General features: G+C 37.1%; 2 protein-coding genes and 2 pseudogenes across 2 annotated transcripts; 1 reads left to right on the forward strand and 3 right to left on the reverse strand.

The window, feature by feature from the left end:
• Positions 1-32,322: 32,322 nt before the first annotated feature.
• LOC127228953 (olfactory receptor 52M1-like) lies at positions 32,323-37,009 on the reverse strand (annotated as a pseudogene).
• Positions 37,010-57,215: 20,206 nt separating this feature from the next.
• Positions 57,216-58,172, forward strand: LOC127228023 (olfactory receptor 51G2). Its single transcript, XM_051192461.1, has one exon. It carries the CDS (start codon positions 57,216-57,218, stop codon positions 58,170-58,172), a length of 957 nt encoding a protein of 318 aa, XP_051048418.1.
• A 7,977-nt stretch (positions 58,173-66,149) lies between these two features.
• Positions 66,150-66,728, reverse strand: LOC127228954 (olfactory receptor 51A4-like; annotated as a pseudogene).
• Positions 66,729-67,772: 1,044 nt separating this feature from the next.
• On the reverse strand, positions 67,773-68,714 carry LOC127228955 (olfactory receptor 52D1; the record flags this gene model as incomplete). The annotated part of the gene is made up of 1 exon (XM_051194047.1): positions 67,773-68,714. A coding segment is annotated over one exon (942 nt), but the record flags the coding sequence as incomplete, so codon positions are not given.
• Between the last annotated feature and the right edge of the window lie 3,375 nt (positions 68,715-72,089).

Here is a 72,089-nt window from a genome sequence, read left to right on the forward strand (position 1 = left end):
TTAATATCCTTGTGTAACTTTATACATTCTATCACTCACCAACATTCACTAAGACATCCTGAATTCCAATTCAGCTAAAAACTCTCATCTCTTCTCTAGCAGGGCTAAACTTACTGACTTAAGCATAAGATAATACCATTTAAATTTAATAAGCAAAGTATAATTACAAAGAAAGGAAAGGTTTAGCATTTAGTTCAAGTCTTACAGTGTAACAGATCAAATTGTGTATTTAAACCTCATAAATAACAAATGTATGGTAGTCTGGTAGTACATGCTATAATTCAAGCACTCAGGAGATAAAAGTAAGAAGTTTGTGAGTTTAAGACTAGTCTTAGCCACATAGTAAGGCCTTGTCTAAAAGAAATGATTGAAGCAAAAAAGTGAAAAGTTATTCTTTTATTGTAGAAAAAAATATCAAATGTGTTTACACATACGCATAGAGGGGGAAAGGGAGACAGAAGATGAAGGAAAAGAAGTGTAGGAAACTGTGTTAATACTTTTTTGTTTTATTAAGAATATAAGCATGTCTTATACAGTAGATACTGATTATGGCTGCCCCTCCTTCTACTCTTCCTAGTTCCTCCCTACTACAATGATTTAGGTATTGTGCTGACCCCACCCCCTGACAATGGTAGGATATCCACCCTGGAGTTCAGGCAGATACTTAGACAACTCAAAGGGCTCTGTGATGCTTGCCTGCATCATGTGTTACATGGCTATATAAAGACTCTGTATGCATGTGCAAGCTTTCCTTTTTTAAGTGAGTGCCTCCCCCCTGTTCACCCCTTCTCCCCCTTCCATCTCTGTTCCCCTTCCCATTTCCCCTCTTTCCCTCTTTCTCCCCCTTCTTCCCTCTTCTTCCCTTTCCCCCTCCCCTTCTATCTCTGTTCCTGGTTGGCCAACACCTACCCCTCCCTTTGTTCCCTTTTCCCAGTAAACTCCATGTGAGTTTATTAACTTTTGTGATTCATGTTTTATCACCTGCAGCTGCAAGAAAACAACAACACCCATCTTCCATCCAGATCCACTACCTGTCTCACAGTAGAAAATAATAGGCTTTTAATATATAACAAAAAACATAACAAAATAAAATATAATAAAATAACAAAAAACATTGAAGTGGGACAAGGCAACCCAACAGAAGGAAAAGAACCCCTAAGGAAAAGGCACATAAATCAGAGACCCACTTGTTTACCCAATCAGGAGTAACATAAAAAAAAATAAACTGAAACAAAAATATATATGAAGAGGCCCTGGTGCAGACCCATATAGACGCTGTGCTCCCTGTTTTAGTCTCTGCGAGTTGGTATGATTTTTTGTGCAGTTGATTAAGATGACCTTGTTATCCTTAGAAAGAGCATTTTTTCCCCAATTTTCCTTGAATAAGATCTTCAAAAGCAAAGACAATAGCATCATAAAATCTGTATTAGTTTGACCCTAGTTTCGAAATTAAATGTGTATTTGCTTATGTGCATTGTAAATACATTTTAGTTTTCTTACTTTGTTTACAACCTCAGGAGATATTAATAGCAGCATAACTTATAAGTGTAAAAACAAAACAAAGAAAATGAATAACACAAGCAATGATGCCAGGAACTGCCAAAACTAACTTGTATTTTTTTTATTTATTTTATATAACCAAATCCATTTAAATGAAAACAAACATTTATAGACAATATTTGGATAATTGGGCATCATTCTTTCCAAACTACTTCCTGCTGGTAAGGGGCACTGTCATGGGGGATTAAAAGAAGATTCAGAAAACCAGGCTGTAGTATGTAAGGCTACTTTGTCCAGCTGTTTTGAATGTAGGATCACCTGGTACCCTATTACAGGTGGTCTGGGTTGATCAAACCACATTAGTCTGGAAGGAATCCACATCTTTTCATTTTCTGTGGAAACAAAAATAGAAATCCTTTTCCCCAGTAACTTGTCCTTGAAATTAAATTTTGGAGTCAAAGAATTTTTTTAAATTTAATTTATTATTTTACATGTTGATCCCATTCCCTCTCCCTCCCTCCCTCCCTCCCTCCCTCCCTCCCTCCCTCCCTCCCTTCCTCCCTTTTACCCTCTCTGCCCTCTCACATGCACCCTAACCACCCTCCCCAATTCCATATGTAGGGGAAAGCTATCCAGTTGGGGTCATGTAGATCTGACAGGTCATGTGAAGTAGGGACTAGGGCTTCTCTCCTGTCTCTAGATTAAGGCAGTTATACCTCCATTGGGGATGTGTTCATAAAGTCATTTTGTGCACCAGAGATACATCCTGGCTCCACTGTCTGAGGGCCCTTAGACTGCTCAGTCCTTCTGGCTGAGACCCATATTCAGGGGGCCCTGAATCAGTCCCATGCTGGCTTCCCAGCTATCAGTCTGGTGGACCCTTAGCTCCTCCTTCTTCAGATAAGCTATCTCTATGTGTCTCTGCCACCTGGTCTTGTCTTCTCCATCTGCATCTGGGACTCAGTGTTTATGTACGAGTGTTTGCTCCTGTTTCCAATAGGCATTAGTTGAGGGCTCCATGGATAAGTTAGTTGTTGATCTCACTCTCCAGGAAGGGCATTTATGGTAGCCTTTCCACGGAAGCTCAAATTGTTAGTTGGTAGCAGTCTTGTAGTTCTCTAGACCTTTCTTTGTGTTCAATTTTATCTTCAAACCAATATTGGCTCCCTCTTTTATGTTCTCTCTCTCTCTCTCTTTCCTGTCTTCTATTTCTAACCATGCTCAATCTTCCACGTTGCACATATTTTCCTTTTGTCCCCCTCATTTTCTCCTACTTCTCTCTCCATTTGCTGTCCCCCAACTTCCCCTGAGCTCTGGGGGACTTGTCTTTTCCTGGTTCTGTGAGGGACTTTGTATGAATCTGCTAGAACACACCTTGTATTCTAGTTCCTCTGGTGGTATGAACTATAGGCTGGTGATCCTTTGATCTAGGTCTAAAATCCATATATGAGTGAGTACATACTGTGTTCCTCTTTTTGTGACTGGGTTACTTCATTCAGGATGGTTTCTTCAAGTGCCATCCGCTTGCCTGCGAATTTCAAAATACCATTACTTTTTTCTGCAGAGTAGTATTTCATTGTGTAGATGTGCCACATCTTCATTAACCATTCTTCAATTGAGGGACATCTAGGTTGCTTCCAGGTTCTTGCTATTACAAATAGTGCTGCTATGAACATAGTTGAACAGATGTCTTTGTTGCATGGATGTGAATCCTTTGGGTATATGCCTAAGAGGGGGATGGCTGGGTCCTGTGGTAAACTAATTCCCATTTTCCTGAGGAACCGCCATACTGAACTCCAAAATGGCTGTATGAGTTTGCACTCCCACCAGCAGTGGAGGAGTGTTCCCCTTTCTCCACATCCTCTCCAAACATCATTGGTGTTTCTAATTTTAGCCATTCTGGCAGGAGGAAGATGGTATCTCAAAGTTGTTTTGATTTGCATTTCCCTGATAGCTAAGGATGTGGAGGATTTTCTTAAGTGTCTTTCAGCCTTTTTGATTTCCTCTATTGAGAATTCTTTCTTCAGTTCTGTACCCCATTTTTTAATAGGGTTATTTGGTGTTTTGTTGACTAGTTTCTTGAGTTCTTTGTATATTTTGGAGATCAGCCCTTTGTCGGATATAGGATTGGTGAAAATCTTTTCCCAGTCTGTGGGCTGTCTTGTCCACTGTGTCCTTTGCCTTACAGAAGCTTCTAAGTTTGAAGAGGTCCCATTTATTAATTGTTTCTCTCAGTGTCTGTGCCCCTGGAGTTATGTTCAGGAAGCAGTTTCCTATACCAATTTGTTCAAGTGAACCTCCTATTTTCTCTTCTAAGAGGTTCAATGTGGCTTGATGGATTCATGTTGAGGTCTTTGATCCATTTGAACTTGAGTTTTGTGCATGGCAACAGACATGGGTCTATCTGCAGTCTTCTATATACCCTCATCCAATTGTGCCAGCACCATTTGTTGAATATGCTGTCTTCGCCCCATTGTATAATTTTAGCTGTTTTGTCAAAAATCAGGTGTTCATGGTTGTGTGGGTTAATATCAGGATTTTCAATTCGATTCCATTGGTCTACCTGTCTATTTTTATGACAATAACAGGCTGTTTTCAGAACTATAGCTCTGTAGTAGAACTTAAAGTCAGGAATGGTGATGCCTCCTGAAGTTCTTTCATTGTATAGGGTTGTTTTGGCTATCCTGGGCGTTTTGTTTTTCCATATAGAGTTGATTTTTATCCTTTCAAGGTCAGTGAAGAATTGTGGTGGAATTTTAATGGGGATTGCATTGAATCTGTGGATTGCTTTTGGCAAGATTGCCATTTTTACTATGTTTATCCTACCTATCCAAGAGCATGGGAGATCTTTCCATTTTCTGGTATCTTCTTTAATTTCTTTCTTTTGTGCCACAAAGTTCTTGTTATATAGGTCTTTTATTTGTTTGGTAAGCGTTACACCAAGATACTTTATGTTGCTTGTGGCTATTGTAAAGGGTGATATTTCTCTGATTTCTTTCTCTGTCTCTTGGTTGTCTGAAAAAAGTAGGGCTACTGATTTTTTTTTTTTTTTTTTGAGTTTATCTTGTATCCTGCTAGTTTGTTGAAGGTGTTTATCAGCTGTAGGAGTTCCCTGGTAGAGTTTATTGGGTCGCTTATGTAAACTATCACATCATCTGCAAATAGAGACAGTTTGACTTCTTCCTTTCCAATTTGGGTCCCCTTGATCTCCTTTTGTTGTCTTATAGCATTAGCTAGAACTTCTAGTACGATATTGAAGAGATATGGAGAGAGAGGGCAGCCTTGTCTTGTTCCTGATTTTAGAGGAATTGGCTTAAGTTTCTCTCCATTCAGTTTGATGTTGGCAGTTGATTTGCTGTATATTGCTCTTATTATGTTTAGGTATGTTCCTGTTATGCCTGACCTCTCCAAGACCTTTATCATGAAAGGGTGTTGAATTTTGTCAAAGGCTTTTTCCTCATCTAGGGAGATAATCATATGGTTTTTCTTTTTCTGTTTGTATATATGGTGGATCATGTTGATAGATTTTCATATGTTAAACCATCCCTTCATTCCAGGGATGAAGCCTACTTTGTCATGGTGGATGTATTTCTCTGATGTATTCTTGAATTCTGTTTGCCAGTATTTTATTGAGTATTTTTGCATCGATGTTCATCAGGGATATTGGTCTATAGTTTTTTTCTTAGTTGTATCTTTGTGAAGCGTAGGTACCATGGTTATTGTGGCCTCATAAAAAGAGTTTGGCAATGAACCTTCTGTTTCAATTTTGAGGAAGAGTTTGAGGAGTAGTGGTATTAGTTCTTCCTTGAATATCTGGTAGAATTCTGCACTGAATCCATCTGGCCCTGGACTTTTTTTTGGTTGGAAGGCTTTCGATGACTGCTTCTATTTCATTGCGGGTTATAGGTCTATTTAAGTTGTTTGTCTGTTCTTGATTTAATTTTGGTAAGTGATAGTTATCCAGAAATTTGTCCATTTCCTTTGAATTTTCAATTTTTGTGGAATACAGATTTTCAAAGTATGACCTGAAAATTGTCTGGATTTCCTCTGTGTCTGTTGTTATGTTCCCCTTTTCATTTCTGATTTTGTTAATTTGCATGTTCTCTCTGTGCTTTTTCGTTAATTTGGATAAAGGTTTGTCTATCTTGTTGATTTTCACAAAAAACCAACTCTTCATTGCATTGATTTTCTGTATTGTTTTCCCGGTTTCTATTTTGTTGATTTCAGCCCTTAAGTTGATTATATTGTGGTGTCTACTCCTACGGGGTGAATTTGCTTCTCTCTGTTCTAAGGCTTTCAGTTGCACTGTTAATTCTCTTATGTGACTATCCTCTGTTTTCTTCATATGGGCACTTAGTGCAATGAACTTCCCTTGTAGCACTGCTTTCAAGGTGTCCCATAAGTTCAGGTATGTTGTGTCCTCATTCTTGTTGAATATTAGAAAAGTCCTTAATTTCTTTCTTTATTTCTTCTTTGACCCAGGAGTGGTGCAATTACACATTGTTCAGTTTCCATGAGTTTGCAGGTTTTCTGCTATTTGTGTTGTTGTTGAATTCCAATTTTAAAGCATGGTGGTCTGATAAGATATGGGGGACTATTCCTATTCTCTTGTATCTGTTGAGGTTTGTTATGCCACCTAGTATGTGGTCGATTTTAGAGAAGGTTCCATGTGGAGCAGAGAAGAAGATATATTCTTTTGTCTTTGGATGGAATGTTCTATAGATGTCTGTTAACCCCAGTTGAAATATAACTTCTGTCAATTCTTTTGTTTCTTTGTTGAGTTTCTGATTTGTGGTCCTGTCTAGTGTTGAGAGTGGTTCTTTGAAGTTTCCCACTATAAGTATGTGAGGTTTTATATGAGCTTTGAGTTTTAGTAGTGTTTCTTTTACGAATGTGGGTGACTTTGTATTAGGGGCATATATGTTCAGAACTGAGACTTTGTGTTGATGCATTTCTCCTGCGATGAATATGAAATGACCGTCTTTATCTCTTTTGATTAATTTTGGTTTGAAGTCTAACTTGTTAGACATTAGGATAGGTATGCCTGCTTGTTTCTTATTTCCATTTGATTAGAAAATCATTTCCCAACCCTTTACCCTGAGGTAATGCCTATCTTTGAAGCTTAGATGTGTTTCTTGTATGCAGCAGAAGGATAGATTCTGTCTTCGTATCCATTCTGTTAGCCTGTGTCTTTTTATAGGTGAGTTAAGACCATTAATGTTGAGGGTGAGTAAGGACCATTGATTGTTGATGCTTGTTTGATTTAGGTTTGTTGTTGGCAGTGGTATTGTGAATATATTAGTTCTGCTTTACCCTTGGTTTTTGGTATAGTTGGGTTATCTGTTGCCTACATTTTTTTGGTGTAGTTACCTTCCTTGGGTTGGAGTTTTCCTTCCAATACTTTATGTAGGGCTGGATTTGTAGATACGTATTGGGAAAATCTGGTTTTGTCATTAAATATCTTGTTTTCTCCATCTATAGTGATTGGGAGTTTTGCTGGGTATAGTAGTATAGGCTGGCATCCGTGTTGTCTTAATACTTTTAGAACATCTATCCAGGACCTTCTGGCCTTAAAGGTTTCCATGGAGAAGTCAGGTGTAATTTTGATAGGTCTGCTTTATATGTTATCTGTCCTTTTTCCTTCGCTGCTCTTAATATTCTTTCTTTATTCTGTATGCTAGGTGTTTTGATTATTATATGTCGAGGGGTCTTTTTTCTTTGGTCCAGCCTATTTGGGGTTTGGTATTCTTCTTGTACCTTCATGGGCATGTCCTTCTTCAGATTTGGAAAGTTTTCCTCAATGATTTTGTTGAATATGTTTTTGGCACCTTTGAGCTGGGTTCCTCACCTTCCTCTATGCCTATTATTCTTAGGTTTGGCTTTTTCATGGTGTCTCACATTTCCTGGATGTTTTGTGTTAAGGATTTGTTGGATTTATGATTTTCTTTGGTCGATGAATCTATTTCTTCTAGCTTATCTTCCACACCTGAGATTCTCTCTTCCATCTCTTGATTTCTGTTGGTTATGCTTGTGTCTATAGTTCCCGATTTTTTGCCCAGTTTTTCTATTTCCAGCATTCCTTCAGTTTGTGTTGCCTTTATTTTCTCTATTTCAGTTTTCAAGTCTTGAACTGTTTCCTTCACCTGTTTGTTTTTTCTTGGCTTTCTGTACTTTCCTTAAGGAATTTGTTCATTTCTTCCACTTTTTTTTTGTTTGTTTTTTTCCTCCATTTCTTTAAGGGATTTTTCTCCCATCTTCTTTGAGGGCCTCTATCATTTTTATGATGGTATGTTTAAGTCGTTTCCTTCTGCTTCCTCTGCTTTGTTGTTGTGTTCTGTTCTAGTTGGTGTAGAGTCCCTAGATTCTGGTGGTGTCATGCTTGTCTTTCTGTTGTTAGGTGTTTTCTTGTATTGCTGTCTTCCCATAGCTTCTTTCAGTAGATGTTGGTGGGGTCTCCCCTTCTCTCTATGGTACTTTCCTGGTGGGCTCATGTCGGTCAGAGATTCAATATTTGTAGCTCTGGGTGGTCCAAGCTCTATAGGAGGTCTCTCCACAGACAGGGACCCAGGGATGGGGTCAGGGCTGAGGATCCAGTAGAAGATGCCACTAGCCAATGGCTCTAGCCAATGGCTCTGGCCAATAGTTGGCAGAAGAGGACAAAGGCTGAGCTGAATCTTGGGAAGGTTTTGCAGGATAGTTAGATCTCACTGGAAAATGGAACTGTCCAGCTGAGGCCTCTTTCTTTAGCAGAGGCCCGGATTTGGGGGTCACGGGTCTTGCCAGCCAAAACTAAGTTGTATTAAAGCAGGATGCTAACTATGGCAGAAGCATTGTGGCTTTAAATCCCTAGTGCTTGGGTTAGAGTGTTGGCTCATAGAATAAAACTATTTGTTGCCCTGCCCCCCTGTATTAAGTCTGAGCATGACATCCCATCATCTACTTAATGAGTCAGGCTTTGTCTATCCACAATGGGGAGCCCTCATGCTGTGAGAAGAGTGATGGGAGGTGAGTTGGGGAAGGAGGCAAAATTAAAACTTAAGAAAAAAAAATAGAGTAATAAAAAAGGCCACATAAAGATGAAAAATAGACAAAGAGTTTGGATACTATATGTTATTATGTTGTCTTTAAATTGTTTGATTGCTGAGAAATGAGCAACAGTTGCTAAAAGACATTTGAGTATAAATGCTGCTGGACTTCACTTCAAAACTTATGTCTAATGACTTGTTACTTTGAAAAAGAGTTCTGCTTTTGTTTCCACTGTAAGGATGGAAAAATTTATACTAACTCTCCATTGACCCCAGGAATAGGCGAAAGGTCACATTCTTGACTGTTTATGACAGGGCTGTCTGTTTAGGACAGCACCTAGGAGTGAGTGAACACAGGAAATGAGCCTTGTCACATCACTCAGAAGCCCTAGCGAAAAGTAGACTTCCTGGGCTAAGCGTAGGCTTGGATAGTTCAAATTTATTGGTCCCCACTGGATGCTATTAGATGATTGGTTTATGTATGCAGGCTTTGTTGTAACCCTATAAAAGCTGTCTCAATCCTATACCCAGGGTTCCCAGTCCTCTGCACCCATGTGGAGTATGGCTGCGGACCCCAGTGCACTGGAATATAAAAGACCTCATGCTTTTATATCAAGACTGCTTCTTGTGAGTGATTTGTGGGGGGGTGCCTTTCCTGGGTTGGGGCATGAGGGTCCATGTGCTCTGTGGGTTTTTCACCACCAAAGATGAAAAGTGGTGGATTCCTTCCAGACTAGTGTGGTTTGATCAAACAAGACCCTCTAAAACAATGAACCAGGTGATCCAACATCCAAAACAGCTGAGACAATAGAGCCTCAGACTACAACAGCCAAAATTTGGTCAGAGTTCTGGGTTTTCTTAGGATACCTGGGAATTAACAGCACTCCCAAACAGCAAGAATCAGTTTGGAGTGAACTATACCCACCCACATCCCCTAATATTTTTTTATAAATGTTTGTTTTCATTTAAACAGTGTTGGTTATAATTGGTAATGATCATAGTCAATCTCTTTTTAAAGAAACAGAAAGATACAGAAATGCATACTCGATCTTTAACTATTGACATCATATGAGTGATGTTGCGATAAAGAATAAAATAACTACAAATTTGTTTTTAGAAAAGCTAAGAACAAATGGATAAGTGGAAAATGCAATCAGCCTCTGAAGTCTATGAACAGTTCCTTTAATTATATTTAAATAATTTGTTTTGTCCATGAAAACGAAAATATACTTGTGCATGAGTTGACATTTACCATATGAATTGGATAATAATGCTAAACTCAAATTCATAAAAGAGAATAAAACTTTTCATCAAAATATTTATGTCTACAAGTATAAGTTGTCTCTCTGATACAAAGGAAAAAAAATGTATATGATTAGTAGCCATGTACATTTTTAGTTCCCAATGCTACCTATTGTTTTCTATTTTTATGTACCTTACTAAAGATACTATTAGAAAATGTTTTCAAAGCATTCAATCATTTGTTATGCAGATGATTGCACAGTAAAAAGTAACTCTTGTACATGTGTTTCCTTGTAAGATTCCAGAGGAACAAAACAATTCTAATCAAGGCCTGACTGTCAGAATAAGAACAAGGATTTTATCTAGAAGACACTGATGGGAGCAATACGCAAAATGGGTGGGTGGGGCAATGACTCCTTCATAAACAGGTAACAAAGGAGCAGTATGATATGGATGGGGAAAATGGGGGACTTCTTGCCTGAAAAGCAAACATTTCAACAGAAGGAAAGTCAGGGACACGTGATATTTGTTTTATGAACTTGCTGAAATGTTTTTGCCAAGTGTTTTTGTTTTTCCCATGAGGGTGTCCTTATAATGGGATAAAGAACACTTTATAAAAGGTGTTTCATAGAAGTTAAAGCAGTATTCTACATGTGAAGATGAAATTTACTTTTTTTGTTATATCTTTATAAAATAATGGTGTTTTTTAATATAAAAATAAAAACTTTCTGTACTCATATGTCACCCTTGTGAAAAAAAAAAAACAAGACAATTGACAGTCTTTGAAAGCTAAGGTTTTTCCTTTTGCCAGTGTACCCACTTTTAATAGAATCTCAATAAATGAAATAGCTTTTTCTAATCTGCATAGTGCTCATGACTTATTTAAAGTTAAATTTAATTGTAAAGGACACACAAAATCTTAAAGCATAGAAATCATCAGAGTACTGATAATTTAAAGAAAAATAAGAGAATAAAGAAAATTACATCTCAATGCGAAATTTTATATTTTCTGGTGTATTTGTGTCTGAGAAGTTAGTTAAATAGACAGTATACCAAATATACAGCATGATGAGATTGAGCAGCTGTCTCAAATCTCTAGTACCCTAACCAAGTCAGAAATCTGAATAACAATGTACTCCTTTGTCCTCATACATCATTTACAAAGTACAGTTGATATTATTTCCCATTGTGTTTAAGAACAATGCACTTATCTCTACACTAATGGGACTAGTTGAAGTCACTACTATTTCTTGCTTAACTATATCATAGGATCTATATGAGACTAAAATGTTGAAATCCTATTTATTGACAGGTCTAAAAAACATGAACTCTTAGTCATGAAATTTGCACAAGTACGCTATCATTTTTGTCTCCTTTTCCTGTACAAACCTGAAATGACAAGGAAGAATGGCTCTAGCTAGCCTGAGGCAATTGTTTTAAGACATCTGAAAATAAAAATCTGTTAATCATTCTTTAGAAGTTAAGAGCTTGATTTATCTAAAATAAAGGATTTATGCAGAAACACAAATGCCTTTTCAAGTACATGATACTACCCTGTTACTTTCATCTCCTGATCAGTTCTCTCTCTCTCTCTCTTTCTCTCTTCTTCTCTCCCTCCCTCTCTCCCCCGTGTGTGTGTGTGTGTGCGCACACACATGAGTGCACATCTGTAGGACCCATCTGTGAATGTGAGGTGGAAGACAGAGAAAACTCACCAGGCTTAGCAACAGGATGGAGCCCCATCTCCTATATTTCCTCACTGGATTCCATCTTTATTAAGATTCTGCTCTTTTCAGGACAAGCACTTATACTGGGCTCTTCCTAGGAGATTATTTTGTAATGGACAGAAAGTCTCCAAAGAGTCTATTTTTTAGACTAGCCCTCATACAGAGGTTGTTTAGATTGTTTATACTGAAGCACAGAACATGTACAGTTGGGAAATTCTGGCTTCCAGAGAAATCAAGACAGAAAAAAAAGGTTATATCAGCAAAATGGCAGAACAGAAGGTTCCTGCATCCATTCCCCCCCAAAAGTATTCAATTAATAACTACCATGAATAAAACCTCCTTTAAGAGAATGTTTAAAACTTACACAGAAAACACAATAACTTGTGAGTAGAGTAAGAACACACAATGAAGTTGCATTTACCATTTAACCATCATGAGTGAGATGTCTCAGCCCCTGAGTTCTCTCATAAGAAACAGAAGAGGTAAAGGAAATATAGTAAAGCTATTCAATGGAATCTTGTCATTTGTGACAATATGGTTAACCTCATATATTATTATTCTCAATTAATAGTCCAGACATAAAAGACAAATTCTTTCTAGACACATATATGAGGTTTAAAAAAAAAGAAAGAAAGAAAGAACTCACTGAAACATAAAGGCAGAAAGGGCAATGCTGCACATAAAAGGCAGGGAAATATGGAACTAGAAGAAACTACCCTGAGTGAGGTAACTTAGTCACAAAAACGCAAACACTGTATGTACTTGCTCATACATGGCTTTTATACATAGAACAAAGGATTACCAGCCTACAATCCACACCGCAAGAAATGATAGGAAATAAGGAGGATGCTAAGAAAGACATGCATGGTCCCCTGGAGAAGGGGAAAGGTACAAGGTCTCCCTAGCAAATTGGGAACATGAGCTGAGGGGAGATGAGAAAGGCAGAGGTGGGTATGATGGAACAGAAAGATTGAGCCAGGGAACAACTAGAGGAGAACAAGAAAAGAGTTACCATAATAGAGGGAGCCATTATAGGTCTTAAGAAAAATCTGACACAAGGGAAATTTCCAGAGATCTACAAAGATCACTCCAACTAACAATCTAAGCAATAGTGAAGAGGCTACCTTAAATGCCCTTCCCCGATAATGAGATTGATGACTACCTTATATGTCAACCCAGAGCCTTCATATAGTAGCTGACATCAACAGCTAAATACTGAGCTGAACTCTTGTAATCCAGTTGCAGACAGGGAAGAGTGATGAACAAACGGGTCAAGACCAGGCTGGAGAAACCCATAGAAACTGCTGATCTGAACAAGGGGGAGCTCATGGACTCAGTCTGATAGCTGGGAAATCAGCACAGGACTAACCTAGATTCCATGAATGTGGTGTTAGTTAGGAGGTCTGGGCAGCCTATTGGGCCTCTGGTATTTATCCCTAGTATACGAATGGACTTTGGGAGACTATTCCATATAGAGGAATACTTCCTCATCTTCGAAAAAGGGAAAGGGCCTGGGCCCTGCTCCTTATTTCTAATTTAAATTGAAAACACATATCTACACACACACATTTGTGTGTGTGTGTGTGTGTGTGTGTGTGTGTGTGTTTGTATATATATGATAAATGGGCTGAGAAAGAAATCAGAGAAACATCACCCTTTACAATTGCCACAAATAATATAAAATATTTTGGGATAACTCTAATCAAACAAGTGAAAGACTTGTATGAGAAGAACTTTGTGTCTTTAAAGAAAGAAATTAAAGAGGATACCAGAAAATGGAAAGATCTCTCATGCTCTTAGATAGGTAGGATCAACAGAGTAAAAATGGCAATCTTACCAGAAGCAATCTACCGATTCATTACAATCCCCATCAAAAAAATCTCAGCACAATCCTTCACTGACCTTGAAAGGATAATACTCAACTTTATATAGAAAAAGAGAAGACCCAGGATAGCCAAAACAACCCTGTACAATAAAGGAACTTCAGGAGGCATCACCATCTCCAACTTTAAGTTCTACTATAGAACTATAGTCCTGAAAACAGCTTGGTATTGGTACAAAAACAGACAGGTAGACCACTGGAATCAAATTGAAAATCCTGATATTAATCCACTCACCTATGGACACCTGATTTTTGACAAAGAAGCTAAATTTATACAATAGATAAAGAAAGCATCTTCAACAAATGGTGCTCTTGTAACCAGATGCTGACATGTAGAAGATTACAGATAGAACCTTTTTTTTTTTTTTTTTTTTTTTTTTTTTTTTTTTTTTTGCATATAGAGTATTTTTTATTTAATTTTATATAACAAAGTCCAATTAAATGAAAACAAACATTTATACACAATATTTGGGAATTTGGGCGTCGTTCTTTCCAAACTACTTCCTGCTGGTAAGGGGCGCTGTCTTGGGGGATTCGAAGAAGATTCAGATATCCTAGCTGTAGTCTGTAGGGCTGTTTTGTCCAGCTGTTTGGAATGTAGGATCAGCTTGTACTCTGTTTCAGGCGGTCTGGTGTGATCAAACCACATTAGTCTGGAAGGAATCCACATCTTTTCATTTTCTGTGGAAACAAAAATAGAAATACTTTTCCCCAGTAACTTGTTCTTCAACTTAAATTTTGGAGTCAAAGCGTTTTTTTTTTTTTTTTTTTTTTTTTTATTATTATTTTACATGTCGATCCCAGTTCCCTCTCCCTCCCTCCCTCCCTCCCCCCAAGCCCTCCCTCCCTCCTTCCCTCCCTTTTGCCCTCTCTACCCTCTCCCATGCACTCTAAACACCCTCCCCTCCCAACCCCCCACCACAATACAATATGTAGGGGAATGCCATCCAGTTGGGGTCATGTAGATCTGACAGGTCCTGTGAAGTAGGGACTAGGGCTTCTCTCCTATCTCTAGAATAAGGCAGTTATCCCTCCATGGGGGATATGTTTGCAAAGTCCTTTTGTGCACCAGGGATACATCCTGGCTCCACTGTCTGAGGTCTCTTAGACTGCTCAGACCTTCTGGCTGAGACCCATATTCAGGGGAGTCCGAGTCAGACCTCTGTTGGCTTCCCAGCTATCAGTCTAGTGGCCCTTAGCTCCTCCTTGTTCAGGTAAGCTGTCTCTATGTACTTCTACCGCATGGTCTTGTCCTCTCCATCTGCTTCTGGGTTCTAGTTTGACTCAGTGTTTATGTATGGGTGTTTGCTCCTGTTTTCAACAGGCATTAGTTGAGGACTCCATGGAGAAGTTAGTTGTTGATCTCACTCTCCGGGAAGGGCATTTATGATAGCCTTTCCACGGAAGCTGAGATTGTTATTTGGGAGCAGTCTTGTAGTTCCCTCGACCTTTCTTTGTGTTCAACTTTATCTTCAAACCAATATTGGCTCCCTCTTTTATGTTCTCTCTCTCTGTCTCTGTCTCTCTCTCTCTTTCCTATTTTCCATTCCTAACCAGGCTCAATCCTCCTAGTCACACATGCCTTCCTCTCCTCCCTCTCATTTTCTCCTACTTCTCTCTCCATTAGCTGTCCTCCCCCACTATACCTGAGGTCTGGGGGACTTGTCCCTTCCCAGTTCTGTGAGGGACTTTATATGAATCTCTTAGAATACAACTTGTATCCTAGTTCCTCTGGTGATGTGAATTATAGGCTGGTGATCATTTGATCTAGGTCTAAAATCCATATATGAGTGAGTACATACTGTGTTCCTCTTTTTGTGACTGGGTTACCTCATTCAGGATGGTTTCTTCAAGTGCCATCCACTTGCCTGCGAATTTCAAGATACCATTATTTTTTTCTGCAGAGTAGTATTCCATTGTGTAGATGTGCCACATCTTCATTAACCATTCTTCAATTGAAGGGCATCTAGGTTGCTTCCAGGTTCTTGCTATTACAAATAGTGCTGCTATGAACATAGTTGAACAGATGTCTTTGTTGCATTGATGTGAATCCTTTGGGTATATGCCTAAGAGGGGGATTGCCGGGTCCTGTGGTAAACTAATTCCCATTTTCCTGAGGAACCGCCATACTGATCTCCAAAGTGGCTGTATGAGTTTGCACTCCCACCAGCAGTGGAGGAGTGTTCCACTTTCTCCACATCCTCTCCAACATAAGTCATCACTGGTGTTTCTAATTTTAGCCATTCTGGCAGGGGTAAGATGGTATCTCAAAGTTGTTTTGATTTGCATTTCCCTGATAGCTAAGGATGTGGAGCATTTTCTTAAGTGTCTTTCAGCCTTTTTGATTTCCTCCATTGAGAATTCTTTCTTCAGTTCTGTACCCCATTTTTTAATAGGGTTATTTGGTGTTTTGTTGACTAGTTTCTTGAGTTCTTTGTATATTTTGGAGATCAGCCCTTTGTCGGATATAGGATTAGTGAAAATCTTTTCCCAGTCAGTGGGCTGCCGTTTGGTCTTGTCAACTGTGTCCTTTGCCTTACAGAAGCTTCTAAGTTTGAAGAGGTCCCATTTATTAATTGAGATAGAACCTTTTCTATTGTCATGCGCAAAACTTAAGTCCAAATGGATCAACGACCTCAACATAAATCCAACCACACTGAACTTCCTAGAAGATAAACTGGGAGGCACCCTTGAATGAATTGGTACAGAAGACAGCTTCCTAAACATACCACCAGTAGCACAGACATTGAGATTGATAATTAATAAATGGGACCTCCTGAAACTGAGAAGCTTCTGTAAGGCAAATGACATAGTTGACAAGACCAAATGGCAGCCCACAGACTGGAAAAAGATCTTCACCAACACCACATCTGACATAGGTCTGGTCTCCAAAATATAAAAATGAAGTCAAGAAGCTAGTCACCAAAACACAAAATAATCTAATTAAAATGTGGGATAGAGAATTAAATAGAGAATTCTCAATAGATGAATCTAAAATGGCTGAAAGATACTTAAGAAGGTGCTCAAAATTCTTAGCTATCAGGGAAATACAAATCAAAACAACTCTGAGATACCATCTTACTCCTGCCAGAGTGGCTAAAATCAAAAACATTGATTACAGTCTGTGCTGTAGAGGATATGGAGAAAGGCAGAGAGAGAGGGAGGGAAAGGGAACTGTGATCGATATGTAAAATAAGAAAAAAATTATATCGTGAATTTATTCGAAGAAAGCTTTGTTAATATTTGTATATAATAAAATACTGTGGATCTTTACTCTTTCTAATATTTGGAGTTTCTTTGAATTATAAATTATCTTTTCATAGTCATCAAATTAAAATGAAGAACATTTTCAACACTATTCCAGTTTTTTAGGTTTATTTTCACTTTTATTTCAGAAATACTTAAAAGTCAAACTTTTATTTTACTTAAAGCCAATTTTAAAATCTTCATGTTATTTTTTAATGTCTCCAAGAAGATAATTTTCTAACTATCTGAATACTCTGAGTAACAGCCTTTGATTTTAGACAGCTCCTTAGCTGTGTCTTCAGTTTTCCTGTTACTATCTCAGGACCTGTCCTTAGGAGATTTGCAATAGCAGTGGTCCCTTTCTGGGAATCTCTGCAGATTCCTTGGTTCTCCATACAGCATGCACTGTGGTGTCTCCAAGATTTGGTAAGAACAGTTAGTTTACTTTACTCACATGGAATTTCTTAAAATCTATATTCATTGTTTTATGCTTAACTTTGAGAAATTTTACCTTTCATCTCCAGTTTATCTCAAGTTGTATTCTTTCTGCATATATTAATCACAGCAGAGATTACTACACCAGCTATTTCTTTTTATATTTGCATGTGAAATTTGAAACTATTTCAGTTCATATTATTTTATATGAGGTATTAAAAGAGACTTACTTAATTGCTCATAACCTAGAAAAGCCCTTAGTTCTTTGCTACAAAAGCTAGGGAAGCTTTCCAGTTTTGACTGCAATCTTTCAGATAACACAGTAACATCATAGATGCAGCAGCAAGGACATGGGCATTCTAACACACCTCTCCCAGAGTACAAAGCTTTTGTCATTTTATTTGTGGCAAACTCACTCTGTTATGTTTTGAATATAAATATACAGTCAAATACACACCACCAATACTTTGGATTTCTTTAAAAATCTGATTCCACAAAATAGAAACAGAAGGCTCATTGCCAAATTCTTTTTATGAGGCCACAATAATCTTGGTACCCAAGTCTCACAAAGACAAACTAAGAAAGAAAACTACAGACCAATATTCCTGATGAACATCGATGCAAAAATACTCAATAAAATACTGGCAAAAAGAATTCAAGAATACATCAGAGAAATCATCCACCATGACCAAGTAGGCTTCATCCCTGGAATGCAGGGATGGTTTAACAAAGAAAACCTATCAACGTGATCCATCATATAAACAAACAGAAAAAGAAAAACCATATGATTATCTCCCTAGATGTGGAAAAAGCCTTTGACAAAATTCAACACCCTTTCATGATAAAGGTCTTGGAGAGGTCAGGCATAACAGGAACATACCTAAACATAATAAGAGCAATATACAGCAAATCAACTGCCAACATCAAACTGAATGGAGAGAAACTTAAGCCAATTCCTCTAAAATCAGGAACAAGACAAGGCTGCCCTCTCTCTCCATATTGTAACGAGTACGGTTTTTCTGCCTGCCACTTGTTCTTGTCCTGCTGCTGCGCCGCCAGCCCCAAATAATACACAGAGACTCTGTATTAGATATAATTCTGTTGGCCCTGTTACTTGTTTCTTATCGGCTAGCTCTGCCTTAATTATTAACCCATTTCTGCTGATCTATGTATTTCTCTTACCGGGGAGCCGGCGGCATACTGCTTTCTCCAGACTCTCCATCTTGACTCCTCCTTACTACTTCCTATTTCCTCCTTGTCTCCTAGTCCCTCCTATCTTCCTTTCCTATTGGCCAACAGTGCTTTATTATTAACCAGTATGAGAAACATATACAGAATGACATCTCCCATCATCTCCTCTTTTATGTCTAAATAAAAAGAAGGGTTTTAACCTTAACATAGCAAAATATATCACATAACAGTTATCCAATAAGAATCACAGTTAACAATATTTAGTCCATTAACATTTAGCAAGATTAAAAGAAACTATTCTATCATCTATCCTATATTTGTGAGTCCAAAGTCCTATATGTAACTTATCTGTAAGCCTAACTAAGGAAAACTATAACCATAACTATCTGTCTTCAACTCCTTCAAAGACCACAGAAGGATAATATATAAACTCTACAAATGACAGAGACATCATGCCTTTGTCAGTCACCTGAAGTTCTTCTGTAATCTTCCATCTTCAGCCCATAGGCCACAGTGTGTCTGGCAGACTCTTCAGCAAAGCAGGAAACTTTAAACTGTCTTCTTGTATTGGCAGTTTGTCAGTCACTTTCCTCTGTGTCCTGCATACTGTCTCGCAGACTCTTCCATGAAGCAGGAACTCTGTAGCAATGTCCATCGTGAATCAGGAGTCACTTTTCTGTGGGTCCTGCATGTACAGTTTATACAGCATAAAGTCAAACAGTCCAGACAAGAGCAGTATCTTGTCCACATGGCTAGTCTTGCCATATTGAAAGCAAACTTCATAATGCATTTCTTCGATGTCCATCTTCCATCTTCCTTTCTGGTGCAGGTGGTATTGCCAAGAGCAATTATGTCTCACTGTCAAGAAAAACCCTAAACCATTTTAAATGCCATATTCTGTAGGTCTTTGAAAGGTTTGAAGAATGCCTATCCATCTCAAATACATCTCTATATATCTAGAAAACCTAACTAAACTATAAGTTTTGACTATTATAGGTAACTATAAATAATCTGCACAAAATTATGCATTAAATTTCTAACTGAGCTATATAAACACAATACCTAAACAAGAGGAGAAATATACATATGACAAAATTGAACTTAAATTTGTATCAGTAAATGAAAATCCATTCCAAAACAAACTATGCATATCTATACCATAATTCCCTTTTTACCTTTAAAAAGAATTGGCTGTGATCATTACTCATTTATAACCAAGTCCATTTAAATGAAAACAAACATTTATAAACAATATTTGGGAATTTGGGCGTCATTCTTTCCAAACTACTTCCTGCTGACAGGGGGCGCTGTCATGGGGGATCCTGAGAAGATGGCAGTAGTCTGCATGGCTGCCTTGTTCAAGCTGTTTTGAATGTTGGATCATCAGGAACTCTGTTTCAGGGGGCCTGGCTTGATCAAACCACATTAGTCTGGAAGGAATCCACAGCTTTTTATTTTCTGTTGAAACAAAAATAGAAATCCTTTTCCCAAGTAACTTGCCCTTAGACTTAAATTTTTGAGTCAAAGCATTTTTAAAATATATAAATTGAATTAATCCAGCAGCATTTCCTTTAACAGTTGTTGTTTCCTCAGCAGTCAAACAATACAACGACAATATAATACCGTGCAGTATACAAATTTTCTCCATCTGTGGCTTTTTATTATTCTGTTTCTTTTCTATTTTTTTGAGACAGGGTTTCTCCTTGTAACTCTTATCTGTCCTGGAATTTACTCTGCATACCAGGTTTACTTTGCAAATCACAGAGATCTGCTTGCCTCTGTCTCTCAAGTGCTGGGATTAAAGGCGTGTGCTACAACACCCAGTTCCTCTTTGTCTCTTTAAAACCATTTTTTTTTCATGTCTACGTATATTCTAAAACACACTGTAAACCTTTAGAGGTTTTTCTTAATATGAATCTGTCTTTACTGTAAATCTTTATCTTCCTCTGGCCACAAGTCTTTTATCTGGTAAACAACAACATTGCTAAAATGAAAGTCATAGCTGTGTCAGCCACGGTTTACCAAAGATGGTGGCAGGTACTTTTACCCGCCAGCACAAAAAGCTGTGCTCACCGCCTTGGTCTGCGCTGCCACCCAGAAAGCATGCTGCCTGCTTGGAGATGTGGTCACTGCCATTTCCAACTCTCATGCACACCAATAAATTGTTAGCAGAGTTATTTAAAAGCTGTGCGTTTTTTTTTTTTTTTGCCGCTTAAGCTGAGTCAGGAATCTTCCCTTAAAGGAGCAGCGCGAATATCTGCTTGTCTCTAGCAAAGCAGAGTTCAACTGAGAAAAATGCTGCTACCAAGAAACCTTGCTTATTTCTGTTCTTTTGTTTCTACAACCCTTTTTTAAGCTTTTATAAATTTTAAGTGGAAGTTCTTACTAGCCACGTGGGCGCCATTTGTAACGAGTACGGTTTTTCTGCCTGCCACTTGTTCTTGTCCTGCTGCTGCGCCGCCAGCCCCAAATAATACACAGAGACTCTGTATTAGATATAATTCTGTTGGCCCTGTTACTTGTTTCTTATCGGCTAGCTCTGCCTTAATTATTAACCCATTTCTGCTGATCTATGTATTTCTCTTACCGGGGAGCCAGCGGCATACTGCTTTCTCCAGACTCTCCATCTTGACTCCTCCTTACTACTTCCTATTTCCTCCTTGTCTCCTAGTCCCTCCTATCTTCCTTTCCTATTGGCCAACAGTGCTTTATTATTAACCAGTATGAGAAACATATACAGAATGACATCTCCCATCACCATATCTCTTCAATATCGTACTAGAAGTTCTAGCTAATGCTATAAGACAACAAAAGGAGATCAAGGGGACCCAAATTGGAAAGGAAGAAGTCAAACTGTCTCTATTTGCAGATGATATGATAGTTTACATAAGCGACCCAATAAACTCTACCAGGGAACTCCTACAGCTGATAAACACCTTCAACAAACTAGCAGGATACAAGATAAACTCAAAAAAAAAAAAAAAATCAGTAGCCCTACTTTTTTTAGACAACCAAGAGACAGAGAAAGAAATCAGAGAAATATCACCCTTTACAATAGCCACAAGCAACATAAAGTATCTTGGTGTAACGCTTACCAAACAAGTAAAAGACCTATATAACAAGAACTTTGTGGCACTAAAGAAAGAAATTAAAGAAGATACCAGAAAATGGAAAGATCTCCCATGCTCTTGGATAGGTAGGATAAACATAGTAAAAATGGCAATCTTGCCAAAAGCAATCTACAGATTCAATGCAATCCCCATTAAAATTCCACCACAATTCTTCACTGACCTTGAAAGGATAAAAATCAACTCTATATGGAAAAACAAAACGCCCAGGATAGCCAAAACAACCCTATACAATGAAAGAACTTCAGGAGGCATCACCATTCCTGACTTTAAGTTCTACTACAGAGCTATAGTTCTGAAAACAGCCTGTTATTGTCATAAAAATAGACAGGTAGACCAATGGAATCGAATTGAAAATCCTGATATTAACCCACACACCTATGAACACCTGATTTTTGACAAAACAGCTAAAATTATACAATGGGGCAAGGACAGCATCTTCAACAAATGGTGCTGGCACAATTGGATGAGGGTGTGTAGAAGACTGCAGATAGACCCATGTCTGTTGCCATGTACAATACTCAAGTCCAAATGGATCAAAGACCTCAACATTAATTCAGCCACATTGAACCTCTTAGAAGAGAAAGTAGGAGGTACCCTTGAACAAATTGGTATAGGAAACTGCTTCCTGAACATAACTCCAGGGGCACAGACACTGAGAGAAACAATTAATAAATGGGACCTCTTCAAACTTAGAAGCTTCTGTAAGGCAAAGGACACAGTGGACAAGACAGCCCACAGACTGGGAAAAGATTTTCACCAATCCTATATCCGACAAAGGGCTGATCTCCAAAATATACAAAGAACTCAAGAAACTAGTCAACAAAACACCAAATAACCCTATTAAAAAATGGGGTACAGTACTGAAGAAAGAATTCTCAATAGAGGAAATTTAAAAGGCTGAAAGACACTTAAGAAAATCCTCCACATCCTTAGCTATCAGGGAAATGCAAATCAAAACAACTTTGAGATACCATCTTCCTCCTGCCAGAATGGCTAAAATTAGAAACACCAATGATGTTTGGAGAGGATGTGGAGAAAGGGGAACACTCCTCCACTGCTGGTGGGAGTGCAAACTCATACAGCCATTTTGGAGTTCAGTATGGCGGTTCCTCAGGAAAATGGGAATTAGTTTATCACAGGACCCAGCCATCCCCCTCTTAGGCATATACCCAAAGGATTCACATCCATGCAACAAAGACATCTGTTCAACTATGTTCATAGCAGCACTATTTGTAATAGCAAGAACCTGGAAGCAACCTAGATGTCCCTCAATTGAAGAATGGTTGATGAAGATGTGGCACATCTACACAATGAAATACTACTCTGCAGAAAAAAGTAATGGTATTTTGAAATTCGCAGGCAAGCGGATGGCACTTGAAGAAACCATCCTGAATGAAGTAACCCAGTCACAAAAAGAGGAACACAGTATGTACTCACTCATATATGGATTTTAGACCTAGATCAAAGGATCACCAGCCTATAGTTCACACCACCAGAGGAACTAGGATACATGGTGTATTCTAACAGATTCATACAAAGTCCCTCACAGAACTGGGAAGGGACAAGTTGCCCCAGAGCTCAGGGGAAGTTGGGTGGGGCAGCAAATGGAGAGAGAAGTAGGAGAAAACAAGGGGGACGAAAGGAAAACATATGCGACCAGGAAGATTGAGCTTGGTTAGGAATAGAAGACAAGAAAGAGAGAGAGAGAGAGAAAGAGAGAGAGAGAGAACGTAAAAGAGGGAGCCAATATTGGTTTGAAGATAAAATTGAACACAAAGAAAGGTCTAGAGAACTACAAGACTGCTACCAACTAACAATTTGAGCTTCTGTGGAAAGGCTACCATAAATGCCCTTCCTGGAGAGTGAGATCAACAACTAACTTATCCATGGAGCCCTCATCTAATGCCTGTTGGGAACAGGAGCAAACACCCATACATAAACACTGAGTTGAAGTAGAACTCAGATGCAGATGGAGAGGACAAGACCAGGCTGCAGAAACACATAGAGACAGTTTACCTGAACGAGGAGGAGCTAAGGGTCCACCAGACTGATAGCTGGGAAGCCAGCATGGAACTGATTCAGGGCCCCCTGAATATGGGTCTCAGCCAGAAGGACTAAGCAGTCTAAGGGCCCTCAGACAGTGGAGCCAGGATGTATCCCTGGTGCACAAAAGGACTTTGCGAACACATACCCTATGGAGGGATAACTGTCTTAATCTAGAGACAGGAGAGAAGCCCTAGTCCCTACTTCACATGACATGTCCGACCTACATGACCTCAACTGGATTGTATTCCCCTACATATGGAATTGGGGGGATGGGAGGGGATGGTGGTTAGAGTGCATGTGAGAAGGCAGAGAGTGTAAAAGGGAGGGAAGAAGGGAGGGAGGGAGGGAGAGGGAACTGGGATCGACATGTAAAATAATAAATTAAATTTAAAAAAATGCTTTGACTCCAAAATTTAAGTTCAAGGATAAGTTACTGGGGAAAAGGATTTCTATTTTTGTTTCCACAGAAAATGAAAAGATGTGGATTCCTTCCAGACTAATGTGATTTGATCAAGCCAGACTACCTGAAACAGTGTACCAGGCGATCCTACATTCAAAACAGCTGGACAAACAGCCTTACATACTACAGCCTGGTTTTATGAATCTTCTTCAAATCCCCCATGACAGTGCCCCTTACCAGAAGGAAGTAGTTTGGAAAGAACGATGCCCAAATTCCCAAATATTGTCTATAAATGTTTGTGTTCATTTAAATGGACTTGGTTATATAAAATAAATACAAAAAATCCAAAGAAAAATTAAAAAAATATATAAAAGTTTGATTCTTCCAGATAATTTATTTAAATTTTGGCTTTGCACTTCAATGTGAAAAATGATTAACCCTAAGTTTATAAAACATTGTCTACTAATTTTGTATGTTTCTGTTCCATATTAAAGGGTAATTTCAACAAGAATTTTGAAATCAGTTCTTGTCAAGTAAAGGGATTATAGGTGTACTTCAATAACATGTTTTACATCTTAGCAATAATAAATGTGTCAAATATAATATTAATGAAATTGCCAATATTGATCGCTGCATTTCTCAGTATAATTTGAGTCCGCTTAAATATCTCATAAAATGGTGCATTCACTCTATGATATACTTGTGTACTTGTAGAAGCCCATTGACTCACTTAAATCTTTTAATAGCTATACAGTTTTATTTAGAAATTTCTGAGTTTGACATTGGGTTCATAAAAATATTCACTTAATTATTCTAGTTATTATGATTTTGCCCATAAATATCAAGAAACCTTAAAAATCATGAGTGTTTGTTAGCAATGGTATTGCTTCTGGCTTTATCTTTAGTGATTTTGTTCTCACTATTGATTCTTCTCATACCCTTTTATCACATGCATTTATAGCTATAGCAAGTTTTCAGTGGCCCAATTGGTATGCTTTATGTCACATGTCTCTGTTTTCCATTTTGGGGAATATAGAAAACAAAGGCAATGGGAAGATTATGATCATTAATCTTTACCAGGCGTAGTGAGTGGCACAGGTGGACCTTACACAAAGCATTAAAGCATCAGTCAAGTAAGAAAAAATATACTATTATTCAAAAAAGCATCAGGTAGCTATTTTTTCTTATAGTTTTAGATAGTGATTTCTGCCTACTTGTTTTTCATCTTTCTTACAGTATTTAGAATTAACAGAATTTCATCTGTGCTCCTTTGATTCTCTAATGTATTTCCTCACATCAACATTATTTGTTTTCTGTGGTCTCATTGGAACTTTATAAGTTTTCTACTTTTAAAATGATTAAAATATATGGTAAACCAGTTAGAAGGCCTGGGCAGACTAAGGGACCTTTGACAGTGGAACCAGGATGTATCCCTGGTGCACAAAAGGACTTTGTGCACCATGGAGGGATACTTCCCTAACCTAGAGGCAGGAGGGAGGGCCTAGTCCCTACTCCAAATGACTTGACAGATTTTGTTGATCCCTCCTGGAAGGCATCACCCTCCCTGTGGAGTGTATAGAGGGGAATGGGATGGGAGGGGGGTCGGGGGACATGGAAGGAAGGGAGGGAGAGAAAGGGAACTGGGATTGATATGTAAACCAAGAAAAAATAATAAATAAAAACAATCATGGTAGATCTTGTTTATTGGAATGTAATCATTGGGTCAACTGACTTATTTCTAAGTTTAAATTTCTAAGTGTGGAAGTTGGTATTATAATAATCCAGCTCAAACACTGGCACCAGATTCTTATTTTATCAACAAATTATCAACTAATTAAGCCATTTTTATTGTAAAAATAGTCTCTTAAGGAAAATACCATTTTCAGGTCATGTACATGCTATGCAACTGAAATCTACAGTTACAAAATAGTACCGAAACACCAAGACTGGATCTTTTTTATTTTGTTTATTTTAATTAAGATATAATTACATCATATTACCTATTTTCTTCCCATATTTCAACTTCTCTTAGTTCCTTCCTTTGAGTTCCTCCCATGCCTACTTGTTCACTCCCTTTCAAAACCATGAGGTCTTATTCATCTTAAGTAAGATGCATTTCTGCTTTACTGCTAAATAGTTTTCCTCCCACAAGCTGTACTGTAATTTCTCAAACTCTAATGCTAAATAGAAAAAAGTAGAAATCCCTTCACATAGCTATAATATGTCCTGGGCATTTATGATGCTATTGCAATCGAATTTAGAATGTCAGTACTTTAGTTGGTGAAAGATACACTATATAGCATTTATGAAAAGATTACTTCTTTGCATATATCTATGACTATTATTATTCTTAGCTCTACTATGGATATTCTTAGAATGAAATATTACCTTTCTGAAGATCTCATAATTCTCCTAATCTATATATTAGAGTGCAGCCTTATTTCTTCTTTCCCATCTAGCATTTCTGTTTTTATTCTTCCAGTTTAAAAGATGCTTGTTCTCCAGAGAGCTGTCTTTGATGTGCAGATACATACATGTTCTGCTAACAGGAGATGGAATTAGAGTTCACTGTGGATCCATCCCAGATGGAGAAATGATTAGGGGTCCTCTGTGGTTAGGGTCCTTTTACCATACTACAAGCCCTAAATTACTTTTAAGGAGAGTAAATACCATGAACTCTTGTTAAAGATAATTAAGACAGACATTGTTTCTCTAATAAGCTCTGGAAACTTTGATATCTAATGTATATATTGACCATATCCAAGAATATTTTTAGCATTAGTTTTCTTGATGTCAGTTACTTGGATGATATTCTTCTTTTCCTTTCCATTTTTTCTTATTTTACATTTTGATCCCAGTTCCGTCTCCCTTCCATCCTCCCATGCCTGCTCCCATACTCTCCAGTCCATCCCATTCCCCATCCACTCCTCAGAGAGGGTGAGGCCTTCTAGGAGGGATTATCAAAGTCTACCAGTCAAGTCATTTAGGGTAGGGCCTTAGTCTAGAGACATGAAGGAGGTTATTCTTATTTTCTAATCTTTCTTTTAAAAATTGTACCTTGTACCTGGTTCCTAGTTGCTCCTCAAATATGAAAAGCTTACCTTTTCACAATCTTGCCTTCATTTCCTTTCTGCTACTCCATAGCAATCTAGTATGTTTCTTTTCATACTCACCTTCCTCAAAAATCCATTTCTATTCTGTATCTTACTAAAACAATTGTTGTCAGCTTTCACCTGCAGAAATCCAAAGTCAGACTCTTTCACTGACCTACATTTTTTATCCTCTTTGACTTTACACTAGTCTTAAGTGACATAAGAATCAGGTTTCTTGTGCCACATAAGCCCATTCACAAGGAATTCAAGAAAAATTACCTTGTCCTCTAGCAAAAGAAAGGAAATTATTTCATCCAGACTGATTATGGTTTGAATATGAAATATTCCTCCACAAGCTCAGGTGTTAGACTCCAGCTATTAGTTCTATTTTATGAGGCTCTAGAATCTTAATAACATCTAACAAAGCAGGAGGAAAATCAATGGAAAGTAGGTATGAGACTTTGGTAATGTCATGCTTCTCTTTCTTTTTCTCCTCCTCCTTTGTACATCTCCATTCTTCTTCTTCCTATTCTTCCTCCTTTTGCCTTTCAGTACTATAAACACAATTGTGACTTTCTGTGCTATGTGCCATCATTAGCCTTTTATTGTGGTTCAAATTTCTCTAGATGTCTAAGAACTAAATACAAAAATTCATGTGAATATGGTATGAGAACTTCTCTTAAATCAGCAAACTTTTCTTTGTAATTTTTAACTCATTTCCTTTATTGTTGTTCCATCTTGTTTTGTTTTCAAACTGTTTTAATTAACAATTTTTACATACACTAACTCAATTGAGACAATTTAAAGTTACAATAAATCCTTCTCTAAAGGTAAAATTTGTCATAGAGGAGTTATTAAGTTGGAGAATTTACCTTTTCTGAACTCTTGTGTTTTTTCAGCCATCAGTGCTTCAATTTCATGTTCCATAAAATTCCAGAGCCCAGTTTTTGTTTGTATTTTTAAAATTTTAATTTTTAAGTTTCTGATTCTATGAATTTTTATTTAGCTGAATTAGATTGTATTTCCAATACAAACTAGATCTTATTTTTTTCCTCAGAATATCCCACTTTCTTCAGATCACAATGCTTCACAATTTAAATTATTTGTAAATGTGCATTTTAATTGATTTTAGGCCACTTATAAGATAATTCCTGTCCAACAATTAGCATTGCATAAATATAACATCTATGTGCTTCATATACCTTTATCATGTAAGCACATATTGGGAACATGTTATATAATTACTGATTATCTGTTCATCCAAGGTATGCTGCAGTTGATACAATCTATAACGTTATATAAATATTGATATATATGTAATTAAAATGGGTTGTGGAAGTTTACTCAACTCAAACTATACATTTGCTTCAAGGATATCAGTCTTCCTAACATCTTGTTTTTTGTCTTCTACAGAACACTGTTTTATTTTCAGATCCTTTTGGCAATCAAAAGAGCCAAGTACTCATATTCTTTGGAGACTAGAATGCTGAGATATTTGTGTCATATATCATCCTATCTTAATCAACAGATGCTGATGTAGTTCTGACTTTGTTATAGCTGCTGCTGACATTAATTATGTAATCATTGAAGGAGTCCAGACATATAGAAGCTGAAAGAGCAACCCAGGTACTTCTGTACTCCCCAAAGTGCCCAAGCATATGTTAGAGAGAAAACTTTTGAAAGAAATATAACAAGTCCCATGAATATTCATTCTTTTAAAAACTAAAGATCTAGTATTTCTCAAATGTATACATTTTGGGGGTTGATCATTTGGTACTGAATAATTAATCAGGGGAGTTTAATGCTTGGGGAGATGGTTCAATAGCTTTGATTTATATATTTGTTCATAACACACACACACACACACACACACACACACACACATGAATGCACACACACCAATACTAATTAAAGAAAAAAGATCAATAATTTGAGAGAAACAGAAAAGGGACTGGGGAGGTGGAAGAATGAAGGAAAAAATGATGTAAACACAGTTTACATATATAAAATTTTTAAAATAAACAAAAAACTAAAGATTAAAGAATAAGAGGAGGGAAAGAATTTAAATACCATATGTCTTGCAGTATATTTTTATTGGGGACATACTAGGTGATAAAGATGGTAATTTTCCTTTGTCTACTCCATATGTTGTATTTCAAATTTGCTCTATCTTTTTTGACTGATTTCACCATCCATTGTTATTTTAATGGGTATACAGGATGAGCAGGCAGGTCTAGCCTGTATGAGTACTGGAACCTGGGTTTGTCCCCATTCATGTATTGTGACTGAACAAATACCAAAATCTCTTGCTTATGACAAAACCCAGAATAAAACAAAAATGCTATTAACTGGAACTGTTCATTGTTCTTGGTCTATAAATTAATTCCCCGAATACTGGAAGGGAAATTAAGCTATTTTCAACACTCAAATCTTATGGACACAGTCTGGTGCATGAGCAGAAATGATGCTGAAGTAATCAGAAAAAAGATTCAAGGATATCCTATAGGACTTGTTTTTAATAAATGACAGGAGGTTGGGGTGGAATTGGGAGGGGTGTAGAGAGGGAAGGTTGTGATCAGATTATATTATTATATAACAGAAGAATGAAAAAAATCAAAAGGAAAATATAATTTTAAATGACTTAAATATAAAAAGTTTATTAGTAATAGAAAGAAAAAAGAAAATACATTGATTTATTATTACTTAGAATTATTGAGAAAATGAAAAAATATACAGAAACTAAGTTAATATTTATCAAATGCCAAACTTACCCTTCCTTTGAAAGGGGTTAAATTTTATTTAGAGTGATGTCCCTCCTCTGTCGTATGCATACTGGATCCTACAAATGATTCTATAATGTACCAATGGGGAAAACTTGAAGAATATGTAATCAAAACTTGACATTGGAGAACAAATATGTAATTATTTTGTTTCCTTATTACATCACTTAGGGAAGGTTTTGTTTGTTTGTTTTTCATGTTTGAATTAAGGCTAATTCAAAACAACGCTTCACTCACTTGGTTAGAGCTAGTTCAAGATAGTTTATATTATTTGAGGCTTTTGTGATTGGTGTTATTCCTCCGTTTTCATTTTCAGTCTGTCATTTGAATATAGGAGAGCTGTTAGGTTTTATGAGTTAATTTTGTATTCAGCTACTTTACTGAAAGTGTTTACCAACTGTAGAAATTTCCTGTTGGATTTTTTTTCATATCATTTATGTATACTATTATATCATCTGCAAATAAAAATACTTTGATTTATTCCTTTCCAATATGTATCCTCTTGATCTCCTTTAGTTGTCTTATTACTCTAGGTCCTACTTTGAGTACTGTATTGAATAGATGTGGAAAGAGTGAAAATTTTTCCTGTTCTTGATTTTAGTAGAACTGCTTTGAGTTTCTCTTCATTTAAATTGATGTTGGCTATATATAGGATCACTGTAAACTGCATTTATTATGTTGAGGTCCGTTCTTTTATTTCCTAATCTCTCCAGAACTTTCATCATGAAGGGATTTGATTTTGCCAAGGGCCCTTTCTGTATACAATATGAAGATCATATAGTTTTTATCTTTCAGTTTGTTTACATGATGGATTACACTTACTGTTTTTAAATATTGAGAAGGCATTCTTCACAAAAGTGTCAAGGTGAATTTTTGTCCATATGAGTTGAAAAAATTAATCTTTCAGACAAAATATAGGAGTTTAAGTGAGAGGTGGATTTTAAGAATACTTAGTTCTTCTTAGGTAAGAAAGACATAGAAAGGAGGAAAATTCTGAGCAAAGACACAGGAGATAGAGAGACTACTGGGTTTTGAATGCAAATGTGAGTCTTCATGGGTAGAAAGCAGCAAGCACACAGGTATGTGGAGGAAACTAAGAGAAACTGGAGAATGGAGATTTACTAAGCCTTGTTTACACACACAAGTGTCTATATCTCCTCACCTGTTATCTATCATCTGCCTACCCAGCATCTATCTATGTATTCATGATTAATTTTTTTAGGATATAGAGAAGGCACTAGGTATGTAATTAAAATAAGAATTGTTAAAGCAGTCTTGGTGAACAACTGTATTTTAGTAAAAAGTACTAAATACTTACCTCCAAGAAGCAACTATATTTGAGATGAAACAAAAAATGACCAAAGAAAGATGTACATGATATTTAGAAATTAAGAACTTCTCTAAAGACAGTATCACTTTAGTTAAATTAATCTTGACTTTATTGACTAGTTCTGAAATACTTTATTCCCTGTACTGACTAAGAGAGGAAGGTAGGAGTTACTAATTTTGAGGATATATATATATACATATATATATATGTTTTACATATATTTTTCATAAAAAACACATTATAATTAGTAATTTGATTTTCAGTGTTTCTGATGCAATAGTTATCCAAAAATGTAAACTGTGCTTTCCACAGTTATGTATATTTTGTTTAACAAAAAGTAATTTCATCTAAAAATATCAAAAGAATCAAGTTCGTTGCTATTGACAGGTTTCTGGGTATAAATACAAGTAAGTATGCAATGTGAGGAAGGAAGGTATAGAAGCCTTGAGGACCATTATAATACGGACTGAGTATTAGTTAATATAAAAATCCAATAGCAAATATGTTACTATATTTTTTCACAACATCTGCTTTATGTAGTATTATGGAATGATCCCTATGCTTTGTACATGCTAAACAAATACTCTGCCACATCTTCAACCACAAGTTACTCTTATTGGGAAAAAATATTTCATAACAAAGTAGATTGTAGGTGGTGCATGCCTTTAATCCCAGCACTAGGGACTAGGGAGGGAGAGGCAGGTGGATCTCTAAGTTTAAGGTCAGCCTGGTCTACACAGTGAATGTCAGGACAGGCTCCTTAGCTACAGAGAGAAACTCTGTCTCAAAACACTAGAAATAGAAAAAAAAAAATAGAAAGAAATACAGAGATTAGGTAGACTTAATGGCTGTAGTGTTGGACTCTACCACACTTCCTGATTGAGAGTGAAAGTAGTCTTCCTTATATTCAGAGGCTATTATATCATTTACAATATGTCTTCATAAAATAGTGGTTATTAGTATTTTTAATTATATATTCTTCATGGGCTTGTTTTCAGATTTTAATGTGTTTATGTCATTCATGAGTCATTAATTTTTAAAGAAGCTTCTATCCTTCACATCACACTTTGATAAACCCTAGGCATTAAGAGGTGGAATTAAGAGTATAACCCCTGAACGGCAGATGTTCATAAAAATACTACAGCTGCTAGTTTCATTAGAATTTACACATTTAGTAGTATGTGAAGAATTTGTTCCTGATATAAGGCAAAAATTGGAGTTATAAAGAAGACTCTAATTACTTGTTTATTTTTCGTCCTATATTGTCCTTCTCTCTACAGATAACTTGTAAAACATCAGGAGGCTTTAATTCTTAGAAAACTAAGAACATACTCTCTAATTTTCTTTGTCCTAATGCCATAAACAATTGGGTTAAGAATGGGTGGTACAAGAAGATACATATTGGCAATGAAGATATGAACTTGAGGGGCCACGTTGTGGCCAAAGCAGTGGGTCAGGAATGTAAAGACAGCTGTGGAATAGAAAACGCGGATTACACAAACATGGGAACCACAGATCTCTAAGGTTTTAAGACTTGCTTCTCTAGATGGGAGGCAAAAGATTGCACGGAGGATCAAAACATAAGAGAGGGCAATGAAGAAGCAATCACAGGAGCCAATGACAGAGCCTACACTGAGGCTGTAACGTTTGGTAGCTCCTGTATCCACACACGCTAGCTTCACCACAGCCATGAACTCACAGTAGGTGTGTGCAATGATTCGAGTTCTGCAGTAGGGAAGCTGCTTGAGCAGGATGGGGTATGGGGTGAAGAAGCCTACTCCCCTAAGCACCACAGCTATTCCCATTTGGACAATGCAACTGTGGGTGAGAATTGTGGCATGATACAGTGGGTCACAGATGGCCAATGGCTACAAAAAAGCCAGATTCCATGGCAGTGAAGCTGTGGATAAAGAACATTTGAGCAAGGCAAGCATCAAAGGCAAAGTCATGAGCTTCCATCCAGAAAAGACAGAGCATGTGTGGCAGTGTAGATGTGAAGAGAACCAGGTCATTTACTGACTGCATGCACAGGGAAGAGGAACATGGGTTCGTGGAGGCTACGCTCTGCTCTCACCACAGCCAGAATTGTCATGTTCGCCATCACAGCCACTATGGAGCAAAAAGGGAATCCCAATCCAGACATGGAGGTGTTCCAGCCCTGGTATGCCCATCAGCCAGAAGGTTTTTGGAGAGAGTTGAGACTTACTAGCTGGCCCCGTGGTGGAACTGCCCACTGTTTGTGGATGAAGTTCTCCTGGTAGAGTGTTTATGTTTTCTAAGGTGGTTACAAACAACTATGAAAATGAATGAATAATAGAGCCAGGGTGTCTTAAAAGATCACAGTACAACACTACCCACACTTTCCCAAAAGCAGTGGGTTCTCAACCTGTGGGTCATGATCACAAGGGTTGCTTAAGGCCATCAGAAAATACAAATATTTACATTATGACTCATAACAGTAGTAAAATTGCAGTTTTGAACTAACAATGAAAATAATTCCATGGTCAATGGTCACCAGAAGAACATCAAGATCAGTATTAAAGTGTTTGTATATTAGAAAAGTTGTTAACTACTGAACTACAGTATAAAATATGTCCTTAGTGACATTGGGGAAAACCATGTACCAAGACACCAAAAGTTGATGAAGAATCAAGTGAAGTATCTCATATTTTTAAGAACATTAAATTATTTTTACAATATATGATAAAACAAAACTCAATTCTATTTTATACTTAGCATTTGTTGTAATTCTTTGAGACAGCTGATTTATACAATGGAATAACTTTGAAATTTTAGGATATTCACATTTCCTTCTTAACATCATACCTAAATCTTCCTCTTTCCTTCTTCTCTCTCTCTCTCTCTCTCTCTCTCTCTCTCTCTCTCTCATGTGTGTGTGTGTGTATGTGTGCTTTTTAAAATAAGGATTTATTTTCCACAAGCTATCCATTGGATCCTTTTTTGCCAATATTGCCATAGACTTTACCCCCAAGAGACATTTCTACTGGTGTAAAAATGTGAAGGGTTTTCTGAATGACTGATTTTCTAAAATTTGAAAATTAACATAATTGTTTTCTGTTTTTTAAGTAAAAGTTTTCATTCATATGATCTCATTATTATAAGCTTTAAATTCAGAAAACGTTGTCTCTGTTTCAACTTATTCCTCATATGCCCAGTCCTTCTTTTCTTCTATTATGTTTAACATATTTTTCATAAAACAGTAATTCTTATATGTCTCTTGATCTCTGTCAGCATTTTTTTTTTTTACAAATTCAGGGTGTAATGTCTAGATTTTCCTAAAATAGAAAACAAAACATCATCTTAGATTGTCTATATATGTTTAATGCTTAGCTAGAAATGCTATGCAAAATAAATACTGATTTTCAGCTTGAAGGTATAACACAGGAGCTCAGAATGTTATAGATATTGTCAGAGCATCACAGAAGGAGGTTCTGACAAGAATTCTATTATACCTTTGATTATAGAGTCTCTTTGTTTTCATTGTGTTAAATTTAATTGTTCTTGTCACATTATTATATGCAAAACTATGTAAAACAAAATGCTGTGATACCTATGAAAATATACTCTGAGTTTTCTCTTGCAGATTTAAAAGACGTTGGGTTGATATAGGTGAAGTGCTAAAAAGGAGATACAAATGAACACTTTTTTAAACTTCAGTTTATACTTCTTTATGATCCAACAATTTTAGTCTGGAATTTGTTGCTTGTTTTTACTCTTTCTTATCTCTACAGACTCAGTAATCTGAAAAATAACTGAAAGAAGAATTACTTTTAGGGACACAGTCTTATAAAACCTAAGATCCCCTCAAATTCTCTTCAGAAACTTAGGATGGTTTTGAACTCTTGATCCTCATGCTTCTACATCCCAAGTGCTAAGATTGCAGAAGGTTGCTACCAGGCCTAACACTAAAAACATATTTAAAACATATTTCTTAACTAAATTAACATTTCTAAGATGATATATAAGCATATAAATTTATGATGTATGTGAGTACACATGATATTTGATGTATTTATTAAGTAGAAACTTAAATCAAACCAAGCATATCAATGATCACAAGCTTACAAAATGTCCTTATGGTGAAAGCATTAAAAATTGCTTTATTGGGCTGGATGGCTCAGCAGTTAAGAGCACTGGTTGCTTTTCTGAAGGTCCTGAGTTCATTTCCCAGCAACCACATGGTGGCTCACAAGCATTTGTAATGAGATCTAATGCCCTCTTCTGGCCTGCAGGCATACATGTAGGCAGAACACTGTATACAGAATAAAAATACATCTTTTCAAAAAGTTTTTGATTTCCTTTTTAAAAAGGCAACTAAGGTAACTAGAAGAATGTAGCAGTCAAGGTTGTGTTGAAAGAATGTTTCCTGCTTGTTCTTGCTCAACTGATCATCTTAATAAGGACAGTTTTTAAATCACAGGCCTTGATATGACATCATTTTTTTAATGCCGAAGAGGCCAAAACTAGTTTTTTCTACATGCAACTGTCTCCGCTACCATGATCTGTCCAGGTCAAGCTGCTGAGGTGCTATTGTAATTCTTAATTTTATTGTTGATCACTCTATATAGCATAGTTATCTAGCAAGTAGCTATATTTACTGCCCTTACAAAACACTAATCTTTTTTTAGTATTCATCTATGGTATTTAACTTTAACACAGTTCTTTGAAGAATAAATATTACTGTTTTGAGGATAGCATCATTCTGCCCATGCAAATTCATATGTAGCTCTCTTCCCCATCTCTGTCCTTATGTAACCATGTAAAAAGCTGACCATTCTCCAGAGGGCCACCTTCTATAAAAAATAGATTCAAGTCTTATTCAGCTTACATCAGCTAAACTTACAATTCATTCCAGGTTTCATCTGATTAGGGGTGTTGCTTAAAGAGCAATTAGTGGTCCACTGGGGAAATGGTTATTTTGGGAAACAACCAGAACTAAATAAATTTTAGGAAAATTAATTATTATGAATATCTTTAAAGATAATTAATGAAGACATTTCCAAGATTTCTTCTTGGTATTTTAATGTTTAAAATATTTGTTGGATGTATCAAAATGAAACAAACAAACAAAAAACCCAACCAGTATCAAATACAATATTATATTTACCTTTTGAGGTCTTATCCTTTGTGAGACTGTAGGATAAATGCTTAAAAGTCTTTTCTCTTAATCTTTTTTCTCTCTCTTAATATTTTATGTAATACTTTGTAATAAAAAAATTACATTTTAACAAATAAAGAGACAGAATTATGGATAGACTTCAAAATGTGTTGAATTTTAAGCTCAATAAAAGGTAATGTCAGGACCTAAATCCAGATAGGTCTAGCTTCAAATATAATCCATGTAGTTATGGGATCACAAAATTAAAAAAGAAGAGTATACTTGTCTGAATTCAATTGTATGCTTTCTTTTATAAAGTACTTAGTTTCATGGATTATAACTGCTAATATCCCAAATGGTCAGCGGTTGCTTCTCAATCTGACTCCTATTTCCCATCGTCATCACTACCTTATCCCTAGATCACACTTGGTTTATTTCAAACTTTGAAAGTGTAAATCTTTGTATTGTTTTCTTTTTGAGCACTGCTTTGTGTTAGTGTTCCTCCTATTTTCTTTCCTACATGTGTGTCCTGTGTATTTTGAGGTTAAAGACAGAAAGTTACTGTTTAAGGAATTACTGATTTTAAGAACTAGAAGCAGAACTGGAGGGGAAACAAGTGTCTAATGGGAAGGGGAGGGGAAAAGATGTGGAGGATAGTCAGGTATGGAAATGTGGGGAACCCCACAGCAAAGTTAGCATCTTAACAGCCATCCTTCCTACTACTCTCTTAAATACTAACATACTGGTAATTTTCTACTCTCCTATGACTGTTCTCTTGTTAAACATGATGCAGCCTGACCCCAAAAGAGTCCCAGCTGCAGTCTTATCATATAGCAAGTTATCTTATGTCAGGATACCGGCATTCTGCTTAGAAGAACATTCTGCCTCCCTCACATCCTCCCTTTGGCCCATTCCCTCATTTCTCCACTGCATAAACCCTGTTATTATATTCATTAAAAGAGACTTGATCAGAATACTGTCTTGTCTCCATCTCTTGTATCTCCTGTCTCTTAATTCTCACTCCCTCAGGGTCCCCTACTCACCCTGCTGGAGGGGGCAATTGGCCCCCAGCAACTGGTGCCTGACATAGGGCTCCATACAAGGGCTTCAGTGAAGAATGCAGCAGGGAAGAGTGGGCCAAATCAAAGGAGACAAAGAGAAAGAGGACAGGAGTCCTGCCACCTCAACAAGGCCTCGGTAAGTGAGTGGGGCAATTGGGACTAGACATACAAGAAGGTCTTAAGAAGAAGGCATTCAAAGTGTGAGGGGTTAGGCTTAAAATGCAATAATTTTTTATTTTTATTAAAGAGGTTTGCCCATGGTTTCCCACTGAGGGAACAATAGATGAGAAAAGATGGAAAAAAGTAGGAGACACATTAAAAGATTATTATAGGATCTTTGGATCTGAAAAAGTCCCCATAACGGCATTTTCATATTGGAACTTAATTGAAGAAATAATTTCTCACAAACAAATTGATCCTCTTGTTGCCAATATTATAGAAGAGGGAGAAAAATGTCTTAAACCGTGTGGCTTTGACCTTGAAAAGAATTCTGAACCCCAGAAAAAAAGACTCAGAGGAACAGCCTAATGAAGAAAAGGGCCTCATGTCCTTTGTGATTGATACTGAAGATATTAAAAAGATTAATCCACAGACCCAAGATAAAAGTGTAAAAAAGACCCTCTCTAGAAAGGATTTGGAAGCTAAACTCAAGACTAGAGATTTAGGAGCTAAACCAAAACTAAAAATATATATCCACCAATAAAAAATTTCACTAGGAAGAAAGCATTCATGGATAAAGACCTTAGTGATTGGGAGGACTTGGAGGAGGAAGCAACAGTATATCATGGGTCAGATTGGCCTTCGTTGAAACAACAGCCTCTGCCCTACATATCTCCCCCCACAGTTCCTCCTCTAGGTTGCCCAGTCGTAAATCCCCAGAAAGAATTACAGGATAAAGTTCAATATCTTAAGGAACAAATTCGCTTAGAAAAAGAACACCAAGAATTAATTGCCCAATTTGAAAGTTTAAAGAGTTGCTAAGCGACATCCTGGGGGCAGCTCCTTTAAGGGGTGGCCTGGTGGTCCTCTTTGAGAATTCTTGGAGCATTTGCCAGTCTTAACCAGAGCAACTCTGGCAGGAGGAGACTACTTGTTATGGAAATCAGAATTTGCAGAGGCTTGTAAGGAAATTGCATAAAGGAATGCATAAGCTGGCAATGGCTGGAATGCTGATATGCTGATATGCTGATAGGAGAGGGAAATTTGAGGCAGAAGATGTTCAAATGCAATACGAACCTGGGCTATATGCCCAAATTCAAACAGCTGCCACCAAAGCATGGACCTTCTACAGGGGATATGAGCTCTTCCCTTACCAATATTAAGCAAGGGCCCAATGAACAACCTTTTTTAGACTTTGTTCACCGTTTACTAACAGTAGCAGAAGGATTTTTGGAGTGCAGATTCAGGAACTGAATTTGTTAAACAATTAGTGTTTGAGAATGCAAATGCTGCCTGTCAGGCTGCCATTAGGTCGTACGAAAAAACAAAAGAAAACAAAAAAACCAAACAGATTTTTCTGGCTACATTAGCCTCTGCACTTAGATAGGAGCAGCCTACCAACAGGGGCTTGCCATGGAAGCTGCTATGCAAGGTACTACTGTTAAACAATTCCTATCAGATCAGGGCAGAAATAAGTGTTTCAATTGTGGAGACTCAGGCCACTTTGCAAAAAATTGCCCATGAAAACAAAAAGGCATGCTTCAAAAGGCCTCTGCCCCTGAACTTTGTCCCAGATGCAAATGAGGAAAATATTGGGCTAATGAATACCGATATAAGGCCAATGCACAAGGCTAGCCTCCCAGTAGTAGCCTGGAAATTGGTACAGAGGCCAGCCCCAAGCCCCCAAACCCAAGCAAGTCTATGGGGCAATCAGCTTTGTCCCAGCAACCAACAAACCATTTTAACCCTCTGCAGAGAAACACCAGGCAGTGTAGGACTGAACCTCAGTTCTACCACCCACACAGTCTTAACTCCAGAAATGGGTGTACAGGCCACTCCTACAGGCCCCCTGTCACCTGATACATTTGGGTTGATTATTGGCTGCAGCAGTGTCACCAAGTGTGGCCTGCAAGTATTTCCAGAAATAAATGACAATGACTATGAAGGGGAAATTAAAGTTATGGCAGCTTCTCCCACTGGCATTAATACCATCCCATCAGGCAAACACTTTTCTCAGCTCTTGATTCTTCCTTTGCTTCCTACAAACAAAAACATGACCAATAAAAGGGGCAATAACAGTTTTGGATCTTCAGATGCATATTGGCTAGAAGCTATATCCAATAACAAACCCACTATAGTCTTGAAATTAGATGTCAAAGAGTTTTCTGATTTGGTAGACACAGGTGCAGATATTACTATCATTAAGGGAGAAGATTGGCCAAAAACCTGGCCATTAGAAGATACTCTAACACATAGGCCAAAGTAAAAACCCCCAACACAGTACACAATTATTAACATGGAAAGATTTTGAAGGTCACTCTGGACAGATACAGCCATATGTCATTGCTGTACTCCTGGCCAATCTGTGGGGTTGAGACTTGTCACAGATGGGCATGATTATGTGCAGACATGAAATTGTAACCATGCAGATGCTTAAGACTGGTTTTACACCTGGTAAAGGCCTTGGCAAATATGAGACAGGCATCCCACAGCCTATTTTAGCTATTCCCAAAAATGATTACACAGGATTGGGGTATTTTTCTTAGGGACTGTTGACCATTCTGTGGCCCACGCAGATAAAATTACTTGGCTGTCTGATGAGGCAGTATGGGTCGATCAATGGCCCCTTACCACTGAAAAGCTCACAGCTGCTCAATAGCTGGTGCAGGAACAGCTTGAAGCTGGCCCCATTCTACCTAACACTTCGCCTTGGAATACCCCCATCTTTGTTATTTAAAAGAAATCAGGAAAATGGCATCTGCTGCAGGACCTTAGGGCTGTAACTAAAACTATAGTTCTGATGGGGACCCTACAGCCAGGCCTCACCTCCCCTGTTGCAGTTCCCTTGGAGTATTTTAAAATCGTAGTTGATGTTAAGGACTGCTTCTTTACTATACTTTTGCATCCAGATGACCAAAAATGTTTTGCCTATAGTATCCCTTCTCCAAATTTTCAAGCACCCAATGACAGGTTCTTCCCCAAGATATGGCCAATAGTCCCATACTCTGTCAGTCCTTTGTTGCATCTGCCATTCAAATAGTTAGAGACTTATGCCACAGATATATATCTTACTTTATATGGATGATATCCTTTTAGCAGGACAATTAGGGGAAGAGGTATTATCTTTTTATAAAGAACTGTGTGATGCTCTAACAAAAAAAGGGGTTACACATTGTCCCAGTAAAAGTGCAACTCAGAGATCCCTATACTTATCTAGGTTTTCAGATGTTTGAAGACAAGATACTCTCAAAAAACCACCCTGAGATTAAAGAGGCTTCGTACACTAAATGACTTTCAAAAATTATTGGGAGATATTAATTGGCTATTACCTTATTTAAAAATTAGCAAGAATAAATTAAAACACCTTTATGTTATTCTTCCCAGCAATCAAGACCCTACTTCACCTCAATAGCTTTCGCCTGAAGGTTGCAATACTTTAACCCTTGTGGAACAAGTCATACATGCACAAGTCACCTTTATGGATTACAATTGCCCATTATGTTTCATCATTTGTAAAATAGCACAGGCTCCCATGGTAGTGTTTTGGCAGACTGTTCCCATAATGTGGGTCCATTTACCAATCAGTCCTAAGATGTTTAAATCCCTATTTTCAATTAATGTCAGACAATATTATCAAGGGCAGAAAACAAGCAAAGGCCTACTTTGGTCGTGAACCAAACCTGATTATTCAACCTTACACCAAAGAACAGGTTGATTGGCTCATGCAGCCTTGGTTAACTACATGGGGGAAATAGATAATCATTATTCCCCCCCAATAAATTAATTGACTTTGCCAACTGCCAAGAGTTTATTTTCCCTAAAATTACCCTCTCAAACCCTATCCCAAATGTATTAACAGTGTTTACTGATGGTTCCTCCATGGGAATAGCTGCTTATCCATGGAATAATGAAGTCACCAACTTTCAAACTGGGGCCTAATCGGCCCAATTGACAGAACTACATGCTGTCATAGCTGCCTCCACTGCTTTTTTTGGATCAACCAATCAATATTTATACTGACAGTGCCTGTGTTGCATGATCAATACCACCCTTAGAGACGATAGGTCAGATAAAAAACATTTCTGAAACTGGTAATCTGTTTAGGCAGCTAATTTCTCTCATAAGAACTAGAAAATTTCCTTTTTTTATGGCACACATTCATACTCATTCAGGTGATGCCCTCCAGGAGGGTTTATCTAAATCTGTCAAGTCTTTTGGAGTAGGGACTAGGACTTCTCTCTTACTCCCTACTCCATGGGGGATGTGCCTACAAAGTCCTTTTGTGCCCCCAAAATACATCCTGATTCCACTTTCTGAGGTCCCTTAGATTGCTCAGGCCTTCTAGCTGAGACACATGTTCAGGGGATCTGAGTCAGTCCCATGCTGGATTCCCAGCTATCAGTCTGGGGGCCCGTTAGCTCCTCCTTGTTCAGGTAAGCTGTCTCTATATGTTTCTGCAGCCTGGTCTTTTCTTCCCTCTTGGCATCTGGGTTCCAGTTTGGCTAAGTGTTTCGTTGTGGGTGTTTGCTTCTGTTTCCATCAACTACTAGATGAGGGTTCCATGATGGTGGATAAGTTAGTTGATCTCATTATCAGGGAAGGGCATTTATGGTAGCCTTTCCACTGTTGCTCAAATTGTTAGTTGGGGTCAGACTTGTAGGTCTCTGGACATTTCTTTAGGTTCAGTTTTCTCTTCAATCCTATAATGGCTCCTTCTTTTATGTTTTTTTTCTCTCTCTCTCTCTGACTCTCTCTCTCTCTTCTATTCCTCCTCTGAATCAAACTTCATAGTCCCACATGCTTTCCTCTCTTCCCCTTCTCTTTATCCTAGTTCCCTCTCTACTCCCCCTTCTGTGATGGAACTTATATGAATCACTTAGAATGCACCTTGTATCCTAGTTCCTCTGGCAGTGTGAATTATATGCTGGTGATCCTTTGCTCTAGGTCTAAAATCCATATATGAGTGAGTACATACCATGTATTCTTTTTTTATCCACTTCAGTTGAGGGGCATCTAGGTTGCTTCCAGGATCCTGCTATTATTAATAATGCTACTATAAACATAGTTGAGCACATGTCTTTGTTGAATGGATGTGGATCATTTGGGTATGTGCCTAAGAGGGGGAGTGCTGGGCCCTGTGGTAAACTGATTCCCATTTTCCTGAGGAACCTCCATACTGATCTCCAAAATGGCTGTACAAGTTTGCAATCCCACCAGCAGTGGAGGAGTGCTCCCCTTTCTCCACATCCTCTCCAGCATAAGTTGTCATTTGCATTTCTAATTTTAGCCATTCTGGCAGGAGTAAGATGGTATCTGAAAGTTATTTTTATTTGGATTTCCCTGGTAGCTAAGGATGTTGAGCACTTTTTTTAAGTGTCTTTCAGCCTTTTTGATTTCCTCTATTGCAAATTCTCTCCTAATTTCTGTACTCCATTTTTAATAGGGTTATTTGGTGTTTTGTTGACTAGTTTCTTGAGTTCTTTGTATATTTTGGAGATAAGCCCTCTGTCAGATGTGGGAGTGATGAAAATCCTTTCCCAGTCTGTGCGCTGCCATTTGGCCTTGTCTACTGTGTCCTTTGCTTACAGAAGCTTCTAAGTTTGAGGAGGTCCCACTTATTAATTGTTGATCTCAGTGTCTGTGCGACTGGAGTTATGTTCAGGAAGCGGTCCCCTATACCAATTTGTTCAAGGGTACCTACCACTCTCTCTTCTAAGAGGTTCAGTGTGGTGGTTGGATTTTTTTTTTTTTTTTTTTGATCCATTTGGACTTGAGTTTTATGCATGGCAATAGACATAGGTCTATCTGCAGTTTTCTACACACCATAATTCAATTGTGCCAGAACCATTTGTTGAAGATGCTTTCCTCCTTCCATTGTATACTTTTAGCTGTTTTGTCAAAAATAGGTGTTCATAGGTGTGTGGGTTAATATCAGGATTTTCAATTTGATTCCATTGGTCTGCTTGTCTATTTTTGTGCCAATACCAGGCTGTATTCAGGGCTATAGCTCTGTAGTCGAGCTTAAAGTTGGGGATGGTGATGACTCCTGAGTTCCTTTATTGTACAGGGTTGTTTTGGCTATCCTGGATCTTCTCGTTTTCCATATAAAGTTGAGCATTATCCTTTCAATGTCAGTGAAGAATTGTGGTGGGATTTTAATGGGGATTGCATTGAATCTGTAGATTGCTTTTGGCAAGATTGCCATTTTTACTATATTTATCCTACCTATTCAAGAACATTAGAAATCTTTCTATTTTCTGGTATCTTCTTTAATTTCTTTGTTTAAAGACACAAAGTTTTTATTATATAGGTCATTCACTTGTTTGTAAGCATTACCAAGATACTTTATGTTGTTTGTGGGTAAAGGGGTGTAAAGGGCGATATTTCTCTGATTTCTTTCTCAGCCTGTTTGTCATCTGAATAAAGTAGGGCTACTGATTTTTTTGAGTTCATCTTGTATCCTGCTAGTTTGCTGAAGGTGTTTATCAGCTTTAGGAGTTCCCTGGTAGAGTTTATTGGGTCGCTTATTTAAACTATCATATCATCTGGAAATAGTGAAAGTTTGACTTCTTCCTTTCCAACTTGTATGCCCTTGATCTCCTTTTGTTGTCTTATTGCTCTAGCTAGAACTTCAAGTATAATAATGAAGAGATATGAAGAGACAGGGCAGCCTTGTCTTATTCCTGGTTTTAGAGGAATCGCCTTAAGCTTCTCTCCATTCAGTTTGATGTTGGGTGTTGGTTTACTGTATTTTGCTCTTATTATGTTTAGGTATGTTCCTGTTATCCCTGATCTCTCCAAGACCTTTATCAATAAAAGGGTGTTGAATTTTGTGGAAGGCTTTTTCAGCATCAAGGGTTTTTCCCTTGATCTTGTGGTTTTTCTTTTTCAGTTTGTTTATATGGTGGATCACATTGATAGATTTTTGTATGTTAAACTATCCCTGCAACCCAAGGATGAAGCCTACTTGGTAATGGTGGATGATTTCTCTGATGTATTGTTGGATTCATTTAGCCAGTGTTTTATTGAGTATTTTTGCATCGATATTCATGAGCGATATTGGTCTGTAGTTTTCTTTCTCAGTTGTGTCTTTGTGTGGCTTGGGTACCAAGGTTCTTGTAGCCACAAAAAAGTGTTAGAGTGTTTGGTAATGAGCCTTCTGTTTCTATTGTGTGGAACAATTTGAGGAGTATTGATATTAGCTCTTCCTTGAATTTCTGGTAGAATTCTGCACTGGGCTTCTTTTGGTTGGAAGGCTTTCAATGACTGCTTCTATTTTATTGGGGGTTATAGGTCTATTTAAGTTGTTTGTCTGTTTTGACTTAATATTGGTAAGTGATAGCTATCCAGAAATTTGTCCATTTCCTTTGAATTTTTAAATTTTGTGGAGTACAGGTTTTCAAAGTATGACTTGAAAATTGTCTGGATATCTTCTGTGTCGATTGTTATGTCCCCCTTTTCATTTCTTATTTTGTTAATTTGCATGTTATCTCTCTGATTTTTCATTAGTTTGGATAAGGGTTTGTCTATCTTGTTGATTTTCTTGAAAAACCAACTCTTTGTTGCATTATTTTTTTTGTATTGTTTTCCTAGTTTCTCTTTAATTGAGTTCATCCCTCAAATTGATTGTTTCCTGGTATCTACTCCTCCGGTGTGAGTTTGTTCCTCTTTGTTCTAAGCCTTTCCATTCTCTAATATAATTATGCTCCATTTTCTTCATATGGGCACTTAGTGCAATGAACTTTCCTTGTAACACTGTTTTCTAGGTGTCCCATAAGTTCGGGTATGTTGTGTCCTCTTTCTCGTTGAATTTTAGGAAGTCCTTAGTTTCTTCCTTTATTTCTTCTTTGACCCAGGTGTGGTGCAATTGAACATTGTTCAGTTTCCATGAGTTTGTAGCATGTGTAGTGTGTTCCATGAGTTTGTTCTGTGATTGTGTTGTTGTTGAATTCCAACTGTAAAGCGTGGTGGTCTGATAAGATACAGAGGACTATTCCATTTTTTTTTTTTTTTTTTTTTTTTTTTTTGTATCTGGTGAGGTTTGTTATGTCAATTTTAGAGAAGGTTCCACATGGAGTAGAGAAGAAGGTATAGTCTTTTGTGTTTGGATGGAATGTTCTATAGATGTGTTAAGCCCAATAAGACATAAGTTCTGTTTGTTCTTTTGTTTCTTTGTTAAGTTTCTGACTGGTGGTCCTGTCTAGTGGTGAGAGTGGGGTATTGAACTTTCCCACTATAAGTGTGTGAGGTTTTATGTGAGCTTTGAGTTTTATTAGTGTTTCTTTTGTGAATGTGTGTGCCTTTGTATTTGGGGCATAGAAGTTAAGAATTGAGACTTTGTGCTGATGGATTTCTCCTGTGATGAATACAAAATGACCATCTTCATCTCTTTTGATTAATTTTGGTTTGAAATCTAACTAGTTAGATATTAGGATAGCCACATCTGTGTGCTTCTTGGGTTCATTTGATTGGAAGATCTTTTCCCATCCCTTTACTTTGAGGTAATGTCTATCTTTGAAACTTAGATTGTTTCTTGTATGCAGCAGAAGGATAGATTCTGTCTTCATATCCATTCTCTTAGCCTGTGTCTTTTTAGAGGCTAGTTAAGACCATTAATGTTGAGAGAAAGTAAGGACCATTGATTTTTAATGCTTGCTTGTTTTAGATTTTCTGTTATTGGTGGTATAGTGAATATATTTGTCCTGATTTGAACTTGGGTTCTGGTGAAGTTGTATTATCTATTGTCCATGTCTTTGTGAGTGTAGTTAACTTCTTTAGATTGGAGTTTTCCTTCCAGAACTTTCTGTAGGTCTGGATTTGTAGATACGTATTGTGAAAATCTGGTTTTGTCATTAAATATCTTGTTTTCTCCATCTAGAGTGATTGAGACTTTTGCTAGGTAGAGTAGCCTGGGCTGGTATCCATTGACCCTTAGTACTTTACAACATCTATCCAGGACCTTCTGTCCTTGAGAATTTCCATAGAGAAGTCAGGTGTAATTTTGATAGTTCTGCCTTTATATGTTACCTGCTCTTTTTACTTTGCTGCTCTTAATATTCTTTCTTTCTTCTGTATATTAGATGTTTTGATTATTATGTGTCGAGGGGCCTTTTTTCTTTGGTCCAGTCTATTTAGTGTTCCGTGTGCTTCTTGTATTTCATGAGCATGTCCTTCTTCAGACTGGGCAAGTTTTCTTCAAAGATTTTGTTGAATATGTTTTCTGTACCTTTGAGTTGGGCTTCTTCGCCTTCTTCTATGCCTATTATTCTTAGGGTTGGCCTTTTCACTGTGGTGTGCCACATTTCCTGGATGTTTTGTGTTAAGGATTTGTTGGATTTATAATTTTCTTTTGGTGAATGAATATATTTTATTTATCTTCCATGCCTGAGATTCTCTTTTCAATATCTTGAATTCTGTTGGTTATGCTTGTGTCTGTAGTTCCTGATATTTTACCCCATTTTCTATTTCCAGCATTCCTTTAGTTTGTGCTTTCTTTATTTTCTCTATTTCAGTTTTCAAGTCATTTCCTTCACCTATTTAATTTTTTTTTCTTGGCTTTCTGCATTTTATTTAAGAAATTTGTTCATTTCTTCCATTTTTTTTCTTCCATTTCTTTAAGGGATTTTCTCACATTGTCTTTGAGGGCCATTATCATTTTTATGATGATTTTTTTTAAGTCATTCTCTTCTGCTTCATCTGCTTTGTGTTGTTCTGTTCTAGTTGTTGTAGAGTTCCTAGATTCTGGTGGTGTTATACTTGGCTTTTTATTGTTAGGTCTTTTCTTGTATTGCCACCTTCCTGGGTTTTCTCTATCTCTCTGTGGTATACCTCTGGTGGGTTTAGGTGGGTCAGAAGTTAGATGTCTGTAGCTCTGGGTGGGGCAAGCTCTAGGAGGTCTCTCCTCAGGCAGGGGTCTGGTGATGGGGGGATGGGGGGGTAAATATCAGGCTCCAGCAGAGGAATGGCATTGTGTGTCATAGATCCCAAAGCCTGGGGCTCAGGTTGTTCAAGCACCAATAGGCAGATCTAGCCAGGGCCTGGCACTCTCCAGCTGAGGCCTCTTTAGCAGAGGCCTGGCGATGGGGGTCAAGGATCCAGCCCACAGGAACTCAGAGTGGATCTCTGGGAGGGGTCTGCAACTCCAGTAGAGGACTGGTGGTGAGGGTTAGAGACCAAGTAGGTGGGGATTCCGGGTGGTCCCTCATGGATAGGCAGGCCTAGTGTGCTTAGAAGAGCTCCAGGAAGTTCCCTGAAGGTGGAAGGATCATTGGCTCCACCCTCTGTCCCAGTGCTCAACCAGAGGGGTGGGACAGTGGGCAGGGTAGGGCACAGGGTAGGGGAGGACAAGCTCTTGGTGGGGTTGGGTGGGTGTGTATCAGAGCACCAGGAGTGCTCTTGCTTGGAAAAGGACACAGGGGGAGTGAGATCCAGGGCCAATCCCGGGAGTTCCCAGGGAGGGATGTGAGGGGATTCAATCCGAATTGGTCCCACACTCACCTCTAGCAGAGGCCTGGTGATGTGGTTCAAAGATCTCTCAGACTTGGACTTGGGATGTTATAGCACTGGTAGGCTGATCTAGCCAGGGCCTGGCACTCTCCAGCTGAGGCCCCTTTAGCAGAGGCCCTGGCGATGGGGATCGAGGATCCAGGCCACAAGGGATAGGCGGATCACTCCATTATAAATTTTAAAATCTGGATGATGATGGAAAAAATGTTGCCATGTGATTCTGGCACTCTGATACACAGAAAACCTTCTCCACAGTCATATAGTGAAACCCCCTAGATAATACATGGCATGGCTCTGAACCGGTCCTAATATGGGGATGAGGATCAGTATGCATTTATTCCAAAGAAATTAAGTCAACCAAATGGCCTCCAGAGATTTTAGTTAAATAAATGATAAATTTATTTATGGAAGGATTTATGAAATGATAACATAAATCCTTCCAAGTGGAAGTGTCCCTCCTGAGAATTTTTATTCTTTTCTGTTTTCCAGAGATGAAGACATGCATTATATTTTGGGCCTCCCTCCTATTGGCCCCTCTCTCAGAAGAAGGATTTGATCAGTGCACTGATGCCAATGAATTGATAAAAGAGTTATATGGAGACCCATGTGATTGCAGGGGAGTAAATTAGCTTGCTACAGGTTCCTTTGCTTGGTATGTTGATTGCTGAGATAAAACGGCTTATCTATCTGTGCAGTCTGCCCTTAACGGTGGAGTCACTTAAGCCTGGATATGTGTTAACAAACCTAAGCCCATTCCCACCATTAATGGACAACCAGGCCCTTGTCCAAAGAGTACAACTTTGTGGATCAAATGAATGCCAGGTGTTGCAGCACCTTCCAAAAGTACATTCATAATAATCGTCCCAACTTTATGGCAATCCCTTTTTCAATCTATGAAGGGTCTTTTTGAAGAGACTGGGGAACTATTCCTCAGGTTCTCAGCTCCAGCAAATATGCCCAGGTTTCATGCTTTGCTCTACCTGTAAAGCCAGCATTCTGAAATAAGATAGTCCCCATTCATGTTTCTGATGGTGGGCCATAATCCAAGAAAAAAACCAAAACCATGATTGATTCTCTGATTCCTCATATAGATTATCATCCATTATTACTTCCCAAACCTGAGGTGTAGACATCAACTCCCAAATCTCAGATACTGTCTGCTACCCATTATGCTTTAAACATTACCAACCTCAGCCTAGCAAAAGACTGCTGGCTATGTTTGAACTTGGGAACCTCCTGGCCGCTAGCAGTCCCTGTGCTCAGTGATTCTTTTTTGCCTAATTATGATCACATGCTGAAGGAAACTACACACTTAGTGTTCCTTTTAAGGTTCAGCCCACAGGATTTAATAATTGTAAAATTCTTTTACAAACATTTTAAGAATGACAGTTTTGGTGTGGATGCAGGACAAGCCTCCTTTACCTCTTGTTTTTCAGTGATTAATGTGTCCACAGCTCTATGTGCTGGGTCTGCACAAGTCCTAGTTTGCGGCAATGGCTTGGCTTATTCCTTGCTGCCTGCCTCCTTCCAGATATAGAAATAATACCCGTGGATGAGCCCATCCCAATACCCAGCATAGACTATTTCACTCCAAGGCACAAGAGAGCAGTCCAATTCATTCCAATATTGGTTAGACTTGGTATTTCAGGAGCTCTAGCCACTGGTTCCATAGACATGGTAATATCAATAAAATCATACTCCAAGTTGCCTCAACAGCTTGCTAATGATGTACAGACCATCTACATGTCAGTCCAGGACCTTCAAGACCAAGTTGACTCTCTAGCAGAAATGGTCCTACAAAATAGAAGAGGGCTAGACTTACTCACTGCCGACAGGGGAGGCATTTGTTTAACTTTACAGGAAAAAATACTGCTTTTATGCTAACAAATCCATAATAGTTCAAGACAGAATCAAAAAACATCAAGAAGAGCTCAAGAAGCATTGCAGAGTGTCTGGAATGAACTCCTGCCTTACCTCCTTCCCCTGCTAGGCCCCCTTCTTGGCTTACTAATTCTTTTATCATTAGTACCTTTATGTTTAACAAATTGATGGCCTTCATTAAAAATCAAATTGATGCTATAAAAATTCAACCCATACAGGTGCATTATCATAACCTTGATATGGCTGATATGGGAGACAGCTATGATGAATTCTAGCCAATACATAGCTAAACCTGTGTATTGATAAATTCATCAGACTCATCCTCTCTTTGGTGAGGAAGGACTGAGAGTGTCCTACCCAATAGCCCCCTAAGACAGGAATGATCATCACAAGATAACATCTCCAATGACAAGTAAGGCTATGCCACACTCATGATCCAAGAATTCCTATGACTTAAGACATGCACAGTCCCTTCAAGGATATCCTACCTCATGACCTTTTGTATACTATATTTAAAAGGGGGACCTGTGAGGAACCCCAGAGCAAAGTTAGCATCTTAATAGCCATCCTTCCTACTATTCTCTTAGATACTAGCATACTGGTAATTTTCCACTCTCCTAGGACTGTTCTCTTGTTAAACATGATGCAGCCTGCCCCTTAAAGAGTCCCAGCTATAGTCTTTTCATATAGCAAGTTATCTTACAGCAGGACACCTGCATTCTGCTTAGAAGGACATTCTGCCTCCCTCACATCCTCCCTTTGGCCCATTCCCCCATTTCTCCACTACTTAAACCCTGTCATTATATTCATTGTCTCCATCTCTCGTGTCTTTTGTTTCTTAATTCTCACTCCCTCCCTCAGGGTCCCCATTGATTGACTTTGCTGGCTGGGGCATGGAAACAGTATTTTCAAGGTTAATTATATTTGTGCATGAAATGATCTAATGCAACTACCTATAATAGTACTAAAGGAAAAGAGACCAATTCCCCCTCTTTCAGCTTTTAGTTCTTTGTCTAGATATTGGGACCTGTAAGACTCTCTCCCACACTCAGAATAGTCACGGTATTGTTGTACCAGGGGGTATACGTTGTCTGACAGGTTCTTACTTGTGTGGGTTCCACAAAAATGGCTTTGTTTTATCTTGGCTTAAAGTCAGAGATTTCAAAACTCTGTTTAGATTTCCAATGTTAAAGTCATAAGATCTAAAGTTCTAAGGCATGACTACTATAAGATGTCTGGTCTTAGAAAAGGATGTCTTATCTAAATAAGAAGAGACTTGGTCTGAGGTGTGGTTGCTCTTAACCCTCAAGGTCAGATAATGAGAGCTTTAGCCTAAGGTTTGGTTACTAAATGTATGGAGAATTAAGGATGAAAGTCTGTTTCTTCCTTGTATCAGGATAAAGAAGTCTATTGTCATTTTCCCCCTTTTGGTTGAGTTATATATGAATATAGAAGAATAAACTTGGGGCATTCAGTATTCACTGGATTGCCCTCTGTGTCTCTGTCTTTTCCTTAGTATCTTTCCAAGCCATTTCTCAATCCATACCCCCTCTTCCACCCAATCAAGTATGAACCAGGAAAGTTGGCTGGATCTGATTGAAGGCCCACAAAATTGGATTACTATAGTTACTGTAGTGTAAGTTCCACAGCAAGATAAAACCATTTATGACCTTGTCTTCTAGCTGCCTTATTAGCAGCCTCCTCCACTATGAAAGCTAGATGTTTTGAAGTTTAATCTTGCCTCATCCATTATGATCACCACACACAATAGATTTTAGACACTGTAGAACTATCTATTGTTGTTAAGCAGCCTGACCACTCTCAGATAAAAATTTTAATTCTCTCATGCTTCCCTACCACCAAGCAGGGTCTGGGAGGTATTTCTTACTTTACTCTCCATAACTTTTCTGTTTTCACCAAGCCTTTCAGTTTTGCTATCACATGATCTTCTTATCTTCTCTCTTCTGCTTTTCACTGAATATTCTCACACAGTCATTCAGAGGATGATTCTAATATAGCATCTTACACCTGAAGTAAAAACAACACTTGATGTGCTAGAAACTGACATGTTTTAGGACCAGATACAGAAAGATGACCAGGAAAACTCCTGAGATGAGAAAATGTTTCAGTTTAGAATTTAATGTATGCTGAATTAGCTGTTAACACACTGAGACAGACTATTATAGGGAATATGATTCCAAATTAAATGAACAGTACCTTTAGGGAAATCCTTATTAACTATTGAGAAAGAGAAGGACACAGTAAGAAAAGAGAAAATAATGACACAGAATTTGAAGAACAATCCATATCATTTATGATCATCTTACCCATTTAAAAAGCCCTAAATTTAATCAAAGTACAGTAGGAACCCTGCCCCCCCCAAATTTGTAGCAAAATATGCATAATATGTCAAAAGTTGGATCAAAGCTGATTATAGAGTAATATTTCAAACCCAGGTTCAGATTGTTTCTGGCTTTCTAGGACAGCCAAAATATTCTTATAGTGAAAAGCAGAACTGCAAAAGCTGAAATTATAATAAACATGTTTTCTGAATTTAGGTCAAGTGTGGTAGTGTCAAGCTGTGATAAATAACTGGAATAATTGTTGTGCTCGTCATGATGGTCAGCCCTTATGGTCACTGTGGTGGTCAGTTGTAATGTCCATTGTGTTGCTTAGTGGTAGCCACCACTATTGTGGTCACATGTAATGATCACTGTAATGGTCAGTCACATGAATGCCTCTGTTTCTTGTGCCTTCTCTTGAGCTCTTTTCCTTATGCTTGTCTTGTCAAACTCTGATGTTTTTGTTTTACATTACTATATTGTTTTATCCTTTAGAAGCCTGCTTATTTTCTAATGAGAGACAGAATTATGATGGATTCAGATGGGAGATGATGTGGACAGGAACTGAAAGAGTAGAGGAGGAGAATCTGTAATCAGGTATATGGAGTAAGGAAAAAAGCTATTTTCTGTAAAAGAAGAGAAGTTGGGGGAAAGAAGGAAAGAGAACACCAAATCTGATGAGAGTTTTTGCCAGTTAGTAGTGTACCTGTCAAGATTGTCAATCAGTAGTGTACACATCAAGGCTGACCTGTCAAGACTGGTGCATATCAGCCAGCAGGCATTAAGAAATCTATATCACTGACAGTATACATGGAACTTGCTCTAAATACTGTCTACTTTTGTGTCAATTTGGCACAAGCTAAAGTCATCTGAGAGGATGGAACCACAATTTTAAAAAATGCCTCTAAAAGATCTGGCTGAAGGCAAGCCTATAGGGCATCTTTAAAATTAGTGATTGACATGGGAGAGCTGAGACTTTTGGGGTTTGTGCCATTCCAAGGCTGGGGTTCTGGGTTCTATAAGAAAGCAGACTGAGCAAGCTAGGAAGGGAAAGCCAGTAAGCAGCACCCCTCCATAGCCTCTGCATTAATTCCTGTCTCCAGGATCCTGCCCTGTTTGAGTTCCTGTTCAAATTTCATTCAGTGATGAACAGAGATGAGGAAACATTAAAAAAAAAAAAAAAAAAAAAAAAAAAAACTTTTCCTCCTCAAGTTACTTTGGTCATGCTGTTTTACTAGAGCAATAGTTACTCTAAGATACTCTATACTAAAAATCTTTTAGAATTTTTACATATTCTGGATGCAAGCCAATATTTTATTTCATGTAGTATTATATAATATCTTTCAGATACTGAGGCACCCAATACTTGAGAAATTCCAAAGCTCAATTCTAAGAAACAGCACAGTGCTTCCGTCTGGAAGTAATGGACAAAGGCCGTTGGGAAGTGGCACAAAATGAAACTTTATCATTGAGGTATCTGCAGCTACTCCCTTGCATTATCTTGGGTCCTCAAGTCTCTTAGGACTGTAGGAAGAGTTATAAATTAATCCCACCTGTTTGTTTAGTTGAATGGCTACTCACAATAAGGGGAATTATTCTACCCAGTGTGAGAGATCAGGGAAATATTTAGATGAGTGAAAATGGATATACACAATTGAGAACATGAGAAACAAAGTGGAAGGTGAAAGTCTAAGAAGCTGTTTTAGGGTAAGTTTATTATTACTATTACTATTATTACTATTATTATTATTATTATTATTATTATTCATTAAGGACATATTATGAACAAAATACCTTAGATATCTATGCTCATGCTAAAAGCCTCTGATAAGCCTAAGCTTTTCAAACAGGCTTTTATAAGACAAGGCTTATATAAGATGCCCAAGACTAATATGGCTCATGGTTTTGTTGATGGATTTTCTGTTTACAGGAGGCAAAGAGATGCTTTCAAACTTAACAGATAAAGAATTTCAGTTTATAAAGTAATCATAGTGACAGATAGAAAGTCTTAGAGGACTGATTTTGAAATCATAAATTATAAGCAGTTCTAAGTGGACAGTCAAAAGCAGTTTGCTACAGCCTGACAGGACGACTAGCTGCTAGAGGGTGGACAAGCTACATTGCATATGTATATATTTGGATAACCACAGACTCTTAACATGGATTTTCAGATTCCTAGCTTAGTAAGTCTCAAGGATTTTCATCTTTGCCTGGATGAAACTTTGTATTCCCCTGTGGGCACTGTTTTCTATGTGTACTGGGTATAATAAAAGGTGTCAAAATTATCAGTGAAAAATGACAAAAGTACACACATTTAATGCTATGGACCACAGAATTGTGTAGTGAGTTCAGCATTTACTTCAGAGGTTAACCCATCAGAGATTGCTTATCTATGAAAGGCATACCTCATTTAGCAAGGAAATGAGGGATATTATCACCAGACATGCATATCTCAACCTTATCTCAACCTTATCTTCTGAAGGTGTCAGCTGCCCCCATTGCAGATTCTTGCATGAAGAGCTCTTTCCCTCACATTACAGCTTAGAAATTCTTCTCACAGCACTGCAGTGTATTAATCATTTACTAGGCACATTTTCTTCTATGCACTGGTGCATTAGATGAACCCCCCACCCCCCAGCTATGTGTGATTTTGGCAAGGAAGTAATCAGTCAATGTACTTACTCTCTCAATCAAGTCTTTGTATAAACTAAGAAGTCTGTCCCTCTGTATTTATCTTCCTTGGCAGACAGTTGGTCAGTGCTAATGTACAGGCAAAGAGACTTCAATTGAGACATGCACAGATGATCAAGGACAAGAATTACAGCATATGTAAAGTTGTTGAGCCAAACTCTCAGAAAGTAAAGAACAAGAGTGTCCCAGATTCTCTCTGTCAGCAGATAGGAAAGTGTCCCAAGCTAACCTCACACTAACCTTAAAGCATTTCTATTCTTCACGTGTCAGTCTATTAACAATAGATCTGTGTCTTAAAGTTGTCACTGGGCACTGGGCCCTCCCCTGCCTGGTCATGGTTTTGCTCCTATGGCTTTGAATACTCCTGTTGCTCTCAGCTCTCAGCTCCTTATCACTTCCCCTAGAAATGTGCTTTTGACCAATAAGAGAAATTTCATTATCATTTCAAGGCCCCTTAAGGAGAAGAGTTTTTAAAATAGAAAAGAAGCTAGAAGATGAAGAAGCATAGAAAAATTATAAGTAAGATAGGATTATTGGAGTAGAAACAGAACAATAAAGAATGCATGAAATAAAGAGCATGACCCTCCAATTGTGTGTGAAGTTACTATAGAAATTTTTTACCCACTCTTTCACTCCTGAGAAGTTTTTCACCTTTGAAATCCTGGGTAGGGACTGAAGCAAGATTCAGCTCTTACAATTTAAGATGTGATTAAAATATCAATGTTTGCCAGACACTGAATATTGTTGACATGGAATTGATAATTCTCACAATACAACTGCCCATATTACTTTGAGAAATGCCCATTCATGAGTATTTTACATTACGATGCTGTATGTCTTCTCTAGTTTTAATTTCTACAGTAATGAGAAACCACAGATTTTTGTAACTGTCTCTGTTGTCCTCAGCTGCAGCAGAAGCATCATTTTGTGATTACTATCTATAGCATTTAATTAAAACATTTAACTTACAATGTTTCCTGTTTTATTTACTTTTAGTTACAGCGGTAAATGTTTCTTCAATGAGAAACAACTGTGTGGTCTGATACTAAACTAATTCGACTGATTTGCATAGTTTCTCCTTGGTTTCCAGCACAATACTACTGAAGCTTCAGCTAATGAATGCAATTTTGGTATATTCAGAAAAGTAATCCCTATGCATAATTAAAAATGGAATCTACAATAAAAATTTCAACTACAATATAATTTAAGCTGATGTGGTGTAGAACCACAGAAACATTGTTAACCAAGAAGAGGAATTCCAATGAAGAAAACAGTCAATTCTGTTTTCTTTAACTTTTTTGTTTTTCTGTTTATTGTAAAGTTTTCTTTGAAAATTATACACCATTTCAATTAAGTACATTTTACTATGTAATTATCTGAATCATAGAGATTGTGACACTCTTACAAGACTTGCATAGGTTCACATCAGATAAAGTAGCAACAGAGAAAAAGGGGAATGTACACAAAGTGTCATCCCTAACACAAAAGCTATTTGCAACTGTTAACTGCTGGAAAGGGAAAACCATTGTGTTGTCATTGGTTATATCACCTATACTCTAAGGCAGACTCCATGCCAAGTTGTTGATGACAAAACCACAAACAAAACAAAACAAAACAAAACTAGACTCAATGTTTATTTATTTTATTTTAGTTTTTTTGTGTATTTTGTTTTGTTTGTCTTGTTTCTTATTTGATTTATTTTTTTAAAGAAAAAGAAAGGGAAGTGGGGAGGTTCATGGTAGAGTGGGAGGAGAAAAAGAATAAGCAAATTAGACTGTATGAATTTTTTAAATAAAAAAACAAAGAGTTACAGTTCAAAATCAAGTCATCTTTGGAGTCTACTGTCTGAAGAGAGCGAGATCATGACATCAATTACACAATTAGAATAGTTACCGAAGAGTGATATCTGTGTTGGTCTGAACTTGATAGATTTCTGTAAAGAGACCTTACATGGTACTCTAACACTGTGAATGAAAACATGAAATTCAACTGGCTAGCAAATAAATGTAAATTTCTGCCAGTGTCACTTAATGAAATGATAGTATAAGACCTCTACCCATTGATAACGTGTCTTTGGAAATTATTAAGTTAAAACTGTGGTCTTTCATTTGTGTGTATGTGCAAATACATCAGTCTGATGTCATTGGAAACTCATTCATGACTAAAGGGATGTTGAATGATTCTGGAGAAATAAAGGACTTGATTGATAGAGAATAGATTATTTTTAATTAACTGACCATGATCATCGGTGACTTTGAGTAAAGGGAAATAGGATTGGGATGTTTTAGGAGTTATTAGAAGTAAATACTGAAGACTTATTTACTTTGTCTTTTTCCCTTTTCTTCTAAAAATACAGATCCTGGCTTTGTCGATGCTTTCACAATTAGAGAGTAGCTGTAGAATTTGATTGTGCTCTAACAGTCAGCCCAATGGCAATCTTAAACTCCAGCAGCATTGTATCCTCCACATTCTACCTCACAGGCATCCCTGGTTATGAGGAATTTCACCACTGGATTTCCATTCCTTTCTGCCTCCTCTACATTGTTGGAATAACAGGCAACTGTTCCATCTTGCACATTGTGAGGACAGATCCAAGGCTCCATGAGCCTATGTATTACTTCCTGGCCATGCTTTCTCTTACTGACATGGCCATGTCCCTACCTGCCATGGTATCACTTTTCAGGGTGTTGTGGTCCATTTCCCGTGAAATTCAGTTCAATATTTGTGTGGTCCAAATGTTTCTGATTCATACCTTTTCATTCACTGAATCATCTGTGCTCCTGGCCATGGCCATTGACCGGTATGTGGCCATCTGCCACCCCCTGAGATATGCTACTATTCTCACCCCAAAACTTATTACCAAGATTGGAATTGCAGCCCTGCTTAGGAGTTCTATTCCACTCATTCCTCTCCTGGTTCGTCTAGCATACTTTCCCTTCTGTCACTCCCATGTCCTTTCTCATTCTTATTGTCTGCACCAGGACATAATCCGCCTTGCCTGTGCTGATGTCAGGTTTAATGTTATATATGGAATGGTTGTGATTACCATGCTGTGGGGCATGGATTCTTTGGGTATTTTAATAACTTATGTTTTTATCCTTCACTCAGTGTTAAGAATTGCATCCCGTGACGGTAGGCTTAAGGCACTCAATACATGTGCATCCCACATCTGTGCTGTGCTCATTCTATATGTGCCTATGATAGGGGTGTCTATTGTCCATCGTTTTGCCAAACATTCCTCTCCCTTTGTCCACATCTTCATGGCTCATATTTACTTAATGGTGCCACCAGTACTCAATCCAATCATCTATAGTGTGAAGACTAAGCAGATCCGACAAGGAATCATCCATTTGATCTGTCCCCACAAAATTAATTCTACAATGTAATCATGTCATTAAGACAACAAGGTGTTAGACTAATGATGTGATGTCACCATGAATTATCTATTCTAAGTATGTTGTACTCAGAGGTGACAAAAATATGCAAAGCACAATTAGAGGTTCTGAAACTGCTCACAGTTGCTCAAAGAACTTAACAGTCCTTTGCTTACACATACTTTTAAAATTATCTTCAGTTACTAATGTATTAGAGAGATGATGATGCAAATCACTGTCTTCTGCCCTTGCCTGTTACTAACCTTAAACTTCATATAAGGAACTTACCTTCAAATTTTCCCTTGAATTGGTAAAACCAAGTTTCTTTTTGCTTTTTGACATTTGATAATGTTTGGCACACAACCTTAAATGACCTTTTAAAATTCATTAATATGGTTCTTGAAATCTGCTTTTTTGATCATGTTTATAAATGGTAATAACTTTACTTGATACTAAATTTATACTGTAGGTCAAAGCAGAAATTGCCAGCTGGCATATTGCCTAGAAAGCACCTTCTTTAAAAAAAAAAAATACCTGTTCTTTCTTGTGTGGGTGAAAACATTTAAATATTTTCAAGTTCAGATGAATATGGTATAACTATTCAGAATTTTTGGAAGAAAAAACAAATGAACTACAAATAACATCTGTAGGTAATATTGTTAGTGGATTTATTTTGTTCAGACAACATAGTTTGATCATGTGTTCCTATCCCCAATTCCTCCCAGATTCTCTCATGAGCCTGATCACTGATTAAAATTAAATCATCTATTTTGCACTAATCCAGTTCATAAGTACTCATAAAGTGTGGAATAATATTAGAAATTTAGTTCAATCTGAATTAAAAGAAGCAGAAAGAGGTATAAAGTGCTTTGTATTTTCTGATCTTATCTGCCTTGCTAACAATGCGCTTTTCATGTATTTTATTCTAGCTGCTGTCCCAGAATTTGACTTCTCTAGGTGTAAGAGCAGCCATAAACAATTACTGAATGTATAAACCCAAAGAAATAAACAAGTCATTGAGCAAAAGAATGAGTCATTTTGGTGTTTTCTTTTTAATAGAAGTGCTGTAATGAGGTAACACTTAATACAATAGAATGGATCCTAGAATTTGAAATTAGGATTTAAGATTCCAGGCAGTTCTTCCACATTTGAAAAACCCATGATTTCCTCTTTGGTCCTTAATAGTTTTTTTTTTAATTATTATTGTTTTTGTTTTTAATTTATCTAAGTCTCTTTCCCCCAGTTTCCTGGAGAGTACTTCTTGTTCCTCTTCTATTTTAGCACATTCATTTTGACCAAAGAAGCATTAATTAAAAACAAGCCAAGAACTGTTAACTTCAAAAGGAGAATATTTGATTTTTAAATAATTACGATATAAGTTGCTTTAAAACACTATTTTGAAATAAATAACATTACTAACAATGGGGCATTGCATAAGTTGAATTACATTAAATTTGAACACTTTAAATTCACATTTTCAAATACAGACTGTATTTTATTTCATGAAAGCAATTTCTTTATTTTTGATAACTTTATCCATGTACATGATGAAATATCTGTCCCATTTCCCCTTCTAACTCCTCCAATATTCTCCTAAACACATAATCCCAAATATTCTTCTAATAACTCAGTAGTCCAATGTGCCCGTAGCCATGGGACTACCCACTCTAGCGTGGGAAAACTACCAGCAGCCATACCATCAAGGGAATTTTTCTAATCTTCCTAGCATGTGCCAATTGACAGCAACTCAATAAAAGGTGGGCCGTAGACATTATCTTCCCTATTAATGCTGTGATTTTTACTGTCTTGCTATTGTTCAGATCTTCTAGGTAATAATTGTTTTTTTCTTAGCATTCATGAATATGAACAATATTATAAACATAGAAATGGTGAACATACTGTTTATGACTGATTCAGAAACATCTTTATTAACTTTGTAGTTAAAAACTATGCACTTGAGCAATTCAACATTGGTATCTTTATTCTTTTATTAAAATTTTTATACAATTTCTTTTTATAACATCCCTTTAAAATACTTGTGTGAGAGAAACTATTTTAACTACAGTCCACACACTCAAATGTGCACATACACATACAAAATGCAAGCTTTTATTCACTATGTTACCTACTGTAGCCTATTGCTATAAAATTATATTTGCAAGTCTCAAGACAAAAAATATAAAGCAAATATTCTCAAACTGAAGGCAGACAGTCCTACAAATGTATATTTAATCAGGATGAGTGATTATGCACAACAGCTCATAAATGAGTAGATGACTTCCTGGAATTTCCCTCATTATAAGGGAATATCATCTGATAGTATCATTAGGAGGTCTTGTTTAAGCAATACATAGTTGAGAGCTCATAGGTAAGTTATCCCTGACATGTATATGGGGCACTATCTAGAAGTATCCATTTTATTCTTATGGTTCTTAGAGTGTTTCCATCCTCTGGAAATCAGGTATAGGGTTGCATTGCATTTGGGTTGGGCAAACTTCTGGCACTTAGACTATGCATTGGTACCAGTTGTGGATCTCTCCATCTATTAAAGAAAAAAAAAGCTTCTTTGATATACAGAGAAATTCTGCAATGTCCTGCTCATCCTGTAAAGGGCTATAAGTATAAGTCTGTACCTTCTAGTGCCTCCCACAGTCAATCCCTTGGTGTATGGTATCAAAACAAAACAGATTCGTGAGCGAGTGCTGAGCCTCTTCTCACACTTGAAAATTACTGAATACTAAATTATTTAAACAACATTTGTTGTGAAGTAATATGTCTCAAGAAATAATCTGGCCTTGACTTTTTCAATGATGCTATTGTAAAATGCTACTTCTCTTTTATGTTATTTTTCATAGAAAAGATTTATGGTGGGAGGCAATATTTTGTATAAATATTTTCATTTTAATTTTATATAAACCATGTCAATTTATATTTTCATTCAGTATCTTCACATTACACAGTCCTGGTTCATATTATGTACATGTTATCCATCATAACACACCTTCCTGTCAATTTCTCTGTTTATAAATATAAGTATATATGGTATACTGCATGTATATTTAGTGACAAAATTTGGGACAAAAACTAAATGCAATGTTTTCAGTTTTAGTTTCATGTGTAGAAGTTTACTTTAACTGTAATTCATTCTTCAGAATAATTTACAGCAGCTGTGGTCATTTGCACAATTGCTATAAGAGCCAATGAATTAACAATATATATCCAATAATATGCTCAAGTATGATCTTTTAAGTCTAGTGTCATCTGAACATTCTAAAGCATTTTATTTTATTTATGTGTTTATGAAAAAAAAGACTCAAAATATAGTATGTCTCTTCCTTTCACGAGAGAAGTAAGTTTAGCTGGGAAATTGGTACTTCAACATCTGGAGAGTCAGTAAATATAGACAACATGAACATACTTGAAACGAGAACATTTGAAGCAGATATGTTGTGTCATATAAGAATTTAAACATAAATATTCCAAGATATGGAAATTAAAGGAGGTAAAAAATGAGTATATTTGAAGAAAAATATACCAGAAAAGAAGAGCGGTAAAGCATACATTTTGTGTCAAAATATTTAATGTGTACATAGTTTGTCAATAAAAGTATTCAGACTAAGATAGTATATGTTACCATAAGAATAAGAGAAGTAGAATGCAATAATAATATAAAGGATGTCGTACGAATTGGGGAGAGACTACTAAAAGTACATGCCATTCCTTGAAGAGAGCACTACTGGTTGAAAGTGTGATGAATGTTTAAAGGAACTTTATAGTTTATAGTTTATAGTTCCTTTAAAACTTTATAGTTTATAGTTCCTTTAAAAAGACATAAGAAATATAATACTAAATTCATACATATTTTCAATTAAATGCAAAAGAAGACAAAAAAGAAAGAGAATAAATAATGAACCAAAGTTATTGTCTTGGTGTTTAAAAAAAAGTCTGCAAGTCTCTATTAAAAATGAGAAGAGATAATATATTGCATACATAGTTTAATCTTTTAAATATTCAAAATCAATGTATTAACCATATCAATCACTTAAGTACCAAAACCACAAAAAAAGTAGCAAAAATTGGAAAACACAGATATTTCAAGAAATGAGGACAAAGAAGTCATTGATGCTGAGAAGAGAAATTTAAAATAATATCTTTACAGAAAGTCTCCCAAAACAACAAATTTCTAGAAAGTAATAAGATATCATAGCCATTTTCAGATTACTAAATTACATGGAAGTCCATCATTTCCTAAAAAAAAAAAACATACATAAATCAATAATTAATAAAAGTAATGCAACTCAGGTATTGCTTTTTAATGTGCATTTTTAATTATTATTTTTAAAGCATTAAATGTATATCAACTAGAAAATTAGAGTTATTGCCTAATGATAACTGAGGTCATTTCTATAAATTTCAAAAATTTTCCTTCTTTCCCAACTAAATTGTTCTGAAACTGAGTCATTGACATAATACAATAACAAAGGAGAGGGCCTGTCTTCAATATACGTTATAGTTAGTTGAATTTAGACTTATATGACATTTTTTATTTTAATTGCATTAATCAACATATAATGAATATGTATGCATATACTTATAGAAAAACAGTTCATAAAAATGAGTCAATGAGTATGAAAGAGATCAAGAATTGATGTATGTGAGGATTTTGAGAGAGGAAAGCAGAGGGGGAAATGATGTATTTATATTATGACCTCAAAAAAAAAAACAAAATAAATATGTCATTTATTTATATATAGTCATGCATATGTACATAATTACTTCATTTTCCCTTTTTCATTTCCTACCTCCAACCGCTCCCATGTGACCTGTATTAACTTTTATTCCCTTCTTCTGGCATCTTTTCTTTATTAATTTCATTTTACATTCCAACCACAGTTCCTCATCCCATACCTCCTGCTACTCCTCCTCACCTCCTCCCACCCTCCTTTGCCTCTCCCCAAGCCCTCCCCCAGTTCACTCCTTCTCAAGGGTTATCCATGACCAGTTAACAGAGTCTGGCACGATAGATTGGGCCAGGGCCAGGTGCTTCTCCCATGCATTAAAGATGAGCATGGCATCCTACCATAGAGAATGGGATTCACCAAAATAGCTCATGTACCAGAATTCTGTCATGAACATACTGCTAGGGGATCCTCAGCTAGTCCAGGCTTCAAAACTGTCTCCCATATACAGAGGGCTTCTTTTTTCTGGTTTGTTTTCACACCCCCCACACACACACTTAAATATATAACTATATAAATGTACCTTGCTTAGTCTTCATAATGTCTTATTTAAGTGCTGAATACTTGAAATTGGCTGATGAATAGAGGGGAAATTTCCTGGGCAAGCTATTTTCTCCCATTCTCAGTATTCCTTAGTTTCCTGTAGGTTTTTTAGTGAGGCTTGGTGTCCCATTAGATGTATCCCTGTCTATATTCACGTGTCTGTTAGTGTCAGTGTCATCCTTGTTCAAGTCTTGTTATGGCAGCCATGTTACTGAGACTTCATGGGTAGGTATTGTTTCCATGGCATTTCTAGGATATGTGGTCTCACAGCCAATAATGTTTTCCTCTGGCTCTTAAAATCTTTCTTTCATAATGTTGGGAACCAGTAGTCTTCTGACCCCGCCCCCGATGATGGGCAGGATGCTCATGGCCATGTCTTTGTTACATCATGACTCACCTGGCTGTTCAAGCTTTACCTGGCTGCCAGGGAACTCAATTGCATGCGCGTTTCCCTTTTAAAGCAAGTGTGTCAAATGCACCAAGTGCGCCTCTCTCTTGCCTTTTTCTCTTGCTCTTTCTCTCTCTTGCTTTTTCTCTTTCGTCTCTCTCTCTCCCCTACTTTCAGTTAGCCACAAGTTACGCCCCTTTCTTTCTCCTCTCTCAATAAATTCCACGTGGGCACTGAGTCTCGTGTTTGTGTTTTATAGGTAATAGCTGTATCAAAAGAACAACACATAATATTCCCTGTGCTTTTGGTACAGGAGTTGTGCTGTGAATGGATCAATTGGGACTGGGCAACCAAAACCACTTATATTTTGCTTTTTGATTGGTTGTGATTTTCTGTAATGGTTTCTATCTGTTGCAGAGATTCTTTGTGATGAGAACCAGTAAGTAGAAGCATAAACATTTAGAATGACTTTAGTAATTATGCTATTTCAATAAAGTGGTGGCTGTAAGTTCTCCTCTAAGACCCAGGATATTAAAAGCTTCAGATAATTGTCTTGGTTTCAGCTACTAGACAGGATTTCCTTCTTGCAAAATCCAATTAAAAATCTCTTGATTGCCACCAAGAAAAGACTGCCACTATGGCACTTTCAGGGTAAATGTACCATATTGAGGCCATTGTTTTAATTCATATATTCATTTAATGTCTTTCTTTTTCATGCTTTATTGCTCTAGCTACGAATTCAAGCACTATATTAAATAAAAGTAATAAGAGTAGAAACCATTGTCAAGGTTCTTATTTTATGGAGAATGTTTTTTTGTTTTCTCCATTTACTATAAATAGCTAGTTTAATCTTATATAGTTGGTATATATTTTCTTAATTCTTTGATCATTTCATCAAATGAATTTTGATCATGTTTTTCTTGATATCCTCCCATTAACTTCAAAATTAATTAAATTCTCCCTACCTTACCTTTCATCCTTCATAAACTCGTAATCTTTCAAAGTAGAGAGTATTAGTGACCCTGAAAGATTCAGCCACAAATTGGAAATCTTTATCACACCCATCACCATGTCTCAGGGATTATAACTAAAGAGACAGTGAAAGGAGAACAAGAGCCAGAGATCAAAGAGGACTGGAGTAAAACAATGTCTTCTGTACAATGATGGGAACATTGCACTCATCATTTCATAGAAATATAATCATCTAAGCAAAAGTTCAAGCCGCGCAACAGTGTTAATATGTATTCTAGTTTCATCTGAACTTAAAATTTTTTCTAACTCTATTTATGTTGACTTATTTCTCTCTCTGTTTATTTGCAACACATGTTTGGGTGCTTGCAGATGCCAGAAGAGGGCCTTGGATGCCCTTGAGCTGGAGTTTACTGATAATAGTGGGCTTCACAACTTGGGAGTTAAACTTGTGTCCTTTGCAAGAGTGGCAAACAGTCCTAAAGGCTGACTCATCTCATCTCACAAGCCCCTTAAGATAATACTTTTATTAATTTAATATTTTGAGAATTCCTTATATGAATTAATATGGATGATTATATCCATCCAATTTCTCCTGTGTTTCCCAATTCTGTCTAAAATTTATGACCTCTTCTTTTTAAATTATTATTATGTACACATATTTGTATAGATAGAGCTATTCTGATATACACAAGAAATCACACAGTTTTTCTTAAGCTTGAAATGGCATGATGACTGGCCAATGAGTAACCATGGCAATGCTTGGCTTTTAGCAAAGGCAGGAGACACTTGGAGCTGAGTATTCAATATCTCCATATGTAATTGAATTTGAGGGCATAAACAGTAAACAGTTACATGATTGAACCTTGAGTGGTTAGGAGTTCATGCAGAGAGTTAAATGCTGCAGATAGTTATGTCCTTAAACATTTCATTTGCAAGGGCAACTAGTCTGCTTTGAATTTGTTTGAAGGTATTAAATCAGCTAAAGAGTTGTTTTGTAACTGAAAATGTCATTTTCCTATGTCAGTCTGTGCTATGAAAAATATCCTGGTATTATGTGTTTTCATTAAAATTGTACAGCTTAAAAAGAAACCATCTTCCTGAGTACCCACATATAGATGTGCCCCAAAAGTCTAAAACACACTCTCAGTGGAATGTTAAAAAAAAAAAAAAAAAAAAAAAAAAAACCAAAACAAAACAAAACAAAAAAAACCTACAGCTGTTTCTTTTTAGGAAACAATGGTGAAAGCATATGAAGAAATTACAGACAGAAACAAATGGCATCCATAGCAGCTAACCCCACAGTCTTTGCCAAGTGAAGTTCTCCATCATGGAGTTATTCATCCATCCTTAAAATATTAGGTATCTGCTGTATATTCTTAGTAGCTCATCCAGATGCAGTCAGTAAGGGTTGGAAAGCTGGCACTTCTGGCAATAAGGCTGCTTCTTCACATGATGGGGAAAGATGCAGACCAATGCTGGTGCAAACCTTGATAGTCAGGCCCAAGCTAACAATCCTAGGTTTGGTGAGGATGGTGCCAAGCATAGGGGACTGCTGATGGCTATAAAACCATCGAAGGCTATAGTCAGTAGCACAGAGGACTCCATGATGGAGAAAATATGGCTGAAAAAATGTTGGGTAAGGCACAGGCATAATGCCACATCCCTAACAACCATCATGTAGATTGTGAACATGGTGGGTAATGTGGAGACAGACAGACCCAGAGACATTACTTCTAGCATGGATAGAAAACAGTAGATGAGCTGGTATAGGGAGGGCTCTGACTTTACAACCCACAGGATCAGGCCATTCCCTGCTGGAGAGACAATGTACATAATGCATAGAGCAATGGAAAGCCAGACATACACAGCCTCAAGGTTCAGAAGACCAATTAGAAAGGAGATGCTGGAATGGTTGGAGTAGGCCATGACAACTGTAATGGAAGGCTGCAAAATCAAGTGTAATCACAGGACCTGAGCCCACAGAGTTTCTGTTGCATCTTCTGTGAGCTGGATCTTCAAAATGTTGCTGTCAAAACTAAGACTTTGACTTTATCTCAGCCTTTCTTTTAGCTCATAATTAAGGAACACTTTAAGAAGATGAATTTGGCATATATTCCAACTATCTCTCCATATACTCTTTCCCTCCATCACTTCCCCCACACACCTAATTCCTCCTGCTCCAATACTCACCAGCTACCATTTGGAGCTGGGAGATTGCTCAATGGTTTAGAACACTTGTTACTCTTGCAGTAGATCAGAGTTTGATTCCCAACACCTACATGATGACTTATAAGCATATTACAGAGGATCCAATGCTCTCTTCTGAACTTTGCAGGCACCAGTAACACATATGGTGTATATGCATACTGGCATATAACATATTTTTTGCAAATAAAATAATTTGAATGGTACATATAAAACTTTTTCCTAAAGTGCTTTAAGTGAAAGATGTATATAATGAATTGTAACAGTGTGAAAAAAATCACAGAATTCTTCGTAGTTATTTTTTGGAAAAGGAGAGGAATGTGAAAAAATTAACAGAAAGAGGGACATTGAATTCTAGACTAGGTTTCATATAATAGCTTGCTGGGAGGTAATTTGAATTTAATTCCCAATATTTGTAGTATAGGCTTGGAACCAATATGGTTAGCTCTTTTCTAAGAATATATGCCAAATTCCAATTTAAGCAATAAATATCTTTGCATTATGCAGTTTTATTATGTATATAAACTTTCTTCTAACAATTAAAGAAATTCATCCCCTCTCCTGACTCCTGCAAGATCCTCCCCACTTCCCTACCCATCCAAATTTATGCTCTTTCACTTTTAAGTTCTATTTACTATTTTTATTGAATGCTAGATGCTCCAGGACTAGGTCTGAACAGACTATTTTTGGATTTTTACGTAAGCCTCCCCATTTTTCTTGGATTTCCTGTTGTTTTCTGTTTCATTTAGACTTGAATCATTTTGGTCAGAGAAAGGGCCCTAATACTCGAATCCTTATCTCTTTGGTCTTTATTCCGTAAACAATGGGGTTCATGGTTGGGGGTATCAGTAGATAGAGATTTGCCAGTAGAATGAGGGTATGCCTGGCTACGTGGTGCCCAAAGCGATGAGTAAAGAAAGAGAAAAAGGCCAGTGTGTAGAATATCAAAATAACACAAATGTGAGCTCCGCAGGTGCCAAAGGCTTTTGTCCTAGCTTCCCTTGATGGTAGTTGTAAAACTGTTTTCAAGATTAGCCAGTAGGACAAGGAAATGAAGAGAAAGTCCAGCCCTGTGGTGAGGAGAGCTGCTGATAGCCCATAAATGCTATTTAAGGTAATGCTGTTGCAGGCCAATTTTGCGATGCCCATGTTCTCACAGTATGTGTGGTGGATAATGTTACTTTTGCAGAAGTCTAGGCGCAGAATAAGGAGAACACCAGGAGTGACAACAGCCACACTCCGAACTACCAGGACTAGCCCAACCTTGAGAATGAGAGAGCCTGTAAGCAGCGTTGTGTAATGCAGGGGTGTGCAGATAGCCACATAGCGGTCAAAAGCCATGGCCAATAAGACAGCAGATTCAGAGAGGAACAGAGCATGGACAAAAAACATTTGTGTGAGACAGGCAGGAAAGGCAGCTGCCAAGGGACCCTGCCAGAAAATGTGCAGCATTTGGGGCACTGTGGCAGTACAGAGGAGAACGTCGTTGAAGGCCAACATGGCTAGGAAGAGATACATGGGTTCATGGAGGCTCCGGTCCCAGATCACCACTGCCATGACCAGAACATTGCCAAATACAGCCAAGAGGTACATGAAGGTGAAGGGGATGGAGATCCAAATCTGTATATCTTCTAATCCTGGCACACCAGTGAGCAAGAAGAAAGTGACTTGCATATGTGTAGTGTTTAGTTCTATAGAAGAGAGATATAGAATAGTTTATTACATAAGAAGCAAATGATATAGAGTAAATATACATAATATATATAATCTATATATGAAATTTTTGAAGATAGTAAAATTCAATTTTTTGTTGTTTTAATGAAGAGAAAGGAGTGAAAACCATAAGTAAGATTGTCGTAAGTGAGCTAGTATCTAGAACGCTTTTCTGACAATTCTCTTTACAGCACAGTTTTCTTTGAAAAATATGTGGATCAGAAATAGCAGAACTCCTCATTTTATGTGATTGTTGATGTCTGTTACCACCAAATAATTTATCATATGATTTTTGAATTTCTATTCTAAATATCTATACCTGCCAAATAATAACCACAAAAAGCATGGTTTTCTTCCTTTTTCACCTATTTAAAGGCTGGAGAGAACATTCCATTCATTAAATCATCACCTGGTATACCATAAGCAGCAATAGCTTGTAAATTCTTTAAGATTATAGTTCATTATTAAAAAAATAAATTATATTAACCCCTTTCTGTGCATGAGTGTGTTTTTGTGTGTCTGTGTTTGTGTGTGTGTGTGTGAGAGAGAGAGAGAGAGAGAGAGTTTAAGTATATGTTTGTAGATGGGAGGGTATGCATGGTCTAGAGTACATGCAAAGGTCAGAAGACAACTTATAGTCTCCCATGTAGGCCAACGGGACTGAAGTCACATTCTCAGTTTTAGCATTAAATGATTTTATTTGGTAACCATCATATGTGGCCCAACAGGGAAATTTGTAATTCCTATTTGAAGATTGTGAAATTTTCATTATTGTCCTACTTTTTAGTAGCAAAAAAAGTAATTAGATTCACTTTTCTGTTGTTCAAATTCTTGAAGACAATAACTCAACAAACATGAAATTTAAAATCAGTACAAAAGTTAAATTGTTCAGACTTAAATTAACATCACCACTCAAGCATCAGGACATAGAATCAAGAAGAAATCCAGACCATCATTGATTTTTATTTGGAGAAAAGAACACCCCAATCAAATGTCAAGTCTCATCACTATTCAATACCTAACACTGGAGGGGTTTTCAAAGGACCAGAGAAATTTTTATTTTTAGATATGTCAAGACAACCTGGTAAAAATTTACCAATATTTTATAGTGATGTATCTTGTGTTTATATCTTGGTAATTACAATTACATCATGTTTTCCCTTACCTTCCCTCCCTCCAAACCCTCGAGTTTACACCCTTTGCTCTTTGTTAGAATCAGGGCCTTATTCTTTTATCTATTTAGAGCACCCATTAGTATTTTAAAATTAAGATGTGATTTATATAAAATGACATACAGAAATATGCATTTTCTGATCTTATAAAGTATTCAAGTAGGTGATAAATTTTGTAGTACAAATTATCAGATTCAGCAAAGTTATAGAATATACTTATCAACAGGTTTTACTACAAGTATCAGGAAGCCTAAGTTGAGGATAATGGGTAGTTTTTTTTTTTTTTTTTGAGCATGTCTACTGAAAATTTATTCATTCCATAAGAATGTATTTATATTACAGGGAGAAGGAAGCATTTGTTCCAAAAGTTGGCTCAGAAAAGGGGGGAAGGATCATGCAAGGAAAATCATCTCTTAGAGGTCATATTGAAGGTGGACATATATGGTTACATTTTAAGTAGACAGCAATTTGGTGTTCATAATGTTGTTTCAGTGATATCAAGACAGACACAGACTACTTCCATTTCCAAAAGTATGTCTGAATGTAACTGGTACAAGCCTGCTGGTTTCAGCATGCTTGCGTATTATTATTATTATTATTATTATTATTATTATTATTATTATTATTATTATTATTATTATTTCATCAGTATTCATAGTGGCCAGTGGGTCTCTGCCTTGGTGATTTGCCCTTCTGGAACCCAAGGATCTGCTGTGAAGTAAGGAGTCACCACAACCATAGTAGATGACTCATATTGCTCTCACTCAGGAAGGGATGGAAGGGTTTCCATTCTATCATCAGCCCTCCTTATACTGGAGGAGGCCACTAATCCCCTCCTATGAATAGTGAGAAAACAGGACTCTGCCAATATTTAACTGGTGTAATTACTTAATTATAATCTCATGAAATAGCAACTGAGGAAATACAGGAGTGTTAAGTGCTTGTTTTACTCAAGATTTACAAGATAGCACATTCCTGAGCAGTCAGGGTGGATAACAGCCCAGTTCTTAGTAAATGTAAAACTGTAGATTTTCTCAACCGTGAATCAGTCAATGCATGAAACATGAAGTCCACAGCACATTTGATAAAATGACATTTTCTTGTCTACAGATATTTTAATAAATCCCAAATTCTTTCAGTAGAATGAACAAACAGGTAAACACATTCATATTCCCCTTTGTTGCGTTATTTATATCTTGCACACATACTTTCCTAGAACTTTCCATAGGTAATTTCTGCCATGGTGTCAAGCTCCAAATGCACTGTTTCTCAAGACACACACACTGATTAATTCCTAAATGAAGCTGAACACCAGATCCACCCAAGGCTACATTAGAGTTTGAGTAATTAAGGAGACTCATCTTTATCCCCCAGGATTGACTTTACATGCAATGGATAGTTTTTGTCTGAAAAGAAATCTACCAAAATTTCCACATGCATGCACTCTATTTTCCATGCTGTAACCTCATATAAAGTCTCCAGAAAATCCATGTTGAAAGATAGCAATCGCTCTGCACATTATCTGGAGTCTTCCTTTCTAGATAATACCAGTCTTAGCTGTACTTAGAGAAGTACGGCATTCCATCACACCAACACATTCTGCATTTACCCTCATTTCCTGTACGCATTTCTTTTTCCTCCTTAGCTCTCTTGGTCTCTTACACTCTATCCACTTATTTTTTTCTCTCTTCCATAGTTTCAATAAGGAAGACAATCTATCTTCTTTTTTCCATTTTCAGGGCACACACGCACACACACACTATATATATATATATATATATATATATATATATATATATATTAAATAAAATTAGGATAGCTATTGCTTAAAATGTGATTAGGATCACAGTTGCATCAAACATTTGAAATTGTAAATTTTTATTCTCTAGAATTGTTACATCACAACCATAGAGAAAATTTAAAATTTTATATTTAATATGAGACATTTAAATAGGAGACATCAGATATCAATCTAGAAATTGGCAATATAACGTAAAGAGTAAATGATAATAATTGCATACAATTATGAATGCTCATGGTCTATTAATCATTTCTGAAACTTAAAAAAATTCATTCAATGAAATGTAAGTGAAAAGAGTATTTTACTAACATTTCTTACCCTAGTTTCATGTGGGCAGAATCCTGGACATCCAATAATATACTAAGCTATTTTACTAAAACAGAATGTTAGTTTAAG

This window comes from Phodopus roborovskii, unplaced genomic scaffold (genome assembly GCF_943737965.1).
Source record: "Phodopus roborovskii unplaced genomic scaffold, PHOROB, whole genome shotgun sequence".
In the NCBI taxonomy this organism is placed as follows: domain Eukaryota; kingdom Metazoa; phylum Chordata; class Mammalia; order Rodentia; family Cricetidae; genus Phodopus; species Phodopus roborovskii.

Coding starts and splice junctions, on each gene's coding strand:
- LOC127228023 (XM_051192461.1), top strand. CDS start 57,216: ATGGCAATCTTAAACTCCAGCAGCATTGTATCCTCCACATTCTACCTC.